Source organism: Crinia signifera, chromosome 6 (genome assembly GCF_055691185.1).
Source record: "Crinia signifera chromosome 6, ASM5569118v1, whole genome shotgun sequence".
Taxonomy (NCBI): Eukaryota; Metazoa; Chordata; class Amphibia; order Anura; family Myobatrachidae; genus Crinia; species Crinia signifera.
The window spans coordinates 166,016,799-166,088,887 of record NC_139222.1 but is presented as its reverse complement, the minus strand read 5'-3'; the positions used below and the strand labels follow the sequence as shown (position 1 = coordinate 166,088,887).

Genomic DNA, 72,089 nt, shown 5'->3' with positions numbered 1-72,089 from the left:
GCTCACTGCCTATACTGCCGTATGTACCGTCTGGTCTGGGGCTCACTGGCTAATAAATAATTAAATACTGCCGTATATCTCTACCTTTGTGGTCTGGGGCTCACTGGCTATACTGCTGTATGTACCGTCTGGTCTGGTTCTCACTGCCTAATAAATAAATACTGCCGTAAATCTCCACCTTTGTGGTCTGGGGCTCACTGGCTAATAAATAATTAAATACTGCCTGCCTAATAAATAATTAAATACTGCTGTATATCTCTACCTTTGTGGTCTGGGGCTCACTGCCTATACTGCCGTATGTACCGTCTGGTCTGGGGCTCACTGCCTAATAAATAAATACTGCCATATATCTCTACCTTTGTGGTCTGGGGCTCACTGGCTAATAAATAATTAAATACTGCCGTATATCTCTACCTTTGTGGTCTGGGGCTCACTGGCTAATAAATAATTAAATACTGCCTGCCTAATAAATAATTAAATACTGCCGTATATCTCTACCTTTGTGGTCTGGGGCTCACTGCCTATACTGCCGTATGTACCGTCTGGTCTGGGGCTCACTGCCTAATAATAAATTCTTCCGTATATCTCTACCTTTGTGGTCTGGGGCTCACTGGCTAATAAATAATTAAATACTGCCGTATATCTCTACCTTTGTGGTCTGGGGCTCACTGGCTAATAAATAATTAAATACTGCCTGCCTAATAAATAATTAAATACTGCCGTATATCTCTACCTTTGTGGTCTGGGGCTCACTGCCTATACTGCCGTATGTACCGTCTGATCTGGGGCTCACTGCCTAATAAATAAATACTTCCGTATATCTCATTCTCTACCTTTGTGGTCTGGGGCTCACTGGCTAATAAATAATTAAATACTGCCGTATATCTCTACCTTTGTGGTCTGGGGCTCACTGGCTAATAAATAATTAAATACTGCCGTATATCTCTACCTTTGTGGTCTGGGGCTCACTGCCTATACTGCCGTATGTACCGTCTGGTCTGGGGCTCACTGGCTAATAAATAATTAAATACTGCCGTATATCTCTACCTTTGTGGTCTGGGGCTCACTGCCTATACTGCCGTATGTACCGTCTGGTCTGGGGCTCACTGGCTAATAAATAATTAAATACTGCCGTATATCTCTACCTTTGTGGTCTGGGGTTCACTGGCTATACTGCTGTATGTACCGTCTGGTCTGGGGCTCACTGCCTAATAAATAAATACTGCCGTATATCTCTACCTTTGTGGTCTGGGGCTCACTGGCTAATAAATTATTAAATACTGCCGTATATCTCTACCTTTGTGGTCTGGGGCTCACTGGCTAATAAATAATTAAATACTGCCTGCCTAATAAATAATTAAATACTGCCGTATATCTTTACCTTTGTGGTCTGGGGCTCACTGCCTATACTGCCGTATGTACCGTCTGGTCTGGGGCTCACTGCCTAATAAATAAATACTGCCGTATATCTCATTCTCTACCTTTGTGGTCTGGGGCTCACTGGCTAATAAATAATTAAATACTGCCGTATATCTCTACCTTTGTGGTCTAGGGCTCACTGGCTAATAAATAATTAAATACTGCCGTATATATCTCTACCTTTCTGGTCTGGGGCTCACTGCCTAATAAATAATTAAAACTGCCGTATATCTCTACCTTTGTGGTCTGGGGCTCACTGGCTATTCTGCCGTATGTACCGTCTGGTCTGGGGCTCACTGGCTAATAAATAATTAAATACTGCAGTATATCTCTACCTTTGTGGTCTGGGGCTCACTGGCTAATAAATAATTAAATACTGCCTGCCTAATAAATAATTAAATGCTGCCGTATATCTCTACCTTTGTGGTCTGGGGCTCACTGGCTAATAAATAATTAAATACTGCCTGCCTAATAAATAATTAAATACTGCCGTATATCTCTACCTTTGTGGTCTGGGGCTCACTGGCTATACTGCCGTATGTACCGTCTGGTCTGGGGCTCACTGGCTAATAAATAATTAAATACTGCCGTATATCTCTACCTTTGTGGTCTGGGGCTCACTGGCTATACTGCCGTATGTACCGTCTGGTCTGGGGCTCACTGGCTAATAAATAATTAAATACTGCCGTATATCTCTACCTTTGTGGTCTGGGGCTCACTGGCTATACTGCTGTATGTACCGTCTGGTCTGGGGCTCACTGGCTAATAAATAATTAAATACTGCCGTATATCTCTACCTTTGTGGTCTGGGGCTCACTGGCTAATAAATAATTAAATACTGCCTGCCTAATAAATAATTAAATACTGCCGTATATCTCTACCTTTGTGGTCTGGGGCTCACTGCCTATACTGCCGTATGTACCGTCTGGTCTGGGGCTCACTGCCTAATAAATAAATACTGCCGTATATCTCTACCTTTGTGGTCTGGGGCTCACTGGCTAATAAATAATTAAATACTGCCGTATATCTCTACCTTTGTGGTCTGGGGCTCACTGGCTAATAAATAATTAAATACTGCCTGCCTAATAAATAATTAAATACTGCCGTATATCTCTACCTTTGTGGTCTGGGGCTCACTGCCTATACTGCCGTATGTACCGTCTGGTCTGGGGCTCACTGCCTAATAAATAAATACTGCCGTATATCTCTACCTTTGTGGTCTGGGGCTCACTGGCTAATAAATAATTAAATACTGCCGTATATCTCTACCTTTGTGGTCTGGGGCTCACTGGCTAATAAATAATTAAATACTGCCTGCCTAATAAATAATTAAATACTGCCGTATATCTCTACCTTTGTGGTCTGGGGCTCACTGCCTATACTGCCGTATGTACCGTCTGGTCTGGGGCTCACTGCCTAATAAATAAATACTTCCGTATATCTCATTCACTTCCTTTGTGGTCTGGGGCTCACTGGCTAATAAATAATTAAATACTGCCGTATATCTCTACCTTTGAGGTCTGGGGCTCACTGGCTAATAAATAATTAAATACTGCCGTATATCTCTACTTTTGTGGTCTGGGGCTCACTGCCTATACTGCCGTATGTACCGTCTGGTCTGGGGCTCACTGGCTAATAAATAATTAAATACTGCCGTATATCTCTACCTTTGTGGTCTGGGGCTCACTGCCTATACTGCCGTATGTACCGTCTGGTCTGGGGCTCACTGGCTAATAAATAATTAAATACTGCCGTATATCTCTACCTTTGTGGTCTGGGGCTCACTGGCTATACTGCTGTATGTACCGTCTGGTCTGGTTGTCACTGCCTAATAAATAAATACTGCCGTAAATCTCTACCTTTGTGGTCTGGGGCTCACTGGCTAATAAATAATTAAATACTGCCTGCCTAATAAATAATTAAATACTGCCGTATATCTCTACCTTTGTGGTCTGGGGCTCACTGCCTATACTGCCGTATGTACCGTCTGGTCTGGGGCTCACTGCCTAATAAATAAATACTGCCGTATATCTCTACCTTTGTGGTCTGGGGCTCACTGGCTAATAAATAATTAAATACTGCCGTATATCTCTACCTTTGTGGTCTGGGGCTCACTGGCTAATAAATAATTAAATACTGCCTGCCTAATAAATAATTAAATACTGCCGTATATCTCTACCTTTGTGGTCTGGGGCTCACTGCCTATACTGCCGTATGTACCGTCTGGTCTGGGGCTCACTGCCTAATAATAAATACTGCCGTATATCTCTACCTTTGTGGTCTGGGGCTCACTGGCTAATAAATAATTAAATACTGCCGTATATCTCTACCTTTGTGGTCTGGGGCTCACTGGCTAATAAATAATTAAATACTGCCTGCCTAATAAATAATTAAATACTGCCGTATATCTCTACCTTTGTGGTCTGGGGCTCACTGCCTATACTGCCGTATGTACCGTCTGATCTGGGGCTCACTGCCTAATAAATAAATACTTCCGTATATCTCATTCTCTACCTTTGTGGTCTGGGGCTCACTGGCTAATAAATAATTAAATACTGCCGTATATCTCTACCTTTGTGGTCTGGGGCTCACTGGCTAATAAATAATTAAATACTGCCGTATATCTCTACCTTTGTGGTCTGGGGCTCACTGCCTATACTGCCGTATGTACCGTCTGGTCTGGGGCTCACTGGCTAATAAATAATTAAATACTGCCGTATATCTCTACCTTTGTGGTCTGGGGCTCACTGCCTATACTGCCGTATGTACCGTCTGGTCTGGGGCTCACTGGCTAATAAATAATTAAATACTGCCGTATATCTCTACCTTTGTGGTCTGGGGTTCACTGGCTATACTGCTGTATGTACCGTCTGGTCTGGGGCTCACTGCCTAATAAATAAATACTGCCGTAAATCTCTACCTTTGTGGTCTGGGGCTCACTGCCTAATACTGCCGTACCTGTCTGGTCTGGGGCTCTCTGCCTAATACTGCCGTGCCTGTCTGGTCTGTGGCTCACTGCCCAATACAGCCGTATCTACCCTCTGGTCTGGGGCTCACTGCCTAAATACTGCTGTATATCATTATCTACCTGTCTGGTCTGGGGCTCTCTGCCTAATACTGTTGTACCTATCTGGTGTGTGGCTCACTGCCTAATACTGCTGTATCTGTATAACTGCCTGCTGGTGCATACTCACTGACATATATAATTGCACTCCAGTGGCGCTGTTCTGTGACATAACTCCACAATAATAATGGAGATCCAAAATATGGAGGTTAACAAACAAAGGAAAGATGAAGATGCACTTCCTCATAGTTCTGAAGCTGCTGCCACTAGTCATGACATAGACGATGAAATGCCAACAACGTCGTCTGCCACGGCCGATGCCCAGTGTGAAAGCAGAGGGCATGTACAATTGAAACCAAACTTCCGTAAAAGGAATAAAAATATGAAATGTAAATCGTTGGAAGAGAAACTTAAACTTGGCAATATGCCATTTACGACACGGAGTGGCAAGGAACGGCTAAGGCCATGGCCTAACTTCATGACTAGTGGTGCAGCTTCAGATGACGAGGAAAGTCCTCCTCCTCCTCTTTCCCCGCCCAATAGGAAATTAAAGAGAGTTAGGCTGACACCGACTCAAAAAAGTCTGAAAAAATTTCAGAAAATAAATCTGGAAAAAACTCATCCTTCTAAAGACATATCCGTAATCCCCACGGAGAGTCCGAGGGTGGCGGTGGTTGTGATGCCGGACCTTCCCATCACTGTACGTGAAGAGGTGGCTCCTTCCACCATTTGCAGTACGCCCTCTGCATATGCTGGAAGGATCACCCACAGTCTAGTTCCAGATTTTATTAGTGAAGGTGATGTTGTAAACCAGGAGGAGGATATTGATGTAGCTGGCACTGAGGAGGAAGTTGTCGAGGAGGATGGAGACTTGGTTTGCTTAAATGACGCACCAGGGGGGAATGAGGCACCTGTGGGGGAAAAAGTTGTTGTCCATGGGATGAAAAAGCCCATCGTCATGCCTGGACAAAGGACCAATAAATCCACCTCTGCGGTCTGGAATTTTTTTTATCCGCATCCGGACAACAAAAGTATTGCCATTTGTAGCTTATGTAAAACTCCAATAAGCAGGGGTAAGGATCTTGCCCACCTAGGGACAACCTCCCTTCAATGTCACCTGAACATGGTTCAGTGTTTAGTCCAGAAAGTGCGGCTAGCAGTCCAGCGACACCTAAATCACTTGGTCCTCCTTTTGGAGCCAAATGCCTGAAAAGCACACCACCAACTCCCTCCTCGACAAATTCCTCCTCGATCCGGATAGGGGGGAGTCCTGCAGTCCATCTCACCTGCATGAATGACTCCATAGATTCCTACGGAGGATCCTGCAGCACTACGCCTACTACTACTACTACTGCCGCTGCTGCTGCTGCTGCTCCTGGAAGTCAGTCATCATCCCAGAGGGGAAGTCAGTCATCATCCCAGAGGGGAAGTCGTAAGACCGCTACGTCTTTCACTAAGCAATTGACCGTCCAACAGTCATTTTCCATGAGGATGAAATACGACAGCAGTCATCCTATGGCAAAGCGGATAACTGCGGTCTTGACAGCTATGTTGGTGTTAGACGTGCGTCCGGTGTTCGCCATCAATGGAGTGGGATTTAAATGGTTGATGCAGGTATTGTGTCCCCGGTACCAAATCCCATCTTGATTCCACTTCACTAGGCAGGCGATACCCGCGATGTACAGGGAGGTCAGAAAAAGTGTCCTCAGTGCCCTGAAAAATGCGGCTGTACCCACTGTACACTTAACTACAGACATGTGGACAAGTGGATCAGGGCAAACTAAGGACTATATGACTGTGACAGCCCACTGGGTAGATGCATCGCCTTCCGCAGCAGCAGCAGCAGCATCTCCTGCATGCCAGCTCCTTCTTAGGCAGGCTACGCTGTGTATCACCGGTTTCAAGAAGAGGCACAACGCCGACAAACTCTTAGAGAAACTGAGGGAAATCATCTCCCTGTGGTTTACCCCCATTAGACTCTCCTGGGGATTTGTGGTGTCGGATAACGCCAGTAACATTGTGCGGGCATTAAACATGGGCAATTTCCAGCACGTGCCATGTTTTGCCCACACAATAAATTTGGTGGTGCAGCATTTCATAAAAAATGACAGGAGTGTGCAGGAGATGCTTGCGGTGGCACGCAAAATTTGCGGACACTTTCGGCATTCTGCCACAGCCTGCCGAAGGCTGGAGCGGGAGCAAAAACTCCGCAACCTGCCCTGCCATCAGCTGAAACAAGAGGTGGTGACGCGCTGGAACTCCACCCTCTATATGCTGCAGAGGATGGAGGAGCAGCAAAAGGCCATTCAAGCCTACACAGCCACCTATGACATAGGCAGAGGAGCGGGGCTACACCTGACTCAAGCGCAGTGGAGGCTGATTTTCGTGTTGTGCAAGGTTCTCCAGCGGTTTGAAGTAGCCACACGTGAAGTCAGTTCCGACACTGCCTGCATTAGTCAGGTGATTCCCCTGATCAGGCTGTTACAAAAGCAGCTGGAGAAAGTGAAGGAGGAGCTAAAGCGGAGCGATTCTGCAAAGCATGTCGCTATTGTGGATGAAGCCCTCCATACGCTTTGCCAGGATACGAGGGTGGTCAGTCTGTTAAAGTCAGAGGAATACATTTTGGCCACAGTGCTCGATCCTCGGTTTAAAGCGTATGTTGTGTCTCTGTTTCCGGCAGACACAAGTCTACAAAGGTGCAAAGACCTGCTGGTCAGGAGATTGTCATCTGAAGGGGACCGTGACACGGCCCCAGCTCCTCCTTCATTTTCTCCCACACCTGTGCCTGTGAGGAAACAGCTGCGATTTCCCACACAACCTGCTGGCGGGGATGCAGGGCAGGCAGGAGGGAGTTTGGACATCTGGTCCGGACTCAAGGACCTGCCAACGATTGCTGACATGTCTACTGTCGGTGCATTGGATGCTGTCAACATTGAAAAAATGGTGGATGATTACTTTGGTGACAGCATCCAAGTAGACATGTCAGACAGTCCTTACCTGTACTGGCAGGAAAAAAAGGCAGTTTGGAAACCCCTGTACAAACTTGCTCTATTTTACCTGAGTTGTCCCCCCTCCAGTGTGTACTCCGAAAGAGTATTCAGTGCAGCGGGAAACCTGGTCAGTGAGCGGCGAAGGAGGTTGCTCCCGAAAAATGTTGAGAAAATGATGTTTATAAAAATGAATTATCACTTATTCAATGAAGACCAGGAATTGCCTCCAGAGATTATAACTGGACCTGTGATTGTGGAGTCCAGCGGGGACGAATTGATAATCTCTGAGAATGAGGAAGTACACACTGAAGGGGGCGAGGAATCAGAGGAGGAGGAGGAGGAGGAGGAGGAGGATGATGATGAGTGACTATGACATCTTGTTGCTGTAGAGCCAGTTTATACAGGGAGATATTATGAATTGGTTTATTTTTTGTGGGGGCCCAAACAAACCAATCATTTCAGCCACAGTTTTTTAGGCCCTGTCGCTGAAATGTTTGGTTTGTTAAAGTGTGCATGTCCTATTTTCGCAACATAAGGGTGGGTGGGAGGGCCCAAGGACAATTCCATCTTGCATCACCATTCATTATTCCTACTGCTGAGAGTCATTCATATGTGGGACTTGTCTTTTTAATGCATACAACTGTTTGCATTCCACTTGATTGCTGCACCTTCATGGGTTAGAATGTGATCTCCCTGACCTGGGGGAGTCAGGGCTGGGGCAGGAAGGCTCAATTACACTTCTTTTTTTGGGCGGCTAAAATTTTTTTACCTGTCTGGTCTGGTGCCCAATGCTGAGACTCATTTTTTAATGAGGGACTTGTCTTGAAATGCATATAACTCTTTGCATTCCACTGATTGCTGCACCTTCATGGGTGAGAATGTGATCTCCCTGACCTGGGGGAGTCAGGGCTGGGGCAGGAAGGCTCAATTACACTTCTTTTTTTGGGCTGCTAAACTTTTTTGTGGGCGGCTGCAATTGCACTTCTTTTTGGGCGGCTGCAATTACACTTCTTTTTGGGCAGCTGCAATTACACTTCTTTTTGGGCGGCTGCAATTACACTTCTTTTTGGGCGGCTGCAATTACACTTCTTTGGGGGCGGCTGCAATTACACTTCTTTTTGGGCGGCTGCAATTACACTTCTTTGGGGGCGGTTGCAATTACACTTCTTTGGGGGCACAGGGGCACTCCAGGGGCACAGGGGGCATCCTGTATTGGGCTGCCACACATTTTTTTAAATATGGCTATCCACAGATTGTTCAGCCTGCCATTTGAGATTGGGATCTTTTATCACAGAGACCAACTGCACATCAGGGTCAGGATCAGCCAGGTTGTTAAACGGGGTTTCGACCATGAATCAATCACATCATAAAATAAATTAATAATCAATCAATCAATCAATCAATCATAACCAGAATCAAGCCAGATAGGGGTCTTGTTAAATATTAAACTGACCAAAACAGATACACACACAACTAGTACTGCCTCATCTACCTGTCTGGTCTGGTGCCCACTGCTGAGAGTCATTTTAATGAGGGACTTGTCTTGAAATGCATACAACTCTTTGCATTTCACTGATTGCTGCACCTTCATGTGTGAGAATGTGATCTCCCTGACCTGGGGGAGTCAGGGCTGGGGCAGGAAGGCTCAATTACACTTCTTTTTTTGGGCTGCTAAACTTTTTTGTGGGCGGCTGCAATTACACTTCTTTTTGGGCGGCTGCAATTACACTTCTTTTTGGGCGGCTGCAATTACACTTCTTTTTGGGCGGCTGCAATTACACTTCTTTGGGGGCGGCTGCAATTACACTTCTTTTTGGGCGGCTGCAATTACACTTCTTTGGGGGCGGCTGCAATTACACTTCTTTGGGGGCACAGGGGCACTCCAGGGGCACAGGGGGTATCCTGTATTGGGCTGCCACACATTTTTTTAAATATGTCTATCCACAGATTGTTCAGCCTGCCATTTGAGATTGGGATCTTTTATCACAGAGACCAACTGCACATCAGGGTCAGGATCAGCCAGGTTGTTAAACGGGGTTTCGACCATGAATCAATCACATCATAAAATTAATTAATAATCAATCAATCATAACCAGAATCAAGCCAGATAGGGGTCTTGTTAAATATTAAACTGACCAAAACAGATACACACACAACTAGTACTGCCTCATCTACCTGTCTGGTCTGGTGCCCACTGCTGAGAGGCAATTAAACTTCTGTGGGGGCGGCTGCAATTACACTTCTTTTTGGGTGGCTAAACTTTTCTTTACCTGTCTGGTCTGGTGCCCACTGCTGGGAGTCATTCGTATGAGGGACTTGTCTTTTAAATGCATACACCTTTTTGCATTCCACTTGATTGCTGCACCAATCGCCCACTGCTAGTTGCAGCTCTCACCCTGCATTAATTTGGGAGTCTGCCACTGCAGTCTTTTTTATGGAGCCTTGAAACTTTTAGGGATGCTGTACTAGCTGACACCTTTAGGTGGACTCTGGTCTGTCTTGTATCCAGCACAGTGGTCTCGAGTGCAAGAGATTGTTCTCTGTCCTCTTTTGGATTTGTGTCACCATCACCATCTTCATGGGTGAGAATGTGATCTCCCTGACCTGGGGGAGTCAGGGCTGGTGCAGGAAGGCTGCAATTACACTTCTTTTTGGGCGGCTAAACTTTTTTGTGGGCGGCTGCAATGAAACTTCTTTTTGTGCGGCTGCAATTAAACTTCTTTGAGGGCGGCTAAACTTTTTTGAGGGCAGCTGCAATTAAACTTCTTTGGGGATGGCTGCAATTACACTTCTTTTTGGGCGGCTGCAATTAAACTTCTTTGGGGGCGGCTGCAATTAAACTTCTTTGGGGGCGGCTAAACTTTTTTGAGGGAGGCTGCAATGAAAATTCTTTTTGTGCGGCTGCAATTAAACTTCTTTGGGGGTGGCTAAACTTTTTTGAGGGCGGCTGCAATTAAACTTCTTTGGGGATGGCTGCAATTACACTTCTTTTTGGGCGGCTGCAATTAAACTTCTTTGTGGGCGGCTGCAATTACACTTCTTTTTGGGCGGCTGCAATTAAACTTCTTTGGGGGTGGCTGCAATTACACTTCTTTGGGGGTGGCTGCAATGAAACTTCTTTTTGGGCGGCTAAACTTTTTTGTGGGCGGCTGCAATTAAACTTCTTTGGGGGTGGCTGCAATTACACTTCTTTGGGGGTGGCTGCAATGAAACTTCTTTTTGGGCTAAACTTTTTTGTGGGCGGTTGCAATTAAACTTCTTTGTGGGCGGCTGCAATTACACTTCTTTTTGGGCGGCTGCAATTACACTTCTTTGCGAGCGGCTGCAATTACACTTCTTTGGGGGCGGCTGCAATTACACTTCTTTTTGGGCGGCTAAATTTTTTTTTACCTGTCTGGTCTGGTGCCCACTGCTGAGAGTCATTTGTATGAGGGACTTGTCTTTGAAATGCATATAACTCTTTGCATTTCACTGATTGCTGCACCAATTGACCACTGCTCCTCGGCTGCACTGTGTAAACAGTGCACAATCAAGCCAGATAGGGGTCTTGGTGCTTGTTTTGAGGTTGTAGCAGGGGAGTGCAGCTACCAGTCGTAACACCTTGAGAGAAGATCAGTACTTCTCTACCGGCAAAGGACATCCTCCTCGACAGAGCGCGCAGCTTCACGAGGGACGCATGTGAAGCAGTGAGCAAAGGGAACACCCGCCTAGCGAGCCAGATCACCTGAATCCACCCTAGCGATCAATAGATTTACAGAAGTCGCAGCCAGATAGAACTCTTCCAGCTGCCACCTTGTCATTGATTAGCCCCCTCCCCTCCACCCATTAGGCAATGATTGACGAGACGAATGGTAATAATAAATAATAAATTAATAATATTACTAATCACCAAATTAAAAATCAGATGAAATTAATTATAAATAATCATAATCACAATCAAGACAGATAGGGGTCTTATGAAATATTAAACTGACCAAAACAGATACACACTCTGCACCATCGAGCAGGTGATCACTGACATGCCAGGTGCAACGGTCTTTAGCATCCTGAATGCCAAGTGTGGGTTTTGGCAGATCCCTCTGGACAGAGCCTCTTCCATGCTTACTGCCTTCATGACCCCTATTGGGTGCTACGTCTTCCTACGCATGCCCTATGGCATCACCACGGGCAGCAAAGTTTTCCAGTGCTGCATGGAGCAACAGTTCGCTGGCTCTCCCTTTGACATCATCGCTGTCAGCATCCTCCTTATCTGCACAGCCGGGTCCATCAGTTACTGCCACTGCTGCAACCAATGCTAGTGATGGTTACGCATGCCCTATGGCATCACCACAGGCAGCGAAGTTTTCCAGCGCTGCATGGAGCAACAGTTCGCTGGCTCTCCCTTTGACATCATCGCTGTCAGCATCCTTATCTGCACAGCCGGGTCCATCAGTTACTGCCACTGCTGCAACCAATGCTAGTGATGGTTTACATTACATTACATCTTCCATCTGCCACCTTAAAATTGATTAGCCCACTCCCCTACACCCATTAGGCAATGATTTAAGAGACGACTGGTAATAATAAATGAATAATAATCACAAAATTAAACAATCAGATTACATTATCACACAATCAAGCCAGATAGGGGTCTTGTTGGATGTTAAAGTGATCAAAACAGTTACACACTTGCAGACAAACTCTGTGCTGCACAAAATGCCCACCGCTCCTTGGCTGCACATGGTAAACAGTGCATGATCAAGCCAGATAGGTATCTTTTATGGGCCTATTTTTTTAAACTGCCATCATGTCTGCCGCTGCAGTGCCACTCTTACATGAGCCACGTGTTTGTGCCGCACACTTGTGTGGCTTAGCATAGTTATCGAGCTACCTCAGTGCAAACTTTGGCAATAAAAACAATATTGTGAGGTGTCAGGTGTTCAGAATACACTGGAAATGAGTGTAAATGAATGTTATTGAGGTCAATATAGCGTAGGAGCAAAAAAACCCACCAAATTCTGCGATTGTAGCTGTTTTTATGCTTTTTAACAAAAAAATCAGAACCCAAAACCCAAAAAAATCCAAACACAAAACACTTAGGAGGTGTTTTGCCAAAACCCATTAGAACCCAAGGTACTCTTTACCTAGAACGGCGCCGCCGATCAAAATCGTGGTCATCGCGGGTAAAAATCGCGGTGATCGCGGTAATCGCGGGCATCGCGGGTAAAATTGGATGGTCGCGATGCCCGCGATGACCGCGATCACCGCGATTTTCCCATAGGAAACAATGTTAAAAAGCCTGATTGACCGCGATTTGACACTTAAATGCCTCAATGGACCCGATTTTGGCATATAAATCAATGTAAAATGGGCCACACAGCCCAAATAGGGCCAATGAACCGTTAAATGTCCCCCCAAATTTTTAACGCCACCCCACGATCCACGCCAACCAGAAGCGTGGCGAGCGCAGCGAGCCCGCGAGGGGCGGCGGTACGCGTCCTCCGACCTTTTCATGCCCTACTATCCACGTCGGCGTGGTGTGAGAATATAATAGTGTGGCGAGCGCAGCGAGCCACCGAGCCCGAAGCGTGGCGAGCGCAGCGAGCCCCGCGAGGGGACGCGAATACCTTCACAGGTAGACGCGTCCCCTCGCGGGCTTCACAGGTGTCCGGGTCGCCCCGGACACCTGTGAAGCCCGCGAGGGGACGCGTCTACCTGTGAAGGTATCCGCGTCCCCTCGCCACGCTTCGGGCTCGGTGGCTCGCTGCGCTCGCCACACTATTATATTCTCACACCACGCCGACGTGGATAGTAGGGCATGAAAAGGTCGGAGGACGCGTACCGCCGCCCCTCGCGGGCTCGCTGCGCTCGCCACGCTTCGGGTTGGCGTGGATCGTGGGGTGGCGTTAAAAATTTGGGGGGACATTTAAGGGTTAATGGGCTCTGTGGCCCATTTAACATTGATTCCTATGGCCAAATCGGGTTGATTGAGCCATTTAACACTAAAATCGGGTCCATCGCGACTTTTAACATTGTTCCCTATGGGAAATCGTGAGCATCGCGTCGCGGGCATCGCGGGTGCATTTATGTGCGGCCGCGACGCGACCGACACGATTTCCCTGTTTAACATTGGTTTCAATGGGAAATCGCGGGCATCGCGTCGGTCGCGTCGCGGCCATACATTAATGTACCCGCGATGCCCGCGACGGGCGCCGCACTAAGTAAAGAGTACCGAACCCAAAACCTCAAGGTAATCAGAACCCAAAACCCGAAAAGTGTCCGGTGCACATCTCTAATTTAAATAGAATATTATACACTGTGGAATAATATAAACTGAATGTTAGAAAAATTATTTAACAAATCTGTGATGACACATTTTGTATTTATGGACTGTGCTTACATGTAGCTTGACTTCTGTGTACTGACATCAAAGATACTCAAACAGCTATTTAATAAAATCTCCTATGTCTGACCATTGTACACCAGGCAAGCCCTTTGGAAACCACAGATGATATGGAATATGTTTAGCATAACATTGAAAACTGCTGCAATTACAAAATAATGAGTATATACAATAGCTGCTGTTTTCCGCAAAGTTTGTGCATGTTAGCATATTGGCAAAAAGCCATGTAAAGTGTTACCACATAATATTTCACATGTGTTTTCTACATATGGCTTTATAAACATATATGCTATATTCACTAGCCCTATACAGTTGTACATTGTATCACTACAGCAAGACAAACATGTCAGTGTGCGCACCGCACTGCTAACCTCTACTGTAAAAAGGCAAATACTTACTTGTCATTGTGGCTTAAATAGTCAAATGATCAGAAGAATCCTACATAGAATAATTATGCTACTGCTTTTATCCCAAACCTCAAACTTCCCTCCTGCCAAAATACCTTAACCATGCAAATTATTAGGGTACGTCCTACATTTATCATTTTACACATTTTTTTTTGAATGTTTCACAAGGTTGGGTGTGTACAATATGAAGCCTGACAGAATGCATGGCAATTATGATTACTCAGATTCAGCAACTATTTCATTGTTTCATCGTGTTTTTCAGTATGGGATATTGTGTGAAGAGTGAGCACTACAATATGTAATAAGGTGAAGGACACAGTACTGTATGTGCAAGATGAAATATATGCTAAAAAAAATTATAGTTACTAAGGTATATAGTGATGCTTTAATGAAGTTTTATCACAGACTAATATATATATATAAATATATATGGAATCGGTACATCTGTCAGAATGAACTTAGGTCTACAGTCATTAGGTCGACCCCACTAGGTTGACTGGCAGGAAGGTCGACCTGATTTAAGGTCGACATGGGCCAAGGTCGACATGACTTAAGGTATAAAAGTCGACATGAGGAAGGTCGTCTGGTCATAAGGTCGACATGGGTTTTTCACTGTTTTTTGATCCGAATGTCGACACAGTTGACATGGACACAGTTGGCAATGAGAATTGGACCCTTGCATCGCTCGCTTCGCTCGCGATGCTTCCGGCACGGTGGCACGCTTCGCTCACCACAGCTTTAATAACCTCCTCCACGCCCTAGTGCAGGGCTGGGCAACACCGGCCCTCCAGATGTTGATGAACTACACATCCCAGCATGCCTTGCATCAGTTTCAGCATGGCCACGTAGCAAAACTAATGCAAAGCATCCTGGGATGTGTAGTTCATTAACATCTGGAGGGCCGGTGTTGCCCAGCCCTGCCCTAGTGGATGGTAGGGCATGAAATACCGCCTGTCGGCACATGTCGGCTCAAAGAACAGTGAAAAGCCCCATGTTGACCTTATGACCAGTAGACCTTCCTCATGTCAACCTTTATGCAAATTCAACCTTAAGTCATGTCGACCTTGGCCCATGTCGACCTTAAGTCAGGTCGACCTTCCTGCCAGTCGACCTAGTGGGGTCGACCTAAAGACTGTAGACCTAAGTTCAATGTAATAGATGACCTCTTCCTATATATATATATATATATATATATATATATATATATATATATATATATAGTTTAGATCCATTGGATATTATAATATAATTACCTACTTCTGTGTACCAAAAAATCTGCATCGGACGCGTGCACAGGGGGAGTAAAACTGTAAAGCCGTAAGATGAGAGATAGGGGCTAGCAAAGCTTTTACTGAAGGATAGAGGATGAAAAGGAAAGAAAAGGAAGAAGGGCATCCAAAGGAGTGAACTTGGATTTGGATAATGGAAGCAGTGCAAAATGGTAGGTTTAATGAAAGGAGGTTGTTGCCAAAGACTAGGATGTACGAGTTGGAACTTGGAGTGGAAGTCCTCTCGAGAAGGTCAAAAATAGAAGAGAGGGGAAAAAGTTGGCTGCAACAGAATGGTTCACAATATGGTTTATAGAAAGCATTGCCTCAATTTATCCTGTTTTATAATGGCAAGTCTTATTTTATGTAATGGGACAAAGTCTATTTTTTTTCCATATAGTCCTGTAAACCCTTCAATACAGGAATGACCATGTAATTACACAATCTCCACACTTTAAGGGCCTATTAGAAATTAGAATATCATGAACAGCAACACAATATCTAATTTTGGATCCCCATCGAAGCCTATGAGCTTTTCTATAAAAAACTGGGTGACGGATACCTCCAGGCATGCGCATAGGGACTCCCAGGTCACAGACCCAGAAGTCCAGGCAACGGAGCGGATTTGTTAGTACCTATGGCGGTAAGGTGGCGGGAAGTACAGCAAGTGTATGAGTTACCAAACCTTGCAAAAATACTCAAATATTCCTGCTCCTCCATCTGTGGTTAGCAGTTGTGATCATTATACTGGAAGAGTGCATCAAAGAGGGGAGATGTATTTGGAGAGAGTGATAAAAAGAACCAATCAATTCACTTTTAAATGTCATTTTGAAAAATGAAATAAGCTGATTGGTTGGTATTTTGTCTCTCTCCACTTTATAACTCACCAAGGCCTAGCTAGTACATAAGGGGCTGTACCAAACATGACAGCTACTTTAAGTTATGTGCTATAAATACAATTAATTAGGGATAATGTTCATTTTTGTTCTGTTCTCTCTACTGCTATGATTTTCTTTCTGCTATTTTGATACTCAGCCTCAAGGGGATACTCAGAAATCATGTAATTACATATTAACACATAATTAAATTCCGGTATTGTTTCCCAGGGTACAAAACATTGTTATGTGTGGGCTTTCCTAAAATGACAAATGTTTGCACTGATGAGTAACTGTTATGGATCTGTATGTAGGACCCACCTGTGATTATCTGAGTTTTTAGGAGTAGTCATCAGGAGAAACCTGTGCTCACGCTTACACACTACTTACTAATGGGTTTAACCCTTTCAGGTAAAATACTGAATGGAAAGTACCATGGACTGAATAACACATTAACAATATAATTAAATCAAAAAGTCGAACTATAAAAGCGTAATGCTTAGTTATATCTATCTAGAAAAGCAGAAACAGGCGCTCAATAGTACATTAATTGTTTTAAAAGTTTATTCCAACAAAATGACATGCAAGCAAAGGTATGAATTGACATATATTGACGTTCCAGCGGTGGCGCTTCTCAATTACCGCAGTAAGAGAGCATGAATGTGGTGCAATGCACCTTCGGTTGGATCACCACCATTGCTGAGCAGTTGAGGACGGGGTCCCGACAGTCATTAACCCGACAGTCATTAACCTGACTGTTAAAACACCGACGGCCGGCGGCTATTTTCCCTCGTGGGGGTCCACGACCCCCATAGAGGGAGAATAGAATAGGTGGCTCGCGTGGCGAGCGCAGCGAGCCCGCAAGGGGCTTTGTTGCGCTGGCCACGCTGTCTGAGTCCGGGCAGTCGGGATAATTACTGTCGGGATCCCGACTGTCAGAGAAACATACCACACCCGAGGATGGAATGTAACTGGCTCCAACAGAAAGTGCATAAAGTATAAATTTTATAGAGAAGATAATAAAAAAATAACAGGTACTTTTGCAAATCTACACAAGCATTTTGCTTTTGCCTCAATAATGAAATCAATAATATGTATTTGTAATATTTTAAACAGATTTGACAAATAACTTTTAGAATACACTTATAGCATGTACACACCTTTCGATGCGAAGGCCGTCGATACCGATTTGATATCGATTGCTTCCGGAACCTGGTGGGTTGAACAGGAGGGAGAGAGGAATGCTGCCTAGAGCAGCATTACACTGCCTTCCTGCTTTCAATCCCAGTGCTGAGGGACCATGCATCCGGATCGAATCTGCATCGAAGGCAGTTAACATGCTTCAATGCTGGGTCATTTTCGATTCGATTTTTCTGAATTGAAGAGTGTGTACGGAGCATTATATTTGATACATAAAGATATTTCAACACATACATTTTTGTTTTTCAAACAAGAGTTTTTTTTCCCTACAGCAATACAGCGTTGCTTAAGATGAAGCTACTTTTACAGACTGAAACGCCTTGACATTCTGGAATTGTTCAGAAGAGAAATCTGCCAAGAGACTTCTTTCGCCACATCGGTAGGGTAAACATTCAAACTCAACCGTAACTCTCTGATTTGGCTTTAGCGGTGGCACTCTGTAAAGGAGAAAGAATATGTTACTGTTTTTACAGCCTGTATAGTTTATCGTAAACATTTTTACAAGTTACATTTAATTAGCTTTTACATAGATACAACTGCAATTTAGGGGAAGACCTAATTTATGAAAATGATACAAAGAGCTGCTGTAACATGTATAAACCTATGTATACAGCATCAGTCTTGAAATCTCATTAACTTTCCCCATAAAGCTTAACAATAACTAACATTTGGAAATGTTTCATGGTATAAAGACAGCAAACTACACCATACAGTAGGATCACACACCACATTACATGTAAACAGGGCCGGACTGCCCACCTGATTCCTCTGCCACATACTGATGGACTGGAGGGCCAATATGGGCACAGAGGGGGAACCACAATTCTGTAAGGGTGGGGGTTTGCACAAATCTGTGGATCCCATAAGCAGAAAGCTTGGTTGTCCATCAGGGCTGATTAGAGCCACATTCAGAGGGCCCATGTGCAGCCTCCATCCAGGTCCTCTCCCCTCCTCTGATATGTACTGGGTCTTAAGAAACCCTGAAAATAAATGTATATTGGTGTGTTTGATTGTAAGCATGTGCAGGGCTTCTGTGTGGGCACCTGTCGGTGTGGTGCTCACTCAGGGAGGGTGGGCAGTTGTTTGCTGCGGGCACATGCAATGGAATGTGTTTTCATAACACATCCCCTTGCATGGTTGTGAGAGTGTACGGTTGTGGGGGGGGGGGGGGTTTGTGGAATGACTGGGATACTGTCAATAATTTCTTCTGTACTTGTTTTGTATTTGGGCAATATACCCAAGTTACAGCATGTTAAAAGTACTACAGACATCATACACTTACTTAATATTCAGTTGTGTTTTCAAAAGGCCACTCCCCTCTACAGTCACAATGCTTTCATCAACATTCTCTTGGATGGGATTGGAGAATATCAGATCCACAGTAGCAAGTGCATTCAGTCTAGCTTCATCTCTAATCTGGTAATGAAGAAAGCATTTAAAACATTACTGTTATGCTAAGATAGAACACTGATGGCTGATTAAGCACAGAAGTTACATAAACCTCTAAAGAGTTCAGATGCTGGCCCTTTAAGTAGTTAGTTGTTAGTTTTCCTTTATATCTGGTGTTGTGACATAGTCAATAAGGTGAAAGAGGGGAGGGGTTTAGATATAGGAAGTAGTGTAACAGTCCTCTTTGTTCGTTTTCCCTCCCTCCCATCCTTGTGTTTTATGTGTATGTTGGGCGGCGTTAAAGAATGAACGGTTGCTTGTTCATATATTAGTTTCAAGTAGTTAGTGGGTGCGCTCTCCTGACATTGCCATATGTCATTAAACCCATCATCCTGGACGTAAGATGGGTTACACCACCTGAATGGTTGGGTTGCTAGATGGATAGCTGTTGGCTGTTTGGTGTGTGTGTGTGTGTGTGTTTATGTTAGCCTTAACCATTCTTTAGTGCCACCACCATTCATAATCATAACTAATATAGTCAATTAATACTTTTTACAGTACATTTTGAAACGCCAGCACTGTTGTCCGTTTCTTTCTTCATTAGTGATTAAGTATATAAAATTATTAAGTTAATTTAATGTGTTAAGCATAAAAGATACCTGATTATGAGTTTAATGTATGCAGAGTCGCTCTGAGCTCAGCATTTTGCAGATAGCATGTGAAGGGTAACAGAGAGATCAACATAAAGTAACTGAATTGCTAGGGAATGTGGGACCATATAGAAAAAATACAATGTTATTCATAGTTCCCCATTCATAGATTCCTGATTCAGGGACATGTTAAAGGCCATATGGACCTGGACCTGAAAATGATCAAGGGCCTATACTGAAATGTGGAGGAACTGTGACCAGTGTGGTGTGTGTGTAGCCCGTGCCATGGAGGTGTGATCAATGATGTGTAGATACCACCAGTGCCATGTGGGTGTTAACGTCCCCTACACAATCAGCCCCACTGTCTCCATGAGGGGCATTTTTAACACTAATGCTGTGTTCTCATTGCCGCCCTTGCAAAATTTTGGCGGGGCACAGAGCTTCTCCGCTCAACAGACCCCCTTCCCACTGCACCTCAGACCCGGGAATTTCCAGTGTCTGCTCCTTTCACACTGCTTTCCAACAAGTGTGTGGAATTTGATTGGGTGTTGGAAAATTTGTACAAATTGCTGTGATTGGCTGTTTAAAAAAACAGAATTTATTGGCTAGTTGTCACATATCACATGATTACATCCCCCAATGAGCTTGCTTTTGGCATCATGTGTGAAAAACCCGGGTCTAGCCTGTTCACACTGTCATACACCCGTGAATTACCCAGGAAAAACCCTGCAAAAAACCCATGTGTAATTCCCAGGGCATATCACCTGGGAATTTCACAAAGACCCTTTCACACTGAGACAGGACACGGGAAATTACTGCTTGCCCTGGCAAAAACCCTGGGTTTTTGCGGCAGTGAGAACGGGGTATTAGTGATATTCTTGTTGTGCATTGTTACTAGTATTAAACTTTTCCTACAATAGTATTAAACAGTGTTCAAACCAATCAGCTCCTAACTTGTTTCCCTCAAACACATGGCAGTTGGGAGGTGATTGGTTGTTGCACCATTAAGATTAGTAATTAGAAATACCTAAAATATAACTCATTAATTCTGCCTCTAAATAATAATTCCATAATTTTGTGAAAATTCTAGCAAAACTGTTTTCATATTTATGATTTATGGCATCTGGGCATCATCATGCGGGCATGATGATAGCCTTAGGCCTATTTTTATGTGAAGACTTGGAGCCGCAGCTCTCTCCTCCCAGTTGTTTATCTGGCCCTGACCTTAAGTAAGGTTCACATTATTTCAAAACAGAAAAACAGAATACTCATGTGACAGATATTTCCCAGGGTTGCCTACTTTTGAAAATTAATTTCAGGGAGAAAATGAAAAGCCAGGGGGCGGGCCTTGCGTTACCAGGGGCGGGCCTTGCGTCACCAGGGGCGGGCCTACAGTACTTTGACAAGCAGCCAGATATGGGTTTTATCTAGGTATTAATATGAGAAATTAATATCAGAAAAATATCTCTATGGATTGCCTGCACTGTAGTCCTCAAAGGGTTATATGGTTTTGGATGTGCCCGGAGGAGGAGGAGGACAGACTCAAGGAGGGAGATGATAATATTATTGCTGCAACTCTGCTGCTGCTGCTGCTTGGGCACTGTTTACGTTAAGGCAAGTGATAAAGGGGCTATAATGCTGCACAGGGAACTCACACAGAAGCCTAGAGTATCCAATTACCTTAGTGCTGTGTGTGGAAAGCAGCAGCCTCCGTGACCCGTGTGCCGGAGCCGGCTGTCACAAGTGTCACTGTGTGCTGCTGCTGCAGGAAAAGACTTCACTAGTTAATACTAGCTGCCTGGAGGACGGGAGGGGAAGCCGCTGTCACCTGTTGCTGTTAGGCAGTGGACGGCTTCACGTGCACACTGTACTGTGTTGCCGTACACGGGGATCGGGGAGGTCTCCAGGCTGATGAAGGTACTATTGCCGCGATGCGTACGGCGCGGCTTCATCGCGCATGCGCAGTTGCGCACTATACATATAGGGGACGGAAAGCAGCAGCTGCGGGAGAAAGGGGCCCTCTTCCGGGAGTCCGTGAGATGTCCCAGGATTCCGGGAGTCTCACGGACATTCCGGGAGAGTCGGCAACGCTGATATTTCCTAGTGCATTAAAACACTTTAAAGGTGCCCATACACAGTACAATTTAACGGGTGCGATGCTATGCAATCCGCGCTCCCATGCACATCACATCACATCACACAGCACAAATAGTATGTACTATAGATACTTTTAGTACTAGATTGCATCTCATTGCATTGCGAACATCTGACAGTTTTCATACCCTTAGCAGCAGTGGTGGGTTCTTCAGTGTGACCACGGTGTCTACCAGCAATCTCCCTCCTTTTGTGTCCTCACACACCGCCACAATCTGGATCATATTGTCTGGAGTTAAGGCTTTCTTATATTGTTCGTATGTAATTTGCAGTGGAATACTTTTTTCTGAAAAAGAAAAATGACAAATCGAAACAATATATTTTTATTATATGCACCCTAGAATTGGAAATAAAAGGCACAGAGCTCGCTTTAATATTTTATATTGGAAAATGTGTTCATTTGCATCTGCGGGATGTTTCTACACTTGTATGAGTGTGTAATACAAACTCTTATTAATCTAACTAAAATGAAACTTAAAAACTTGGGTGCAGGCCTTCTATATAAATTGTATATTTGACACCACTCTAATGCTGCATCTGTTTTATACAAGCCTCATATTGCTACTCCGAGCTATTGCTCACACTGCACCTTGCATGATGACACGGCGAGGTTCACTGCAGTGCAAATGCAACGAGTCCGTCACATTTTTGGCAAGCCTCGCCAATTTAATGGCCACACTCGCCGCTTCCACCTTGCCTCAGGGAACAGGCGAGGAGGCAGACGGTGGCGGTAAGTGAACCTCGCCTCAGGGAAGTGGTTGATTACACTTTACCCCTGTTGGTTTATGGGAAATGGTGATCAGCTCCATACTCTTTTAAAAGTTGTGGGGTGATTACTCGACAGTAATTAGGTCGACCACTATTGGTCGACAGTCAAAAGGTTGACATATGAAAAAGGGCAACATGCATTAGGTCGACGTGGTCAAAAAGGTTGACACAAGCAATAGGTCGACATGGAAAATGTTAACATGAGTTTTTTCACTTGTTTTTTTTAAAAAAAGGCAGTTTTTCATACCTAACTATCAAAGTGGGCATAGAGTGAGATTATAAGAGAGTATAACCGTACCAGAAGCACGGCGAGCAAAGTGGTACACCTATATGGTGTCAATGTCAACTTGTGTCGGCATAGACAACAAAAACTTACGTCAACTTTTTTTCATATCGACCTTTCCCATGTCTGCCCATTGCTTGTGTCAACCTGTTTCACGTGTTGACATTTTAACTGTTGACCAATAATGGTTGACCAATTGACTATAAACCTAATTACTGTCGACTCTATGACCCATACCTGTTGTGGGAGACTTCCAATTTTTGGGGTAGTTTCCCACACCCTGGAAGGGTAGGTGGCTCTCCTGCGTCCCTGCCACTTCCTAAAGAAGTGAGCAGGATGAAAATAAATGTGCTGCAAAGTTGTGAAGAAGTGGGCTTGAGACAGGAATCAAGTTATTTGACCCTACCCATGAACCCGCAAATTTTGGATGTGTCCTCATCTTGGGGGCCTAGTGACATGACAGTCTGCCTCTGCCCCTAAAGTTACCTGCTTTGCAGGCTTCTGGAGAGGGAGACAAAACAAGCAGGCAAGTATGATGTATGCATATGTGCGTTGTTACTGTATTGGGTGGTGTACAATGCGGGGAGCGAGCGGCGTTGCTGGGTGTTTGTATGGTGAGGATACCTTTTGTTAGTGAGGAAAAGCCATTCTCACGTCCAGCCCCCTTGCTGTCAGCCACTCACCTCTGCATTGAATATACCTCATGATGTCATTTATAGTCCTATTAATACCCCTTTCACATCGCAGCTAATTACCGAGTACAAGCTGGTTTCTTGCTGGCTCGACCCGGTAATTAATGTAATGTGAAAGGGGTTACCGGTTACAGCTAACCGGTAGCAACACAACACTCCGAACCGGGTACAAAGCAGAGTTCTTACCGGTTCGTTGCTGTGCAGTGTGAAAGGGTTAAACGGGTCGAACACTATGGAGGACGCAGTGCTTGAAGCAGCGCCAGCTCTAAGCACTACCTCCTCCCCTACCCCGGATGATGTGCTGCTGCTCTGCCACGCCCCCTCATGACATCAGCAACCCAGTAATATTGCCGGTTTGCTGCTGCAGTCTGAACAGACTGCACATGCAGGGTCGCACCGGGACTGAACAGAGCCGCCATTATGCGATGCTTTTGTTGTAACTTTCCTGTTGCAGCTGGGAGCCTAATATACAGTATGATAAAATACTTTTATACTATATTTGTAGAAACAAGGGGGTTATTCTGATTCACTCGGAAAGGCACAATCACTCTCTAATTGACAAAACTATGTGCACTGCAGGTGGGGCTGATGTAATATGTACAGAGAGAGTTAGATTTGGGTGTTTTATTGTTTCTGTGCAGGGTAAATACTGTCTGCTTTATTTTTACACTGAAATATAGATCTAACTCTCTCTGCACATGTTACATCAGTGAATCATTATAACCCTCTAATGCCGCCCATACACGCTGCGATTCCCGGCGGTGCGATGTGTGCTTTGAGGTGCGCGCTCCTGCGACACCTCATCGCACAGTACAAAAAGTATGTGCTGCACATACTTTTTGTACTTGCTTTTCATCACTTTTTGTACTTGCTTTTCATCACATCGCATTGCATGCACAAGGCATGCACAAGGTATGCAATGCGATGTGATGGATGCTATTTAAGCCCGGAACACACGCCGGGATCGCAGCGTGTATGGGCAGCTTAAGTCTGATCTGCAATGTCAGTTCTTCTTACTGTAAATGTCTACCATGTACTGTATCTTAATAATAATACACAGTATGTAAGCAATAATCTGCTTTTACAGTACAACAGGTATATATATTAAATCATAACAGCAGTTCTATTAAACACTTTATCAGATTAACGCTTATCAATGGCAGCAATACATATTATTCTTAAGTTATCTTGTAAAAAGCATGTGTAGAAATAAAGCAATCTGAAGATAAATATACTGATTATTTTAAAGAACATAGATGTATTAAGCAGTGGGCGGAGCTAAAGTAGCAACTAATTATCTCCCAACTGCAATCTTTCAAACACAACTGGTAACATGGTAATTAGGGGCCGAGGGGCAGCTTGGTGAAGTGATAAAGTGGCCGTGATAATGCACCAGCTCATCAGCTCCCAACTGCCATGGCCTGAAATATGACCGTTAGGAGCTGACTGCCTGCTGCTATATCACCGGTCACTTTATCACTTTTCCAGGCTTACTACCCCTGAATGACTGGTACTAAGAAGTCTATTTACTAAGCCTTGGATGGAAATAAAGTACCAGACAATCAGCTAGTAAATGCCATGTCACAGTCTGTGTTTGAAAATGATAGTTAGGGGCTTGCTGTCTGGTACTTTATACTTAAGTAGACCCCTTAATCTCTCTCCACTTACTAACTCTCCAATTCTTAGTACAGTACATCTCCCCATAATATTACACAGCAGTGAAACAGGTATCGATGTGTGTATATGCATACCTTCATTGGGTCCCAGTGTCACAGACTGGCTTTCAGTGAGGACATCCTTGACGGGTGTATTGTTATAGATGATGATGGTGGCAGTAATATTGACCTTCACAGTCTTAGTGTCAGCAACAGTGTTTTTGAGAATAAGGGGGATTGTAAAATCTTCCCCAACCTGTGGTTCTCCAGTCTTCTTAAAAGTGCCAGAAAATTCAGGTTTGACTACTGGTTGAGTTTCACGCAGTGACACTGATGCCATCCTGCTGGACATAGCCATTCTTAGTGGTGTCAGTTTACCTTTAGCTTTGTTAAATATCTCTCTTTCCTTGCTAGAGCCTGCAGAGGAGAATACAATAATGATGGTTTAATTGAGAAGAATGTTAAGATGGTCATCTAAACTAAGAGTGCGGCCACACCATCAAACCCATTATATAGACTCTTAAGCAGGTACTGTATAGAGGCTTTGTATTGGCTTCCACATCCTCCAATTGAAGAATGGCACTAAGTTTGTGGTTACTTTGCTTGTAGTTAGTTGAACATGCATCGGAATGGTTAGAAACAAAATCAGAAACACAGTGATGTATTGCAGTGTATACAGTGGCGTAGCTTGGTTTGGGGCGCCTCCCCCCCCTCCCCGCCGGCCTCCCCACCCCGGCCGCCGGTGCCCCCCCAATCGCCGCAGGCTTACCTGTCTGCGCATCCCGGCTCCCCTCCTGGCTTAAATTAATAATTCTATGCAGACGGACCACGATAAAATGGCCGCCCCCATACCGCAGACAGTTTCAGAAAACTGTCTGCTTTATGGGGCGCCCATTTTAGCGTGGTCCGTCTCCATAGAATTGATTGAAGCCAGGAGGGGAGCCGGGACGCGCAGACAGGTAAGCCTGCGGGGGATGGGGGGCGGGGGCATTACTATAGCATCGCAGCCCCCCGGCACTCCCACATGCACAGCGCCCCCCCCCGCGCGACTGGGGGGGCTGCGGTGCTATAGTTACGCCACTGAGTGTATAGGTGATAGAAAATCTGAATGCTGAATAAGCAGTGAGGAGGCATAAACCACTAAGGGTTCTGGCATGCTGGCACTTTAGTAGCAGGTCAAGTGTCATGTAAATGAGTTAAGGGTTAAGCCAATCAGGGTGTTTGGGTAGGAGTAGACAGGCTAGAAGAGATCACATTCTAAGGTGATCTTTCTCTTTCTTGTGAATCCCCACCCACCCTCCCATCCCTATTTCTTTTCCTTGCGGTGGCGGTAAAGAATGGTTATCTTGAGTAGTTGTGTGAGTATGTAGATAGTGGGTGCGCTCTCCCTGACATCGATTTTAATGAGTCATGCTTCTGCATGGGGGATGGCCACACCATCTGCAAGGGTGGTTGTGCAGGGAGAGTGATCACCAGTGGTGTGTGTATGGCATGGTGATGTTTACCCCCACTTTCCTTTCTTGACCGTTCTTTGGTGGCGCCACCATTTTTGATAGTATAGCAAGTTGTCAAAATAAATTTGACATTCAAGTTTTGAAATGCCAGCACTTGTGTCTGTGTCTTTACTTAAGGTTAAGTTTATAAAGTGTTAAGCATGGAGATACCCGATGATGAGTTTATGACTTGGTATCAGTGTATTACCTAAATATTTTTTATATCAGAGTTTCTACAACATCAGGCTTGTATTGTATAAGAGTACTGACTGCTTCAGAAATACTATAAGAAGTACTATAAGAAGATATTGGGGGTAATTCTGGTTGGCTCGCTAAGCAGCAAAAGTTTGCTGCTTAGCGAGCCTTGTAACGTCGCCTGCTGGGTGTGCGAACACGTTCCCCACCATGGTCCGCACATCCCTGCCGCTTTGCGAATGGATATTTTGCATAAACATTCATTTGCAGGGTAGCGTACGGGGGTTAAATTATTTGATGGTGTTGCTGTGTTCAGGTCTGACGTTCTGTGACGGCAGCTGCCCGCCCCCATCAGACAATCAGGCCCATTATAGTACCAAGTCTAGAAACAGCCTTAATTATGACACACTATTATATTGCACGTAAAGCAGCTGCAGCTGCACCTATTGGCAGTTAGCTGTGTGAGACTTTATGCAAAGGATACTACAAAGTCATTCCCTTGTGTACATCCATGTATCTGAATGTGTAAGGACTGAGATGCCCATTTGCAGTGATTGGTAGGTGCTGAAATACTGACTGGTGCATTTAGCTCATCATTGACATTTGCTCCAGCCCTATGACCTGTGCTGTTTCTTCCTCCGAGCATATCCTCCTAAGTAAGTTGTGCCCGTGTATGCAAGCACTATCACTGACCCACCTGCAATACTACCATAACTCGCCCATAAGACCGACCATCTACATATGTGTGCACTAACACCGCCCTGTCATTGCCCGGGCACACCCACTGCATTCTTAAAACACTTCTCCGTGCATGCTCCTGAAATTGCAGACACAATTGAGACACATGCAACTTAGCAAAAAACACCATCAACAATATGTCAACCTCTGAAACAGGCCCATAATGTGTTACATGAAAGATATTCCATGTTCACATGGCATTTCTGAAATTCCTTCTGCAACTACTGTACATGCCTTTTTCTTATCTGATTTTGGAACCATATTTTGGGTGGGATACATGACGCATGGTATTTAGAATCGAATGCATCCCACTGCACACTGCATAATGCTGTACGTATGCTTGAAGAAAATCCCAAATGACAATATTCCCAATGAGAGCTGTCCTTTGGGATAGAAGGACTTTTGGGTTTAGGTCCCGGGAGTCCTTCTGTCCATGCGTTGAGTGATGCGTGTGGGAGATGATCAAATATACATTTGTTTCTTTAGGTAATACATTGGATGGGATCTGATTGGATGTCTCTCGGGAGGAAACAGGAAAAGAAGCCAATAGGCTTCTATTGGTCAGCACCATCTAAAGATAGTGTTGACCACCTCATCCAAGATCTGTAATGTATTACAATCTGGAGCTTGGTGCATATGTGGTAAGTGGCCAAACCTCAGAATACAGCATTTAAATAGGTTTGACCACAAAATATGCTCTGAGGCATCCCGGACATTATATTATTACGGAGAGCTACTTTAGGTGTATGAGACTGCTCTTGAGATATTCATGTATAAAGTAGAGCAAAGACTTGCAGACAGCACATAAAGAACTGAGAATTATAAATTAGTATATGACATGATGACATACAGTATGCATGTACCAATAAATGTACCAATAAATTAATTAGGAATTTATCCATAGAATTAACAATAAACCTCTCTGACGGTATCCTAATTATGGTATCAAACTATGACAAATAAAGGCTACCACCTTGGTAAAACAATGTGTTATTTACCTTCAGGGTACTTGTAGTCATTTGTTACATCCATACGAGTGAAAGCGCCGACTGCTTTGGTGCTGGTGAGGCGTCCCACAGATTTGGTCTCTGAGTAAATGAGTCTTTTACTTCCATTACTATACACAACCCAATGCTCTACGTCAGCATTCACCTCAGCAAACACAAAGGGAGTATCAAAGTCAAGGTCCACGTCTCCCTCTTTCACAGCCTTCAGTGAGGATGGTCCTAAGCGGTACATACCTGATTAAAAAGAAAATCATTTTAAAATCCTGTCTTAGTAAAAATAACACTGTCACTGACAGATGAATTAGTTTCTTTATGGTAATTCATTTACAGAAACTGTTTCAAAAACATCCCCACGCATGCGCCCGCAACAGGAGAAATCATTCGATGATCGCCGAACCATCTAATGATTTCTCCTGCCTTCAGAAATAAAAGTCTGCCCGATCTCTGATATTTGTGCTTCTGTAACTAAATAAATGTATATGTTCGTTGCAATCTCCTGGAGGTCCGCCTATTCCTTGGATTATTTGATCTGTAGCTCGTACCTTGACTTTGCTCCTGTGGCGTTGCATCCAATACCTGCCACCCATTATAAAGGGATCCAAGGTCCTTTCTAGCAAACCATGCTTCATCCCAGGCATGGAAATTCCTGTGAAGAAGTGAATATAACAAATCAGTGCTTACTATAATTTATTTTATTCATATGGTTATCAGCTGGTACCATAAGACACTGCAAAGTATAATACAATTCTACCAACTACAGTATATTGGGTCAAATCACTTATAGGGGGCGATTCTCTAAGACAGAAATGCGGTAAAAACACCGTTATCAGGGTTTTTACCGCATTTCTGTATGCACGGATCCCTCCCAGCATGCCCTGTGGCCGGCACGTCACTCTGCGCATGCTCAGATGGACTCCCGGGTCACGGACCCGGAAGTCCAGTGCCGGCACCGCATCTCAAGGGACAGCTCTTATCGCAAGAACTGTCCCTTGCGTTAATAACCGCATGTGTTAGAACATATGCCGTTATTAATAATGCGGTGGCCGGCGAAGGGGGGGCGAACAGGGCTGCGGATGTTACAACATCCCGCCCATTAACACAAATAAGAAAAGGGCCAGAGTAAAGGTTATATTTTTTATCCAAACTACAAGAAAACAATGTGCTGCAAAAATGATGCACTTATGTGAGTTGTACTCTTTTATTTATTTAAAACTTTATTTGGAAAAAACAGCAAGTACTATAAAGTACATGTACATAGTTGCATGTTGGAAAACCTAAAGGATTGGTGTACATTGCAGATAGACATAAAGGGGGAAATTTACTAAGATGTGAATTTTATTTCACATGGGATATTGCTATGGGCAACCAATCAGAATCTACTTCTTATTTATTTAGCACCTTCTAGAAGATAATATATAGGGGGAAATTTACTAAAGGAAATTTGTAAAAAATAGGTGTATCTGTATCCAGAAATACACTTATTTTTGACATTTACTATCCCGAAAATACGGCAATTCGTACTCGTATTGATGTGCTATCAATACGAATACAAATTGCCGTATTTTCGGGATAGTAAATGTCAAAAATAAGTGTATTTCTGGATACAAATACACCTATTTTTTACAAATTTCCTTTAGTAAATTTCCCCCATAGTATCTGATTGGTTGCCCATAGCAACATCCCATCTGAAATAGAACTTCCATCTTAGTAAATTTACCCCAATTTGTCACATAATAACATATTCTTGGTATAAAATAAAATATACTGGTAGGTCAATTGGCTTCCAACAAATTAACCCTAGAATGTCTGTGTGTGCATGTACATGTGGTAGGGAATATATATATATATATATATATATGAGTCCACTGGTGCTGCCTGCACTGAATCTGCCAGTATTATTTACTCAGTCCACTGTTGCCACTGGCAGTGCTACTACTGCCTAAGTGTACCTACCTAGTACATACTAGGCTGCTATATATAATTTAATTAAAAAATAATACTTGTGCTGCGTGGGACTGTAAAAAATAATTCCATGCTTCTGAGTGCCAAACAGTACCTAATAATAAAATGTATTATTATATGTATAGTACTGCCTTATCTACCTGTCTGGTGCCTAGTACTACCGTATCTACCTGTCTGGTGCCTAGTACTGCCGTATCTACCGCTGCAGTGCCACTCTACATGTGCCACGTGTTTGTGCCGCACACTTGTGTGGCTTAGCATAGTTATCCAGCTACCTCGGTGCAACCTTTTGCCCTAAAAACAATATTGTAAGGTGTGAGGTGTTCAGAATATACTGGAAATGAGTGGAAATGAATGTTATTGAGGTTAATATAGCGTAGGAGAAAAAAAAAAAATTCTGCGATTTTAGCAGTTTTTATGCTTTTTTAACAAAAAAATCAGAACCCAAAACCCCAAAAATCCAAACAAAAAACACTTAGGAGGTGTTTTGCCAAAACCCATTTGAACCCAAAACCTCAAGGTAATCAGAACCCAAAACCCGAAAAGTGGCCGGTGCACATCCCTATGTTTAACTATACTCTGTAAAGCGCTGCGGAATATGTGTGCGCTATATAAGAAACTGTTAATAAATAAATATTCCACCAAATTACATGGGGAAAAAAGCACATCGGGGAAAATGTACTAAGATGTGTATTCTACTTCACATGTGATGTTGCTATGGGCAACCAATCAGATCCCGTCTACTAACTTCTAGAGGGTGCGAAATAAATAAGAAGTAGTTTCTGATTGGTTGCCCACAGCAACATTACGTGTGAAGTAGAACATCTTAGTCAGTACACATGTGTATTCAGTACACATCTTAGTAAATTTCGTCCATCGTGTCAAGTAAAAACAGCATACAACAATAAAATGGGGAGTAAAAAATGGGGGTTCACATGCCACATTCCCTAACCACAAAACACTACATATGTGAAAATCAATCAAGAAATTGTACTTATCTTAAGACATACTGTACATGGGGAAATGTACGAAGCCTTGTAGGGGATAAAAAGGGGAGGGATATAAAGTACCAGCTAATCAGCATTCCCTAAATGCCAAGTTATATGCTATTTTTGAGTATTGGTAGGTATTTAGTGCAGGTACATAAATGCCCCCACAGTTCAGGTACATAAATGTCCCCACAGTACCTTTGCCAGCGACGAGGGAAGGGGTTTGCAGTGGACACGGGCTGGTGGACTGCAGCTGAGCTGCTCAGTCAGTGCGTGCTATGCACACTGTGCAGCGCCGGCGCCTGGCATCTGATGCATGCACAGATCACACACAGGCTGGCCAGCCCCACATCCACGTATTACTCTCGCCGTCCCGGCATACTGTTTCCCAGGTGGTGGATCCGGCGATGCAGGTGCTGCAGCCGCAAATTAGCAAGTTAATACGGCGGGCCAACAGCGGTACTCGGATCCGTGGGTGCTTATCAATTTCCGTGGGTGCTCGGGCCCTTAAGCTCCCACAGAATCAGCGCCACTGTGAACTAAGCAACACTCAAAGCTTACCATTAATGGGGTCCTCCAGAAACATCTCAACACTCATAGCCTATACTGGTTACCATTAATGGGGTCCTCGAGAAACATCTCCAACATGGGCAAGGCTATTACATACTGACTAGTCTATTCGTGGGTGGGGGAGGTTGATTGGTGGTGGTGTGGGTAGGGGAGTGGCAGTTGCAAGGATATTGTGGGTGGTGGAGTTGCAGCTGCGGGGGTGCCCTGTGTGGGTGGTGTGGGTTGGAGTGGTGGACCGGTTGAGTGATACGCAGCTGTGGGGGTGCGAGACCGATGATGATGTGACGGTGTATAACGCTGGGCGGAGTCATAGAGGCGCTGATTAGAGGCACTATTATCCTCAATCTGTCACTCTATGACTCCACCCTGCATTATACACACAGAGTGACAGATGTGGGCTAATATATCCTCCTGTGTTACACTGCTGTCTCTGATGAGTGCCTAAATGCAATGTGGTAAGCCAGCTGCAGTCTCCTCCTGTGTTACACTGCTGTCTCTGATGTGTGCCTATTAATGCAATGTGTAAGCCAGCTGCTGTCTCCTCCTGTGTTACACTGCTGTCTCTGATGTGTGCCTATAAATGCAATGTGGTAAGCCAGCTGCAGTCTCCTCCTGTGTTACACTGCTGTCTCTGATGTGTGCCTATAAATGCAATGTGGTAAGCCAGCTGCTGTCTCCTCCTGTGTTACACTGCTGTCTCTGATGTGTGCCTATCAATGCAATGTGGTAAGCCAGCTGCTGTCTCCTCCTGTGTTACACTGCTGCCTCTGATGTGTGACAATACATGTAACCAAATTACTGCCCTATGCCACTTGCCACATTGCTTTAATTTAATAGGCACTCATCAGAGGCAGTAGTGTAACACAGGAGACAGCAGCCGGCTTTTCACTTGCAGCCTTAGGACAGATCCAGCTTCTTCTGGGTCTCTACCAGCTTGGTGTGCAACCTTCTTTTGTTTCAGTCCAGGTACTTCCTGCACTGCCTATTTGCCTGTCAGCCCACAAGCACCCCGGCGGAGGACAGCAACAGGGCTAGGTACAGGCTACGATCAGATACCTCTACCATGATGAGCAGTGCCAGGGACGCCTGCTACCCCATGAGTTCTCTGGCACACACACACAGGGCAGCGTGTGATCCCTCTCCGCCAAGGTCATGGTTGCAGCTATTACCTTGTCCCTGCTGTGAAATAACATACAGGATATTTGCAAAGAAGCTGCATTCCCTGCACCCTCTCTGGCACAGTTTCTCAGATTCGGTCCTCAGGACCCCACACAGTGCATGATTTACAGAAATTCACAGCATTGCAAATTAAATAATTAGATCCACCTGTGAATCTTTAAAAATGTGTCTGTGAGTAATGAGTGCACATGTGCACCAGCCAGGTGACCTGGAAAATGTGAAATGTGTGAGGACCGAGTTTGAGACCCACTGATCTACGGTTAAACTTGAAATGACTGAGGTAGTAATTAAGTCACCTGGTCCCAAGAATGAATTTTCTCTCAAATTTAGTCTGCACTATCGGTGCCTATCAAAACAGGTTTGCAATTTAGCAACTTTTAACAGAGCAGTTCTGGAATAATTTAAACAATTTATTGGGGTTACATTCTGGTTACTTTGCAGCACGGTTCAAAATTAAAATGGGGAGACAGAACTGTGCTGCAGTCCCTCCTCTGTAGCTGCCACTGGTTATTATGCATTTAGGCCACTTACCACACACTGTCATTTGTCATGCTTTCATTCTTCTTTCCATTCTCATCGTAATAATTATTCACAACCAGATTCCCATCAGTGTCATGAGCTGATTCAAAGTTTATGATCACTCGAGCAGGTATCCCCAAACATCTGAGTACTGGATTATGAGATGATAAATTAATTTACCACATTTATTGAAAAGTCGGATAGTTATACTATACTGGTCTACAAGCTACATTTAAGTAGGAAAAATGAAAGCTTAAGCCCCATGCACACTAAACAACCAACACCATGGCCAATATAGTATACGATCTTGGGTGTGAGTGGGGAATTGAGTGTACACATTAAAAAATATTGGTAAATTATATTGTTCAGTGATGTCACCGGGACCAGCTGAACATGGGGGTCATTGACTATAGCAGACATTCCCAACCACGGTCCTCAAGGCACACCAACAGTGCAGGTTTTAGTGACATCCAGGCTTCAGCACAGGTGGTTTAATCAGAATCCCTCAGATTCTAATTAAGTCACCTGTGCTCAAGCCTGGATATCTACAAAACCTGCACTGTTGGTGTGCCTTGAGGACCGTCGTTGGGAATGCCTGGACTATAGTATATTGCCAAATTGACCTGCTGCATGTTCAGCCAAGAAGGGAGGTAGTTATTGATGCACCGGAGCGGGCAATGTTAATGACATTGAGCAAAACTTTTTTTGATATAATCTGTTTTTATCAAAAACGTAAGAAATATATAATCCTACCGTATGAAACAAATACATGTGTGTATTCTACCACTAATTTCTAGTGACCATCCGTGCCTTAGCACACCAAACCCCAGGGGTACAGGTGCACATGGCTATAAGTACAGGCAGTGGTACTTAGAGAGGGGGTAACAATTACCTGGGCCCAGATCTGATGGAGGGGCTCTGGCAGCAGCTCTTCTTAATACAGGGTGTGCTGCTGTGTGCTGAGCTGCAGCGTGGCCAGGGAGGTGCTAAAGTGCTGTCTTTTCTCTGTATTTTATTCTAAGGGTACAGGGCCATGCCTCCCACAGTTAGGCCACTCCTCCTGAAAAGTACCCAGGCCCGGCCATGCTCTCAGCTGCTCTGAGTACAGGTACATAGTAACATTATAAATATGAGATAAGAAAGTTTGAATGGGGCGGCACCAACGTTGTAATGGTTAGCATTACTGCCTCACAGTAATGAGGTCATGGGTTCAATTCCCACCATAGGCACTCTGCAGAGTTTGTATATTCTCCCCGTGCTTGCGTGGGTTTACTCCGGGTACTCCAGTTTCCTCTCACAATCCAAAAATATACTGGTAAATTAGCACTAGAATGTCTGTATGTATTTGTGTGTAGGTGGTAGGCAATATAGATTGTAAGCTTCACCGGGGAATGGACTGATGTGAATGTTCAAGTATGCACTGTAAAGCGTTGCGGAATATGGTGGTTATTCTTATTCACTCAGAAAGGCACAATCACTCTCTAATGGACAAAACCATATGCACTGCAGGTGGGGCTGATGTAACATGTGCAGAGAGAGTTAGATTTGGGTGGGGGTGTACTTCAAACTGATATCTATATTGCAGCGTAACAATAAAGCAGCCAGTATTTACCCTGCACAGAAACAATAAAACACCCGAATCTAACTCTCTCTGCACATGTTACATCAGCCCCACCTGCAGTGCACATGGTTTTGTCCATTAGAGAGTGATTGTGCCTTTCCGAGTGAATCAGAATAACACCCTATGTGTGCGCTATATAAATAACTGATAATACATATATAAATAAATAATAAACTTTTGCCAATAAAAAAAAGGATGTAAATCTATCACCACTTGTTCTGGTCTTTCTAGCTTATACACATTTCACATAAAGACTTCTAGTATCTTAAAAAGAATCAGGCGGCTTTTCTTTCTGGGAGAGCTGTATAACTAGCAATAGAATCAACTACATTTTACAAACCTGTACAAAGTACTCCAGCATATACCCAGCATTGTCCATATTTAACTGGTCCACTCTGCTTCCACTGGCGTAGGATTGGGACACTTCCATTCCATCGTGTGGGGCTCACTCCTCCGGAGTACTCTCCACTCCAGTTCCCCACAATGATCCCTTTGTCATCAATACTGTTTACCTAAATAATAATATTTTTATTTATAAAATGTTTGTTTCAAAGCAATATTTAATGATTTCACATTATATGAAATTCCTGCTGTTCTCACCATAGCGCTCAGCACTCTCCCCACATGAACGGGATCATTTCTGCGGGAAACTTCTGTAACTGGATCCGTCTGGTAATCCACACTTCTGTCCAACATGCTGATGACGATGCTCAAAATCTCACTTTCAAACTGGGTGATAAGAAAAATGTGATATTATGTAAAAACCCTATAGAGAATGAATGTTAAACAATGTAATATACAATATATATTTCAGCTTGAGTATCCCTTATCCAAAATGCTTGGGACAAGACGAATTTTGGATAACGGATTATTCTGTATTTTGGAATATTTTTATATTTCAATGAGGTATCTTGCATTTATGTTGTTTAAACATGATCAAACACCTGAAATATACACAAATATATTTATTTGTGCATAAAACAAGGTTTCTAAAACATGAAACAAAGTTTGTGTACAATCTCTGGCACTGAATTTGAATAAAAAAATCAATCATTTTCTTGCACATACAGTATATAGTGCCAGTTACATATAATATCCTCAGTAGTGCCAGTTACAGATGTCCCAGTAGTGCAGTATTTACATTCTGGAAACTATGGATAAGGGATACTCAACCTGTATTGTCAAATGTGAAGCAGCAATGAAACAGATTATTTTTTAATTAGCAAGTTATGTACTTGCAAGATATAGTTTTAATGAAATTGCTACTAATGTGGAATTTATGGGCTTTAACGTAATGTATTTTTTCCACTTTTTATGAAGAATTAAGGCATTATTTCTTAACGTTGGTCGTCAGGCACGTTACAGCTACATTAGTATATAGGCCAAAGAGAATGTTATATCTTGATAAACAGGCATATATATATATATATATATATATATATATATATATATATATTATATAGCAATCCCTGGTGTCCGGCACTCCTTGTTGCTGAAAGAAAACTTTGATGGTCTGGGTGCCTTCCCAGATGTAGGATGACTCCTGCCCAATAATATAAACAAAGAACGGGGCGGCCCTCCGGTAAATTCAAAAAACAAAAACTAGGTTTTAATAGTGCAGGTGATGGCAACGTTTCTTGTTGTTTTTCTGTCTTGAGAAAGGCGCTTCCCGGAAACGTTGCCATCACCTGCACTATTAAAACCTAGTTTTTGGTTTTTGAACTTACCGGAGGGCCGCCCCGTTCTTTGTTTATATATATATATCCAACGATGGTGCGGCACTCATAGCTTCAAATAATGAACACTTCACACTGTGGTAGTGATTAACGTTTCAAATTTATAACAAATTCCTGATGAAAAATTTGTTATAAATTTGAAACGTTGATCACTACCACAGTGTGAAGTGTTCATTATTTGAAGGTATGAGTGCCGCACCATCATTGGACATACAATTTCTTATATTGTGAAGGCACCGGCGCAGCTCAATTTTGTCTTAAGGAGTGCTGATCCTGCCAGCTCTATATATACATATATATATATGCAAGCAGAGATGATCAGGCACTCCAGTCAAAAATAGTAGGTGCCCCGGTGCCTCCTCCACGAGGCCTGGAAGCCACAATATACACAAAGCTCCGACAAGCGGGGGGGGGGGGGGGGGGGGGGGGGAGTGGCACTCGGCGGTCTCCAACGTAGGAATAAACAGCAAGCTGGCAACTGATCAGTTACCAGCTTGCTGTTTATTCCTACGTTGGAGACCGCCGAGTGCCGCTCCCCCCCCCCCCCCCGCTTGTCGGAGCTTTGTGTATATATATATATATATATATATATATATGTATATATACATTTTGTGTTTATCTCCTAGATAATTAAAATAGGTATATTCTTATAGGCTCTATAGTTTAATTAAACATTAATTTTGGAGCAATTTTGTGTATGTGTGACTGTGTAATAGGACTTGCCTGATGCCACCCTACATGCACCTCCCTCGCCACCCTTCAATCTGTTTATAACTCTGCTGTCTGTCTTGTTTTCTTCTATCACCACACCCTTTTCCTGACCTCCTTTGCCAATCACTCCCAGGCTCCCTGTCCTATATTCAATCTCTCCTCGCTCCTCTTTAAGGCCCTCAACTACTCCTCCCCTCTCTTCATCTCCAGCCCTATTCCCAAACACACTCCCTTCCACCCTTATCCCATCTTCCCATAGCCAACACCCGGTTTACTCACATGCTGCCCCAATCCTCTGGAATGCCCTTCCACTCTCCCACCCACTCGGCCAACCTCCTCTAAATACATCCAAGTATGGCATTGTGGCTTTTAGTATTCCCTCACAGTCCCATGGTCATTTATTTAATAATTAACCAAGGACCTATCTGTATAGAGGTTGTTTTTTCCCCTTCCTCATTGCTGTGTTACATTGCCTACCTGCCTTTAAGTCACCTGAAATAATGACTCCTAGATCCCTTCCTCCTCCATATTTTCCAATACAAGGCCATTAATACTATATTTAGCCTGGAGGCCAAAGTGCATGATTCCATTTTAATTTTGCATTATACTGTAACTGCCATGCTCTTGACCATTCCTCTTGCCTACCTAGATCACCCACCATTTGTTTTACCCCTCATGATGTGTCTACCCTGTTGCATACTTTTGTGTCATCTGCAAAAAGGCATACTTTCCCTTCAATACCATTTGCAATGACACCAATAAAGATATTTAAAAGCAGTGATCCAAGTACAGATCCCTGGGGTACTCCTCAGGTATCCTTTACCTCCTGTGAATACACTCCATTTACTACAACTTTCTGTTTTCTATCCTGCAACAAAGATTGGATTCCTACAATTTAATTAGTATCCAATCCAATGCTTTCAAGTTTATTTAGAAGTCTGTGATTTAAGACAGTGTCAAAAGCCTTACTAAAGTCTAGATAAGTTAGCTGGTAATAAAACCAAGTCTTCACTCAAACCTACCAACCTCTAGTGCTCCAACCTCTGCAACCCTCAGCCGTGCTCCCCTGTCCCTCTCTAACTGGTCTCTACATAACATAAATGAAGTATATAATCTGCAGATTACAATTATGTGCACACATAGGTGTCGATTTATATTTTTGCTGGTGGGTGCTCAAGCCAAATATTGGGGAGTGGCTTCATGGGGAAGGGGCGTGGTCACAAAATAATATAAATTTATATTACGCAGCACAGTTGTCTCCAATATTCAACTTACGGAAGCAGAGTTCCCGTTTTTACAAATTACAGCAGCAGAGTACCCAATACATAAATGCCCCCACAGTGCAGGTACATAAATGCCCGCCACAGTGCCAAATACATAAATGCCCCCACAGTGCCAAGTACATAAATGCCCCCACAGTGCCAGGTACATAAATGCCCCCACAGTGCCAGGTACATAAATGCCCCCACAGTGCCAGGTACATAAATGCCCCCACAGTGCCAGGTACATAAATGCCCCCACAGTGCCAGGTACATAAATGCCCCCACAGTGCCAGGTACATAAATGCCCCCACAGTGCCAGGTACATAAATGCCCCCACAGTGCCAGGTACATAAATGCCCCCACAGTGCCAGGTACATAAATGCCCCCACAGTGCCAGGTACATAAATGCCCCCACAGTGCAGGTACATACATGCCACCACAGTACTTGTGCCGGCGACAAGGGAGGGGGAGTGTATTCGGACACGGGTGGGCCACTGCTGAGCTACTGAGTCAGTGCACGCTATGTGCGCTGTGCGGCGCCGGACATCAAACGCCAACGCTGCACAGCATGCACAGAGCATGCACAGGCTGGCCCGCCAATATCCGCATATTACTCCGCAGACGGAATACACTCTTCCTGCCGTCCCGGCATACTGTTTCTCAGGTGGCGGGTCTGGTGATGTGGGTGCTGCAATTGCAAGTTATGCAAGTTAATTTAGCGGCCCAGCAGCGGGACTTGGGCCCGTGGGTGCTCATCAATTTCCGTGGGTGCTTGGGCCCTTGAGCACCCACAGAATTGGCACCTATGTGTGCACATGTAAAACTGGTATCTTCTACTGTTTGTAGTTTGTAGTTGCATCACTGTACTTTGTGACCCTACTGTATCATCCATCCACTATGTATGGTGCTACTGAATACTGAACCATTGTGCCATCATATAAATTAGAGCGACCGGGGGGATGGCTGCACTCGGATAATAAAACACCTCACACAGGTAGTTGAACCAACGTTTCTGGGTCTCGGTGGCCCCTTTATCAAAGCTGTTCTTCCTGCACTTTGATAAAGGGGCCACCGAGGCCCAGAAACGTTGGTTCACGTTGGTTCAACTACCTGTGTGAGATGTTTTATTATCCGAGTGCCGCCACCCCCCGGACGCTATTTACAGCAGCCATTGTGCTGCACACTGGCAGGCACCGTGATTGTTATCTTTGCATATATTTATTACATCTACATATACAGTATATCTTTCAGATTAATACATTTCTTTGTAGTTTATGTGATTGTTTTATATGATCCTATTACCTGTCCATAGTCCCATCTTCTACTTCCATATTCATTAACATTTCCATACCAGTATAGTCCAGTGTCATTAAGAATATACTCCTGTCTCTCTGAGTCACTGCTCATGTACACATCATCACCTGAGGAAGAAACAGTATATTTCCAAGGCATAAAATATCTATACACACAGGATGCTTTTTTATTTGTTATTAATTTGTTATCAATACCTGATATCCAGGGGTTAAATATCAAAATGAAATTTCCTAGACTGGCTGAAGTGGTGCGCCCTCCATTGGTGACCTGTAGAGTCATCTTGTATTGCCCAATGCACGCATTCACTGGCACATTGATGGTAACTGCCAGGGAGTTGTAATTCCTGGATCCGCGTACTGCATTCCAAGATGTTCCATTCCCATAGCTGGAAACTGGCATTACTGCCTTTGTGTTTTTGGATTCAGATGCAGAAGGACCTGAAAATAACAATTATGATGCATTATATCTATGATTCCATACATCTGTTCTTGATATCTCTGGGGTACCAACTCATTGCATAGTTGCTATATGTAAAGAAACAATTGGTACCGTTTCTTCCATACCTACACACCGGTTCACTAGATCATGGTTACTAGTTTGACTACTTGACTACTCAACAGTGGCGTAGCTAGAAATCTTTCTCCCCCCTGCCACAAAAAAAGGGAAGGGGCGAGGCGATGGACTACGGGCGCGCTTGGCTGAGCTGTGAGAGGGACCCGCTCATTACATATGCACAGGCATGGACCTGCTCATTCAATATGCACTGCACTGGGTCCCTGCTCATTAGATATGTACAGGGAGGGACCAGCTCAGAGCTCACTGCTGCCTGGGTTGCCTGTCAGTTCATCCAGCGGTGCCCACAACAAACCAAGCTGGCACCGCTCCCCCAAGCCGCCACAGGGTCTGCCACATATGTAGCTACGCCACTGCTACTCAAATGTATTTTACAATCGTTAATGTATCTATGCATATAGTAGTAGAGGGCATTTGCAAATGGGTGTAGTATAGAAGATCTACAGTATTTAGGTCAACATCGACAAGGTTGACATAGACAAAAGGTTGACCAAGCAAGAAGTCGACACATGAAAAGGTTGACATAAGTTTTTTTTACTTTTTCATGTCAACCTTTTCATGTGTTGGTCAACAATTTCTGTATCGACCTTTTGTCTCGGTCGACCTCTTGCCTATTGATCTTTTGGGGTCAAACTAGACACTGTTGATCTAATATACCAAACTCCATTTCAGCATATTGATATATTACATTATAATGTATTGTGTATGTGTTTATTGGAGTTACCATAACAGTCAAATAAGAATAAAACTTACCTGTTTCTACAGTTATTGAAAGGTTATCTCCAGACTGGACAGCTCTGTTGAATGTGATAATAATCTCAAAGGACTGACCTCTCCTCACAACCATAGTGCTAGTGTCATAGTCACTGGTTCTGTTTGCAGAAGCATTTTTGCTTTGCTGCAAGTTCACACTATTCAGCTGTAGGCCTGAAATAAAATATATACAACCGTTAATATTATCATCTAATATGGGGTTTTATCTAATGTCCAACAGTTTCATTGCCAACCATAACAGTTTTGCAGTACAGATTTTATGAAAGTAATTTTTGGGGCAATCGCCTGAAAAAAGATAACTTATGGGTATACCTGCTAAAGTTAAGCACCCCCGGAAAGTATGAAGGGGAAGGGATAACCCTCATTTTCATTTGAAAATGTAATGTGAACATGCTAAGTTTCAGATTGGGACATTGGGCCTTATTCTAGTTGACTCGGATGGATGCGTATTTTCGGACAGGAATCGAGTGTTCTTAGCCCCGCCTACTGTGCGGATCGCTCACACCGTCCGAACATGGTAAGACGCCGAGCGAACGGACCGCGAGTGGATGTTTCATGTGAACACCTCCTCCATCTGTGGGGAAACTCCCCCATCATCCGATAGTCCCCGACCTTCGAATGATGGACCGAGCGGTCAGGCAGCACCGAGTTCTCCAGACAAGTTTCCGTATGAAAGCAGGGGTATGGGCGGGCAGCTGACATCCGGCTTTGTCAGCTGTCCGCCCTCCACACGTGCGTCATGGCCGCATTACCATAAGTATGCCCAGCGTTTTCATGGGAACGCCCATGAAACGCGGGGCGTACGCATATGGTAATGAGCCCAAACAGCCCTTCACGCCCCTCTCCACCCCCTGCTTGGACGATTCTGACTGATCATTTTCTGCACAGAACTCACTCCGTGTTCAGACGTGCGACGCGTTCGCATATGCGCAGATACGCCTCTGCACATGCGCAAATACCAAACTTTGGCCGTCCGTCCGAACACGGAGCCGTCCGAGTCAATCAGAATAAGGCCCTTTGGGTGATATTATCACCCTTTTGCTACACGGGAATTCTATTTCCACCCATAGCTTATCGTAGGACATCTGTGTTATGTTTGGCATGTGTACCGCTCCAATGAAACTCCCCAATTGCAGATTATCAGGCATATTCAATTATCCGTGGGATTAAGCTTGTCAAGAATCGGTACTTATATGTTAGTTGGGTGCCCACTATAGTTAGTATGCTCATACCCCCACTATCCATGTCGGCATGGAGTTGATTTTATATAGTGTAGCGAGCCACCGAGCCCGTAGCCTGGCAAGCGTAGCGAGCCCCGCAAGTGGACGCGGAAAACTAAGCAAATAGCTTAGTGGGCGCCCAACTAACATATAAGTACCCAAGAATCTTGCAACAAAATATGAATTACCATGGGTATGTGTGCTTCTAATACCTGTAGTATTTAATTGAACTGGTTTATTAAGGCTCCCTTCAATGCTGAGTTGTCATTAAGGATGCTGGGAGGGGATGAGGTTTCTGGGAGATGTATTTCTCCCTGCTGCTGAAACCAGACACACACATCTCCAACATACAGTAGGTTGAACTAGATGGACGCAAGTCTTTATTCAGCCTCACCTACTATTTAACACACAGGGGGTAACACACCTGACACCGGTGTCTGACCATAAAAAAAGGGAGCACTCCCCCTCCAGAAAAAAAAGATAGATCCTCTGGTCAATTAAATATAAAAAATGTTGCACCTGCAGAAAAACCCTGTGGTGCTTAATCTTTTGAAAACTCACGAGGAGCATCACATAAAATAAGAAAATATGTTTTTTTTTATAAATCTATTTTAAGACAGAGTATAATCAAATAAAAGGGGTCTTGGTGTGGCAGAAAAATATATATTCTAAGAAAAGAACGTGAGGAGAGAGGGCCCTGCTCATGAGAGCTTACATTCTAAAGGGGAGGGGCAGACAGACAGGAGTGACACAGAAGGGGCAGAAGTGAGCATAAACAGATGTAGAGTCTGATAGGGAGGGGTAGACCAAAATCTTGGAGCCAGGAATGGGAGGAAGTAACCAGTTGGCAGGAGAGGCGGCATGAATTTGTTTAGCGAAGAGAGCGGGAGTGAGTTTAAATAAATATAAGGGGCCAGATGTATCAAGTTATAAAAGTGATACAATGGTGAGTGAAAAAAACCCAGCCAATCAGCTCCTAACTGCCATGTTACAGACTGGGTTTGAAAAAATGACAGGTAGGAGTTGATTTTCTAGTTGTTTATCACTCTTCACTGTATCACTTTTTGAAGCTTGATACATCTGGTCCAAGGCCAGATATGTATAGTACAGTATGTTCACAGAGAAAGCTCTCACACTGCTCTATCTATTACTAATAGTTTGATTAAATCTCATTTGCAGACAGATGATAATACTTAATTTAGTTTTATAAAATAAGAAAAAGGTTTTCAAAATATAATTTTTCCTCACGCTATAAAAACAATCAACGCAACATTGCTGACATGTAGTATCCCATGCGATACAATAGATCAGGGGTCCTTAAACTATTTTGCTCTGGGACCCCATCAGACAATAAAAATAATTACGGGACCCCAGAAAGTTACTGCAGAAGATCACATAACATGTGTAGTCATCAGAGAGCACCTGCATGGCAGCATTGGGGAGGCATAACATGATGGGAAGAGTCTAAAATAAACAATTCAACAGATATTTGAATAGTTGCAACCCCATACTGAGAAGGTCAGGACCCACAGTTTGAGAACCGCTGCAATAGATGGATTGAGTTTCTCTTTTCAAATGTCATAGTTTCAGTTTAAAGCTACTCAGACATTACAGATATAGAGGGTTCTTCTGGTTGATTTGCTCGGATGCGAATTCACATCCTTGCGAGACAACCAGATCCTGCCTTGCGAATGGTGGTACGCCGGCCCTCCATTTGCATGACGCGTATGTTTGCATGGCATGTGAATGGATGTTTTACATAAACATCCATTCGCAACCTTAGATGTGCATGCACATTCTGAGAGAAGAGGGCGAACAGTTGACATCCGTTGCTGTCAGCTGCTGGCCCCCGGAGCCCACGTCATTGTCCCATTATCATAGGAACGCCCAGCGTTCTCATGGGAACACCCATGAAATGCTGGGCGTTCCCATATGCTAATGGGCCACCCTGCTGCCCCACGCCCCCCCTACACCCTCCGCCTGCAAGGATGCAGCCACACGCACCCAGCAACTGCTCATGCACAAACAACAAACATCGGCCCCGTGCGAACAAACGCGGCCCTGCGAATGGACTTGAATAAGGTCCATAATATATATAGAATGCTGTGAGAGAATCTTAAGTCCCAGAAACTGGAATGAATGTGGTCTATAGGCAATGGGGCATTTCATTTGATAAATGATCACACATACACTAGTCGAGACAAGTCAGGACACTTGTGGTGTAATTGTACAATGATTTGGCCTAATTTATCCCAAAAGTTTCAAAGGGGGGTTATGTATGGGGGGGTAATATATGTAGTATCAATTATGAAGGTCTTACCTGTGCACTATTGCTGGGCTCTAGAGCACACAAGATGTTTGTTCTACTCTGAACTAATAAATAACATATATATATATATATATATAAAGGTTTTTTTTTTTTAAGTATCGGGTTTTGCAGCTGTATTTTAAAAGACGAGGAAAAACAACTTTTGATATGTTTATTATTGTGCATTATTAATCTGCTATAAAAGGTCTCTAATTAAAAACTCGTTAACATCATATTTTCATTAAAACAATTGATTCAGACTATTCTATGTGCAGGCTTAGTGTATGGTTTCATGGTAAATTTCTATGGCTGTCCTATAATACGTTGACAGTGTTATAGTTGACAGCCATATGTACTGATGGTGGCCATACAACATAAAATATACAAGATTTGGCAAAAAAAAAAATGCTCTGACCATTTGTGTACCAACCTTTGTCATGTCGTCCTTTTGATCCTCAACCTTATGACACTGTCTACCTGTCGACCTTACCCAATATCAACCTTTCACTGTCAACCAATAAATTGTCAATCTACCATCTTGATATCAACTTTAATCCTACTAATATCCATTTTTTTAGACCCCTGAGATTGTAGCATGCAAAAAGTACAGTATAAACCACAAATTATTTTAGGTCAGATTTCAAAGGTTTGTATAAATGACTATACTATACCAAGTAATAACTCTCACAGAAAAAGATTTAAAACAAAGTATTCATGTATCATAATCTTTCAATATTCCTCATATTATGTTTAACATGTTTCAGTATTTATTAATATTTGTCAAAGGAATAAATTGACTGGTAGAGGTCTATGCAGTTTAATGTACCTGGGTGATCTAATGCATTTAACTCCTATTTAATTATGTCCAAATTTTTCGGCTAGCCAAAAGAACTTGACGCACCAATTCAATTGCAGCCACTTTCAGATTTCTTTCCGCCAATGTAGTTTTGACTTTGATATAAGGATCCCCTTAAACAGATGCATTTTGGCTAAAACACGGGGATCGGGAGTAATTTGTTGAGCCACGTGTTGTCCGACTTTGCCTATTTTTCCAGCAGTCGAAAAATCAGCACTTTAATTGAATAGGTTGAATGTAAATTCCCCCCAAAATCATTGAAAAGTGCACATTTTCCAACTGTCATAAAAATCGTCACTAATTCAATATGAATACTTCCAATAATGTCACAAAAATGACTTTTTCTGAGGTTTTATAAATGGTGTAACGACAGTAACGTTATACACTTAATATGAATGAAAACAGTTCACTTGTAAGCAAATATAAATTGGGGAGCAGAATGTGATATTTCAGAAAGAATAACTTGATTGAGAAATGTTTTTAATAATCATCTATACCTCTGATACATGCACTCTGTGTATTATTAGAAGGATTTGTGGGAACAGATTGCTACAAGTGTTATACAGCACTTGGCAGCTATACAGAAGCGAGGTGTGCTTTTATAGACTTTTGCGACATTTCATGCTTTGCTGTTTAAAAATATAGGCCCTTATTCTGAACTGAGCGGTACGGCCCGCGTGCGGCCGTACCGCCGATGTTTTCACTCTGCACATGCGCAGAGGTCAATCTGCGCATGTGCAGGCGAAATCGCCGCACATAAAGTTTCTACGCCGCAAAGGGGGCGTATAGGGGCGTGAGGGGCTTCATACCCTCATTTCCCTATGCATACGCCCCGCGTTTCATGGGCGTTCCCATGCAAACGCGGGGCGTATGCATGGTAATGAGGCTATGACGCCAGTGATGGGGGCGGTAAGCTGACATCGCCGGATGTCAGTTCTCCGCCCCCATACAAGCTTTCACACGGACGATTGTCCGTGTGGTCTCAGCTTGCGGGAGCTGGTGGGGCGTGCGGCCCTGCCTTCGATGGTCGCAGACCATCGAATGCAGGGGGCAGCTCCCACCATGGTGGAGGCGTACGCCCCACCATTTTCATGCGGATCGCCAGCCGTCCGTGTACGGACGGCCGTGGCGATCCGTATTGTGGGCGGGGATTGGTTTGTGCGGCCGGAGCACCGTATGCGGCTCCGGCCGCACAGATCTGAATAAGGGCCATAAAGAGGGAATTGGGAATTGGAGCTACTGTAACACACACACACACACACACACACACACACACACACACACACCAATTTGCTGCTAATTATCTAATTACATGACTAACATTAACAACAAAAATATGTTTCCTTAATAAACACAGTATAAGTGTAATTCTGATTGACTCTAACATGGCAAACCTGATGCAGTAATGATTATGGACCTTATTCTGGTTTATATGCAGCACTGCAAAGTTTCCAGCTCTGCGTGTGATTTAAAGCTGTTTGACATTCCGCCCGCCCCACCCTCAGTCGGCGTGTTCCCCGCACGGCTGCGAATGGATGTTTTGCATAAACATTCATTCACAGCCTTGTGTGCGGGGACCAAATCAATCAATGGTTGCCGACCATTGAATGATTTGGAGCGTACACGCAAAACAAAGTCACTCTCAGGTGCCTTTGTTTTGCGTGCACCCTGTATGAGAACAGGGCAGGCAGCTGACATCTGGTGATGTCATCTTCCCGCCCCCGGCACCCGCATCATCTCGGCATTACCATGAGAATGCCCAGCATTTTCATGGGAAAGCCCATGAAACGCTGGGCATTACCATGGACACATCCGCCGCCCCCCACCCCCCCTGTATGAATTATGCCCTAAGTAACACCCCGGAAATATGGTTTGGTCGCTTTAATTTTGATCACATTGTAACTTGTACATCAAACATTGCAATTCTTTCTAATACGGTATTAAAAGCATAAAAGCATCTGGTGGATTTTTTTTACATTATTTCAAGATATTTAAAAGGACATCGCGATATAAGTGTTATCACAATACAGTCTACGCAGTACATTTAAAAAAAATAATGTCTATTTAAATGGTCAAGGGATAATAAAGGGATAAACAGTCTAATTTCTCTTTTCATTACCCCTCTATGTGTTTCTAAGGAAACACATAGAGGGATATTGAATGTGGCTGGCGAGGGGGATTGTACAGCGAGTATGGCTTTTTCTCGCCGAAAATAAGCCATCATCACTGCCAAACCCCCTTGCCATAGTCAATGTTTGGGCAGAATCCTCGCCATGAGCGGCCAGAGGGAGAAGGATCCCCTTAAACAGCGAGGTTCACCACAAATGCAGCAAGTCCACCGAATTTTGTGGCAAGCCCCGCCATTTAAATGTACTCACTCACCATTTCCACCTCTCCAGGGAACAGGCGAGGAGGCAAACAGCCAGTGGCAAGGATTCATAGAATACCCTGACGGTGAGCTATCGGTACTTCTATGTGCCGATAGCTCGCTCTCAGGGCATTGAATACCAGTCATAGAGTTAAGGCCCCCATCCACTAGGGCTAGATATCGGATGCGCTACCTCGCATGCAATACCCCCCCCCAACTCACCCGGCAGCGGCGGTGCGGCAGGATTGCATATGATATATTGCATGTGCATTTTGCATACAATGTATCTTGGCCTTTATTATGGTTGACACATAAGGCTGTGAGAGTCCCCCAGGCGCTGCCCGCTCGGCTGTCTGCCCCCCCTCGCACGCCGCAATCCCCTGCATGGTTGAGAATGGATGATTTCTATAGCGCTCGCAGATATGAGACACCTCTATGATGACGCGAGCTGGGTCCCCCGTACAAACATGCGGGGTACAGATTAGATTAAGGTCCCTTATGTGATCCTAGCAATGGCTACAGGTTGCATTGAATATTCATTGCAGCCCATAGTATCTGCGACTGCGAAGCGAGGTGCATTGGAACACGCCTCACATCGCAATTGCAGGAAAATAACATGTAATGTGTCACTTTTCATGCGATCCGTCATGACAATGCATCGGAATCGCATAAAAAGTGGCCATATTGCACTAGTAGTAGTAGTAGTATGTTTGGTACTTATGTATTATCTGGGCTCCCATGTTAAATGCACCCCATTTTTTCATACCCCTACTATCCAACTACGCATGGAGTTGATTTTATATAGTGTGGCGAGCGCAGCGAGCCACCGTGCCCGAAGCGCGGCGAGCGCAGCGAGCCCCGCAAGGGGACGCGGTCTCATAAGAAAAACGGGAGCCCAGATATTACATAAGTACCGTACGTTTATTTATAAGGCGCCACAAAGTGTCCGCAGCGCCGTACATAGCAAACAAAAAAGAAATTACAAGGTAACGTACAGGGTGTGTTGATAAAATACAGCATAAATAGGGGTATAGCTGGCCACCGTGCCCGAAGCGCGGCGAGCGCAGCGAGCCCCGCAAGGGGACGCGGTCTCATAAGAAAAACGGGAGCCCAGATATTACATAAGTACCGTACGTTTATTTATAAGGCGCCACAAAGTGTCCGCAGCGCCGTACATAGCAAACAAAAAAGAAATTACAAGGTAACGTACAGGGTGTGTTGATAAAATACAGCATAAATAGGGGTATAGCTGGTAGAACTAAAATCAGCTTCAGTTCAGAAGTAGGTGTCGAAATTGTCAAGGAGACTGAAGATGAAGTAGAGGAAGGGAAGAACAGGGCAGGAGCACAGGTGAGGTAAATAGGTAGGGTGAGGAGGGAGGGCCCTACTCATAAGAGTTAACATACTTAAAGGAGGTGGGTGGACGAACGAAAAACAATAGGATAAGTAGGAACGGATGGGAACGGAGGCAGGATAGGAGGATCAAAAGTGGATGGGGGCCTTTAGTTTTCCTAAAAGAGTACCATTTATCTTAAGCCTGAGAAATGAATGCAGTAAACATTATCTAAATGATCAGACTCCAAAATCTTTCCATGTAATTTAAAAAATAATAATATATATATATATTTCTGTACTATAATAAGACAAGACTGATGTATTACCAACAGATATTTAAGTTTTTATTTTACTAAAATACCCGTTTCTATAATTTATTTATTTATCTACAGTCTCTTATATAGCGCAGCAAATTCCGTTGTGCTTTACAATAGGAAACAACATATTTGTAAACAATAATCTAAAAGAATATATATATATTTTTAGATGCATCAATATTTCATCATAAACATGTATAATACATACTGTATTTATATAAGAGGTGGACCAAAATTTCAATAAAAGAAAAATGTATAGATTTTTAGCAATAACAAAAATTTGACAAATTTGAAAAAAAGAAACCTAATTGACCGTTAATGTTTCCATTGTTCCAATTTTTCAAAGTTTGTAAAATTCACTTGCATTAATGGAAGACAGTAAATAAAGAAATAGGTGCTAACCTAGACAGGATCACAGTACTTTACCACATACTTACTTGCCATCTTGATGCCTCTCCTCTATGTGCTCAGTTGATAAGATGTTAGCAAAATATCAAAGCTTAATGTTTTCCACTACTTATATCCCAACCTCTGAGTTTCCCTCTGACAGCACATTAAATATGCAAAATAGATGGGTGAGGTTTTAGTCTCATCATAACTACTAATAAGCACACATATATTAGGGTTGCTCAAGTATGGGTGTGTGAAGCTAAGGTTCCATGAGCCACAGTTTTGCAGAGCATGTCAGGTGACAGGCCATGACTTGCTATTCCAAAACATGCAATAATTCCCACATTCTCTCCAATGTTCAATGAAATGATCAAGAAAGAAATATTTTTTTTAATCCTCACAGTCAAGTGAACACGATGGATCAGGCCATAGTTGCCTACCCTCCTGCATTCTGCAGGAGACTCCCTGAAATAGCAGCAATCTCCCTCTCTCCCTCATTAGTCTAGCAATCTCCTTCATTTCACCTAAATCACATTACACTGTTACATTTTTTGGGAAAAAAGGAATGAGCGATAGATACATTTACATTGAATCATCAGCACCATTTCTCAGCACTTATATAAGTATAGTATCTCTTACTAACTGCTTTGGGGCTCATCTACATTTGGATATACAGATGGGTCAGGTCCCATCCTTGCTGGCGGGTCGCCAGAACGTCTGCGCTGGCGACCCGCCAGCAGCCACGCCAGCGAATGCACTGAGACGCGCGTGCGTCTCACGCGCACGCGCGTCTCAGTCTCCGTCGCCAGCGCGACGGAAACCCTGTCCGTCTCCGCCTCAGGGAGACGGACAGGGTTAGGGGGGGTTAGGGGGGGATACGGGCAGGCGGCGGGGACCCCGGGTTACCGCCGGCAAGCCGGCGGGGACCCGGGGGAACGGATGTAAGCGCCGTCCCCTTCTCACCATCGCCATGGCGCTGGCGGGGGATGGCGGCTGGCGACGCCAGCGCCATCCCCTGCCAAGATGGGACAAGACCCATCTGTAAGTAATTTTAAAAGATTCCTCTCAGATGTAGCAGTACACACCCACGCTTCTAGGTGCCACGTGCACAATCTCTTTTCACATTCTCACCATATATGTAACTAGACACGCCCTTTGGGTGGAGCATGACACACCCCCTTAATGGGGCGCTGTGCAAAATTATTTTACCAACTATAATCTCCCTGAAACCAGTTTTCAAAAGTAGGCAAGTATGGATCAGGCTTGGATCCCTTGTCCTATTATAACAGAAAGAGTTACATCATTACATGTGTTCTTTATGGTGCTAATGTTTACTATGAATGAATCTGTAAGAAACAAAAAATACTGCTGTAATGATAAGTAATATGCAATCAGTACACTTGTCATTGCACACCATCCCGCAGTGGTGGGTGGGGCTTAATGATGAAAATCAGAAAATCAGAACACTGCCCCTTACTGGTCAATGTGGCAATTTGCATCATCGTTCATATGTAGGCAAATATGTAATACAAAAACACAGGCACTGCGCTAGAATAGCAAAAAGTAATTTAGTATTCAATTCTAAGATACAAATTGTAATTATGAACAAAAATCAAACTACATACAATCCAACAATGTAACAATAAAACAAGGCAGATCATCCGAAAGGACTATTATTATTGAAGCAGATGGGAGATCTCCTAAAGGTTGGGATATCACTTATTGTTGAAACTAAAGTGAGCACGGCACTTCCTCAGAGCGGGAATCACACCGCTTAACCAAATTGAGGCTTGGAACACAGACACGGAAGTACGGCTATTATAATTCTACTGCCTATTTAAGGCGCTCTGCCACCATTTGTGATATACTTATACCTGAGGAAGCCGCTGATGCTCTCGGAGGTGGAGAAACGCATAGGCTCACTGTTCTTGTTGGTACCAGTTCTCTTAGTTGTGTAGGAGATCTTTCTTCTTGTGGGTGGACCCTTATATGGCCAGTCTGGAGTGATAACCAGGATAAGCCGGGAGCCAGGAGCCCAGGAACATCTTCAAATAACAGGTGGCCACCTGTATTTATTATGCAAGAGTGCTAAATGCTGCCTTGTTTTATTGTTACATTGTTGTATTGTATTGTATGTAGGAAGGTTGAAATGCATTAGGTTGACCAATGAAGGTCGACATGAATCAATGTCAACATGTCTGAAGGCTGACCTGGGGTTAGGTCGACAGGGTCATTAGGTCAACACAAGCATTAGGTCAACATGGGCAAGGTCAAAAGGTAGACATGGAGTTTTTTACCTTTTTTATCCCGAATGTCAACACAGTCGATAAGGACATTAAAAAGTGCACTGCTATGCTCGGCACACTATTTTAGTCTCCTATCTCGCCCTAGTGGATGGTAGGGCATGAAATACCACCTGTCAGCACATTTTAAATAAAAAAAAGTGAAAAACTCCATGTCAACCTTTTGACTGTCGACCTAGCACATGTCGATCTAAAGCATGTGTCAACCTAACCCCATGTCAACCTTCAGACATGTTGACCTTCATGCATGTTGACCCAATGAATGTCGACCATCCTCTTGTCGACCTAGTGACCATATACTAAATGAGCTAACTTGCTGTTATGTAGGGGGGAGATTCTCTAAACAATAAATTTTAGGATGCTGTAAGCATCCCCTGCCGGGTTAACGCGGCGGGGGGCATCGCCAGAAAAATCTGGTGATGCCCCATAAAAGCCAATGGGCTTCTACCGCAATCCTCCGCCGCCCCGCGCCGACCTCACGCCGACCTCCCGCCACCCCGCACGGACCCCCGCCGCCCCTCATTGCCCCCTCCACCCTCACCTGTGTCCGGGCATCACAGAGCTGTGCTGCCCGGACCTGTGACCTCCTCCCTGCACTGATCCTCTTCCGGGTGCAGGGAGGAGGAGAGCCCGGCGCAGCAGCAGCAGCGCCAGGTGTGTGAGGGAGAGGGGAGCCGCCGGGACCTGCTGGGACCCGGCGACTCTCACCGCAAAGGACAGCTCTTAACGCAAGAGCTGTCCTTTGCTATAATTATCGCATATGTTAGAACATATGCGATAATTATAAATGCGATGGGCAGCGAAGGGGGGCGGAGATTCTTAGGCAATCTCCCCCAAAGTCTTCCTAACTGACTGTTTCACAGATAAAGTTTTTTTATCATAGTCAAATATTCCCAGCCAATGATAGCTATGGCACATGCCTCAGCCTGGTAGAGGCAATAAGAGGGTTATATACAGTGCTTATAGGATCAGCTAAGATAAGGGAGGGAATGCAGAAAAAATAACATATTTATGATTAACTGATGTAATAAGGAATTATGTAAGGTAGGATTTTCTATTCTGAGATATCCCTCTAAAAGAAGTTTGTGTGTAAAAATTGGGACTAGTTTATAGAACATTACTACTTAGTTCCACTTATTTCATCTTAGAATTCTATGTACTAGTCCTTGGAAATAGATAAAGCAGACTGAGGTACCAGCCTAACAAACATACTGTATTGGATGCTGCACACACATTAGAACAATGTATAAAGGAGTGACCAATCCCTCCATCCATTGACTAGAACTAGGTCTCAAGGTCTCATGGTTATACCTCGGTTGGCCGTGCAGATGAGCCAACGGGGTGACATCGCTAGTAACCATGGACACCCACATATTGAACAAGCACACTGCACAAACCTCTCAGCCTCTGCACTCGTGTGCAAAGTGTCATGGGACTTAGTTAACTCCCAGTAACGCACTGCACACTTGTGCAGTCAGTGTGCCTTGGCACCCCATGCTCAGCACCATTAATCATTGTCACATTGGCAGATAGGTGAAGCTGCAGCACTACCCTACTCCCGTGCACAAAACCTTTAGCTAAATATATATTTAAAAAAAAATGTACAAATACATGCTAACCATAGGGGAGCCCTAGCTAGAGGTACTGACCCCCTTTGCACCCCCTCCCTTTAATCAAGCCCTGCCTGCACATGCTGCTGGTGGGACAAATCTAAGAAATACCTTAAGACATCAATAAAAGAGGGTCCCGGATTGTTGCAGAGTACTGTGGAAGGATACTGTGGATGTTGAGGGGGAGCCGCAATGTGACTGTGAGCAGTGCAGTCAGGCACATTCAGCAATGGGAGAAAAGAGCTTTATAATGGTAGAAGCATACTAGGTTACCTGTCTCTGGCAGACCTCAGTGGGTTCCAATTTTTCAGGTTACCCTCCGTGATAGGCGCTAAATAAATGTACTTTTAATAAGCTATTTATTTATAATTAAATTTAAATTAAATTGAATTTAGTAGCAGAAAAAGTGGTGTGACTGTGAACTCACGTATTTCGGTGGCAGGCCTACAATACGTAGGTCTCCACCTTAGAATACCAAGAATTATACCATAGAACTGCACTTATAATTAAGGTGCATGAATGTCTGAAAAAATGCTAGACACAATTAGATTTTAATTAATAAAGTTTTAATAAAATATATGTATAATATTTTTCATAGCTATAAATCAATAATCGGTGACCACCTATCATAAAATTCCAAATGGATTTCCAGCAATATGAATATCTCAAAAATGTAAATAACTCAATGTGGGGGAGATTCTCTAAGCTAAAAATGCGGGGTTTTTTACCGCATTTCGGGATGCTGCAAGAATCCCCCGCCGGGTTACAGCGGCGGGGGGCATCGCTAGAAAAATCTGGCAATGCCCCATAGAAGCCAATGGGCTTCTACCGCATCCCACCGCCGCCCGCAACGCCGCCCCGCAACGATCCCCCGCCGCCCCGCATCACCACCTCACCTGTGTCCGGCTAGCACAGAGCTGTGCTGCCCGGACCTGTGACCTCCTCCCTGCACTGATCCTCTTCCGGGTGCAGGGAGGGGGGAGAGCCCGGCACAGCAGCAGCAGCGCCAGGTGTGGGAGGGAGCTGCCGGGACCTGCTGGGACCCGGTGACTCTCACCGCAAAGGACAGCTCTTAATGCAAGAGCTGTACTTTGCTATAATTATCGCATATGTTAGAACATATGCGATAATTATAATTGCGAAGAGAGGCGAAGGGGGGTGGAGATTCTTAGAGAATCTCTCCCTTAATCCTGTAAATTACAAGCAATTATATTAGACAAAAGAAATTTGAGTACTTGTTTAGATTCACGGTGGCCGATATATCGGATGCGATATCGGCCGATCCGATGCAATTTTTTTACCTGTTGATAACCCCACTATCCACTATGCATGGGGTTGATTTTATATAGTGTGGTGAGCACAGCGAGGGGTTGATTTTATATCTAGAAAATAATTCAGAAGGTGCGCTTCATGGAGCTTTAAACAATAAACCATTTAATAAAGAAGACAATCTCCAGGGTAAAAAAGTCAGAGACTCGTACCAAGTAAAACAACTCTGTGGACTGGGTACCACATGACAAAGCTGCTCACGTTCACCACAGGCGGATAGCCGGACACGTCCAATGGAAAGCCGCAACGCTTGCTTGCTCTGCCGATAACCTGGACGTCACAGACTGTCGGGGGCCGGAGAGGGATCAGCTGGAGGTGCACATCGTGAGCCTCAGGATGAGAAATGATGCACAGATAACTGTTGCTAAAGATATTTTTGTTCCATGGAATCTGGCATTATTAGGGGGGGGGGCAGCCTGTGGGGTCCTGTTATTATTATTATACAGGGGGGAGCAGCCTGTTGTGTTCTGTTTTTATACAGGGAGAGCAGCCTGTGGGGTCCAGATTGTGTCATATTCTGTAATGGGCATGACAGGGTATTGTCTAATCGCTGTGCCCAATTATCCCCCCAAAAATGACATAACTCTCTTGTTGGATAAAATTGGCCACAGCAGCCATCTTTATTGAAACAATACAATTTTAACAATAACCAAAAACATTCCCACGGAAGGTGGTCCCCGAGGCCCTCAATAAATCTATCCACACCTCTAAGCACTTCCAGGAGCTCTTACCCCCAGCCGATAGCGATTGGCTCGAGGGCACCAATTGTAAACACCCAGTGCTCATTAATTAACCTCACCCAGGGGAGTCCAGCCCCCTCATGGGGCCCTCCCCGCCGCATAATTAAGCCTCAATGCCACTAACCTCGAGGACCCCCCTCCGCACAGGCCACTGTGACAAAAAGACATCCTATCAAATATTCTACCTAAACTATAAAAAACAGGGAAGGGTGGGTGGGAGCTGTTGAGAAAATCTCCCAGTGACCCCTATTTCCCGCCTGAACCCTGCTTATAAACCCCTCCAACACCCCGTTAAGCCCCTCCCCCTATGACCCTCTCCTTAGACACCCCTCCTATGACTATCCTGCTAGTCAGCTCCCTACAAACCCTGTCAGGGGAGCCTACCCCCAGGCTTTGCCTCCAGTCCGGCTCCTACATGACAGGGTATTGTCTAATCGCTGTGCCCAATTATCCCCCCAAAAATGACATAACTCTCTTGTTGGATAAAATTGGCCACAGCAGCCATCTTTATTGAAACAATACAATTTTAACAATAACCAAAAACATTCCCACGGAAGGTGGTCCCCGAGGCCCTCAATAAATCTATCCACACCTCTAAGCACTTCCAGGAGCTCTTACCCCCAGCCGATAGCGATTGGCTCGAGGGCACCAATTGTAAACACCCAGTGCTCATTAATTAACCTCACCCAGGGGAGTCCAGCCCCCTCATGGGGCCCTCCCCGCCGCATAATTAAGCCTCAATGCCACTAACCTCGAGGACCCCCCTCCGCCACCAAGCACGAGGTTAAACCCTTAACCCCGTGCGCCCCCCCCACATCCGGAACGCTGTTTCTATTCCTTCTTGTAGTCCCAAAGACCAAACATCTATCCCCACAGCATTCAGGTGCACACCGTCCCCTCTCCAAAATGCCCCGGCACCAGACTCAAGTTCCCTGTGCCTCACCACAACAGCCCCGTTCCTGGCCATAAAACGCCCAATCGCCCTGTTAACTTTAATCCGTGCCTTATTGAGCTTGTCAGCCGACCTTGCATCCCTCCAATAATGGCGTGGCACGATATCCGACCAAACCGTAATCAATTCCGGAAACATTGCCCATAAACGTAGGAGATCAAACTTGATATCCCGTATCAACTCCCTAAATGGTCTGCCCCCAAGGTCATTCCCGCCCACATGCAAAACTAATATGTCGGGAACCCTATCGAGCCGAACAAAACGGTGAAATTCCTGCAGCACTCCACTCCATACCATACCGCGCTTCCCCAGCCAGCGGACCAACGCCTCCTCTCTATTCAAACCTAGCTGGCGGCCATTCGGTCTAACATCAGCCCGTAAAGCTCCCCAAAAGACATATGAATGTCCTAAAATCCAAATCAGGCACGGAGGCTGCCCTAAAACAGAAAAGAACACAGTCAACCTCAACAATCCCCCAAACGAACATAAGAACGAAAACGAGACGATTCCCACCGCCCAATACGCTTAATTAACTCATCCCCAAATCCCATTCTAGCAGCCTCAGTTGCGGCCCCAATGCGGAAAGAGTGACCCGCGTATTCCTCCCCCTTGAGGCCCAACGTCCGTAGGACTGCTCTAAACACACTTGTGAACTGGAACCGTGATAAAAAGGAACCATTTGCATGCATCAACAAGGGATCCCTTTCCCTGCCCACTCTGACTTCCTTAAATATCCTTAGCCGTGTCACCGGGCACATATCCGACCCTGGTACAGAGAAGAGAACTACCTTCTTCCCCTTCCCTAACTGATCCGTCTTTGACCTCCTCACCACTAGCTCCACCCTATCCGAGTATAAATCCACATCCTCCTCTAACAACCCCCCCTGGCCTGGACACGCTCGGACTCACAAGCTCACCTATCCGCAGTGCCCCGAAGAAGGCAAGCGAAAAGGCTACCCCGAACAACCTTTCCTCGAAATTGGAACTACAGACCTCCCCTAACTTCATGCCCATATTCTGTAACAACTGGAAGGACACCGGCCTTCTCTGATCCTGCACCACGTGTCCTTTCCTCCAACCTTTCAAGGCTTGCGCAATCAGGAAATTTTTAGTAACATCAGGCCTGCCGCCTGCACGAAACCCAAAAGCCAAACCCGCCATGCAGCGCGTGATTTTTGCCACTGACCAACCAATCTCCTTACAATGTCTTATATACAGTAGGACAGCCAACTCGTCATCATCCTCCTTCAAACCTACTACCTCACGCCATTCCAACCAGCTCCGCCATTCCTGATTGTATGCTGACCATGTATTCGGGGCCAAAGATTCCCTGATGAGCTGATCGACTACCCGTCCAGCAGAGCCCAGAGCCGACTCAGGAACCCGGTCCCCTCCCTGTCCGCCTCTGGTGCCAACTCCCGGAAACGTTCCCACTGTGAACGAGATAAAGAATCCGCAATGCCGTTAGAGACACCGGGGACGTGCCTAGCCACCACCCACAAATTCAAAGCCAGACATTCTAATACTAACTGCTGCAAAATAGTGACCACTGGCGGTGAAGATGCCGACAATTGGTTAATAGCCATGACAACGCCCAAATTATCGCAGTGAAAACAAATCTTCTTATTGCGGAACAACTCCCCCCAAACAACTACTGCAACCAAAATAGGAAACAACTCCAACAATGCCAAGTTTTTTACCATGCCCCTCTGCACCCAAGACTCCGGCCACCGGCCGACACACCAATGTCCCTGGCAATATGCTCCAAAACCGCCACTCCCGGCCGCGTCTGTGAAGAGGTCTAGCTCAGTAGCCACGCATGTGTCTGACATCCACAAAGCTCTGCCGTTAAAAGCTTCCAAAAACGTTGCCCACACCCACAAATCCCCTTTCAACTCACTACCTAATCTGACAAAATGATGAGGAAGAACCACCCCCGCTGTCGCTGCTGCCAGCCTCCTGCTGAAAATGCGGCCCATAGGCATAATGCGACACGCAAAATTCAATTTACCCAGCAAGGACTGCAATTCCCGCAATCTAATCTTCTTCAACAGCAATGCCCTCCCTACCTCGGCCTTCAAACCCAGCAATTTCTCCTCGGGCAGGCGGCACTCCATATTCTCGGTATCAATGACAATACCCAAAAAACTGATCACAGTCGCAGGGCCCTCCGTCTTACCTGGCGCAAGCGGGACCCCGAAGTCTACCGCCACCCTTTCAACAGTCCCCAACAACAAATCACATACACCGGTCCCCCCAGGACCAATACATAAGAAGTCATCTAGGTAATGAATAACTGAACTGCACCCAGAAACATCCTTAACCACCCACTCCAAAAAAGAACTGAAGGCCTCAAAATAAGCACACGACAAGGAGCAACCCATCGGTAAACATCGATCAACAAAAAACTCCCCGTCCCAACAACATCCCAACAAACGCAAACTGGTTGGGTGAACCGGCAGCAAACGGAATGCCGATTCGATATCAGTCTTTGCCAACCTGGCCCCTTTCCCAAACCGCTTCACCCACTGAACTGCCGCGTCAAACGATGTATAAACCACCGAGCAGATGTCGGGGTCAATGCCATCATTGACCGACGCCCCTTTTGGAAAAGATAAATTGAGTATAAGACGAAACTTGTTCGCCTCCTTTTTAGGTACCACCCCCAATGGAGAGACTATCAAATCTGGCCATGGTGCCGCCCCAAAAGGTCCAGCCATACGACCCAGCTGCACTTCCTTAAGCAGTTTTTCCTGCACCACCTCTGGATGCTCCCTTGCCGACTTCAAATTCCTCCTAAAACTCCCTGAAACCTGCACGTCAGAAGGTATCTTAAAACCTTCCCTAAACCCCTCCTCCAACAACACGGCTGTCTGCTGGTCAGGATACCTACGCAGATAGCCCAGCATCCTTTCCAGCCGAACCGGTGTCTCCCCCTTTTGAAGTACCGTCCCGTGACTTCCCTTTGAAGCATTTATTTGCCCCATGGGTCCCTCCACACGAGGAACATTCATGCTTAAATTTGCATTTTGCCCCAAACCGGCATGACCCGTCATTAAAGGCAAAGCAGAGTCCCTTCTGCATGGCCGTCCCAATAGTGGCCTCCCTCGGCCCCCCCCCATCCCCACGAAAGGGCTGCCCACTTTTTACGGGAGCCGTCACCTTTAACCATAAAGCAATATCCTTATGGTCCCAACGTATGTTAGGGCGCACCGCTTTCCTCTGTCTAAACTGCTCGTCGTACCGGAGCCAAGCCAAGCCCCCATATACCCGGTACGCCTCTCCTATCGCATCCATGTAACAAAACAAGCCTGAACAATTGTCAGGTGCCTTCTCCCCAATCACGCTAGCTAAAATAGCAAATGCTTGCAACCAGTTCGTGAATGACCGCGGTATCAGCCGATACCGCCGCCGTTCCTCCTCCTCCTTCTTCTCCTCCTTACGGGGCCTATCCAGATTAAAACGCTCTAAAGGGAGCAATGAAAATATATCTACGTATTCCCCTTTCCAAATCTTCTCCCGCACCTCCTGCTTCAGATGGGCCCCCAATGGCCCCTCAAAACATACATACACCTCCCCTTTTGCAGTGTCACTGAGCCTCCCACTCTCCTCCTGCGACCCCACACTGCCCCCTTCTGCCCCCGCACTACTGCTACTTTGCTCACCGCCAGATACCGGCACCCCGCTGCTCACCGGCACCCCACTGCTAACCGGCACACTATTACTGACTGGCACACTATTGCTAACTGGTGTGCCCGAATTCTGCGGCGCCCACGCCGCCGCCGGGGACGGCCCCGCCCCCTGCCGCAAACCCACCAACCAATCTGCAAAACCACTCAATAATTCATTAAAGCCCCTGCTCATCTCCCCCTGGAGGGCTAACCATCCCCCCCCCTGACTCTGCGCTAAAGCATTAACAGACATAGAGACAGACTCACCAGGCTGCCTGGGGGCTGTGAACCCAGCAGCCGCAGGTCCAGTGTCCTGACGAGCCCCAGCCAACGATGAAGGACCAGGTACTTCTCCATCATCTGCTGACGCTGACATCTCTCTTCTCCTGTCATCCCGACCCTCAGGAACAGCACCAGCCGGCGTAACCTCGTTGGAGGCGGAGCCAGCTGTGCGCCGCTCGCTCCGTGTACCAGGCCTGCGGTCCCCAGCCTGTACTTCAGCCCCCCTGGCACGACTCTCCCCACGCTGGGCGGCAGCATGCGCCGCATGCCCTGCCGCTCCAGGTCCAGTACCACGCACCGCCGGATCTTCTTGCACGGGGGGGGGATCCCCCCCGCGCGGAGGGTTCCGCCTGCTGGTTGGATTCCTCCCAGACCTGGTCCTGCGGGCGGAAGGAGCCCGGCCCGCAGCCTGGCCTGGAGGGTCCCTAACGGGGCTCCGCGAACGGCGCTGAACCCTGGGGGACACAGATGGGCTGAAGCGCTCCGGAGGCCTAGACCTCCGAGGCCGTGCACCCGCTGGAGCAGCCTCCTGCGTTGCTGCTCCCAGTCCCCCCAGCAGACCTGACATCTGCTGCTGCAGCCACACAGCCCCTCTGGTGCCCGCTGCCTCCCTGAGGGCAGCAAGCGCAGCGGATACTTCAGCATCAGCGTTGCCTGGGGAAGCCATGGGAGATGCCAGCGCTGCTTAGCTGTTGAGAAAATCTCCCAGTGACCCCTATTTCCCGCCTGAACCCTGCTTATAAACCCCTCCAACACCCCGTTAAGCCCCTCCCCCTATGACCCTCTCCTTAGACACCCCTCCTATGACTATCCTGCTAGTCATCTCCCTACAAACCCTGTCAGGGGAGCCTACCCCCAGGCTTTGCCTCCAGTCCGGCTCCTACATTATGGTGTGTTCCATAATGTGTAATGAGCATTACGCTGATGCCACGCCTCCTTCCCGTGAGACCACACCTCTTTTTGCCCAAGGGTCCCGCCTACTGCGGAGGGGCCTGTGTGCTCAAAATGCCAGGGCCGATTTCTGGGCCCATTCCAGACCTGTCAGTTCCCCTAAGCTGTGTTTACAATTATAAAGAACTGAGTTATAGCAATTATACATCCAGCCTGCAGCATTCGACACATTGAAAATTCCCTTTTTTCAGTCAGGGGATAAAACAAACATTTTTGTCAGCTATTAAGTTATAATTTAGCTCTTTTACCACCAGCGTAGCTCAGTGATGACTTTCTGTGTTACTAACGCTTCTTCATAAGTTATCGACCCATTTAGGAGCTGTATTGGATACTAAAGTAGAAATGAGGACAATTATGAGAGGAATTTCTGGTACTTATGTAGTATCTGGGCGCCCTGATTTTTTGATTGTATGCCTTAAGTTAAGGCATACAATCAAATGCGATTCGATGCAATGACCCGATTTTTCCATAGGATTCAATGTTAAAATGGACTGAGTCCATTTTAACATGGAATTCAATGGGAAAAAGGGGTCCTTTTCATACCCCTACTATCCAAGTGGGCATGGAGTTGGTTATAAACCTGTGGCGAGCGTAGCGAGCCACCGAACCCAAAGCGTGGCGAGCGTAGCCAGAATACCGTCCCCTCGCGGGGCTCGCTTCGCTCGCCACGCTTCGGGCTCGGTGGCTCGCTACGCTCGCCACAGGTTTATATCCAACTCCACAGTGGCAAACGCAGGATTTTCAGAAGGGGGTTTCCAGAGGGGCGGAGCAAAGCACGGAGATGGACACTTAGGTGACCCAGTATATGCCGGGTCAGTTAAAGTATTATAGATAGACCAAATGTATATAAATAATAATAAAAAAAATACACACACACACACACACACACACACACACACATATATATATATATACATACATACATACATACATACAGGGGTGTCAACAGCAGTGTAGACCCCTGGGCATAACAATGTATTGGGGCACCTACCGATCTTCCAGCGAAGCTTTGATGTCCCGCGGGTGGTAGGGGGTATTATATCAACCGCTCAGCATGTAGGGCCTGGATCAGTAATTTCCACTAATTATCCCTTTACTGCACAGATGGTGGGAGATGGGGTGGGAGAAGGGGGCATTGGGCGGAATGAAGGTGCCCTGATACATAACTTCCAGGTGTGTGGAGCTGGAGCAGTAACCAGCTGCTGGAAGGCTGATATCTCTGGTTCTGGGAAAATTAGAGACAATATACTAGTGTCCATCAAAGGGGGAGAGTCCCAGCTGGAATATACCCTCAGAAAAACTCTGTCAGACAGAACCTGAAATATCTGACTGGGAACAGCAATTAACAGGCTTGGATGGGGACCACTGCTTTGAAGTCAGATATCTCCGGTTCCCAAGGGCCGATTTTTAAAATTCTTGTACCCATGGAAAGAGGGGACCCTCAGCTTTCAGGCTATGGCCCTTAGACTCCTAGGGGGGTTTCTGTGTACTCAGAAACCCCCCTGCGTGCGCTACGCCCACTTGGATAGTAGGGGTATGAAAAGGACCCCTTTTTCCCATTGAATTCCATGTTAAAATGGACTCAGACCATTTTAACATTGAATCCTATGGAAAAATCGGGTCCATCGCATCGCATCCGATTTGGTCGCATGCGATGCGATGTGCCCGATCCGACCCGATTTCTAAATCGGGCACCCAGATACTACATAAGTACCGAATTTCTTTATTACCCACTTTGTTCCAGGAACTTACACATTATTTCCATAGACTAACAGATGCCTGCATACTATACACCTCACATCATCAGTGAATTAATGAAGTCATAATTAGACTAGCTGGAGCTACAGTAATATACTCATTTGTAGTTCCGTTAGGAAATTGTCCCTTAGGAGAGGATTAGTACAAGTCGGCGTCTCCGAGAACGAGTCTCCTTTGTACTTGTTACAGGTAGCAACTGTAGAAATATTTTCAAAATTAATCACATAGCCCCATTATTTCTTATTGGAGATGGGACAAAGGAAATAACCAATGTGCACAATCATTGGCGAATTGGAAAAAAAAGCTACATGGAAGATTCCGTTAGGCCGATGCACCTTTGGCTGGGAGAGGGTGATAGACTGGTTTTATGGGTGTGTTAGGGGTAGAGGGTGACAGACTGTTGGTGTGGGTGTGTTAGGGGGTAGAGGGTAACAGACTGGTGGTGTGGGTGTGTTATGGGGTAGAGGGTGGCATGCTGTGGTGGGTGTATTAGGGGTAGAAGGTCTCAGTCTGGCAATGTTGGACACTAAGGAGACACTTTTTGGAATTTTTGCAGGGCCACTTTAAATTCCCAATCCACCCATGACAGCAGGGCATTGTAGGAAAATTAGCATAAATCACAAGGCTCAACTGCAGGGAGAGACCCAATGACTGTTGCAACTGTCCAACTAAGAATTAGGCCATATGAGGAGGGATTCCATCCCTATAATAGACTTTACACCGCCACAATGTGTGCTGTTTCCAGAAATTTCCCAGCCTACTCTTCCATCCGAATCCACCCCTGCACACAATGTATAAAGTGTTCCGCTGAATTTACTGATCTAAATGAATTGGGGATACTATCAGTATTTTTTTTAGATAAGTCCTGTTCACTAACATTGAGGTGAAAAGGTTTCTTATATAATTGATGTTATATTCGTACAAATGTCTGATTGTTTAACCCCTTGAATTGAGGTAATTTTATACCGAAAAGAAGACCCTGGGTGGAACAATCGATTCCAGTTTAATAAAATAATTTTATTGCTTGTTCTTTCTGTGTAAACTCTATTGTCACAATTTATATATGTAAATGATGGCTGTTCCATGAAACTTATATGCATTCGTTTGTACTAAGTTTATAGTCAAATATACTACTATTAATAAATTAACAAAATTGAGAACAAATCAACATCAACAAATTCCTCCTTGTGGATTCTTCTTCCTCTCCTCTTCATGGAAGAACAAAGGGACCTGTGGTGTGGAAAAGAACTGTTATTTTCAGATAAAGAAAAAAACCTAAGCACCCTGAACTTCCCACATACCTGTATACTTACCGTACTACATCCCTACTGTACTTACCAGGGTTCCACAAGTATACAGTATTTACCCTCCACCTGCCAACCCAGCTGTAATCCTCCCTTCTGTTGCCTAAGCCTTCCCCCTGCAGCCTAACCTTAACCCTCTCTGTTAGAGATCAACCTTAATCCTCTTTCCACACCACCTAAACCTACCCTCCTCCCTGCAGCCTAACCTAAACCCCCCTTCCGTAAATAACGGTAACCCCCCACAACTTAACCCTAAGTCCCCTCCAGTGCCTCAACCAAACACCCGCCCCTACCCCCAGCCTAACCCGCGTACTTAAGATCGAGATGCAGGCAGTTGGGATTTATTCACCGCTGTCCTTTTCAATTTCCGGCACCGGTTTTCTAGCTGCTAGTTGGGATGCCGACATTCCAACCACACTGATGCTACCTGCAAAAAACACAGGCGAAGACTAATATTGGCCCATTATACATTTGTGCATTTCGCAGTATTCATAGTTAGTTAAGTCACTGCCCCACTAGAGTGAAATTCTGATCACTGTGTGAATGGAAGTGTACGGTTACACATCCTTTATCAGCTGTGCGGATATGTCCAGAACCCATCCTAACAGGCTCACCAATCAAATGATTTTTGCACTTGCCACAACTCATCACAGGTGTAGCAAAGCCCTGGGCTATGGCGGTGTGATGGAAAAGGGCATGCCTGGGCAGGAAGTGACATCACATACCCTCCCCTAAATGCTCAGACACATCTAGTGTTTTCCTGGACACTCCCAACTTTTGCTTGTGTTTTTCTTTTCTTAGCACTCCCACTAAGCTCCCCACTTACATGCGTATAGAAAAAATTGCAGGACTTGATCCCAGGATGGCCTCGTGCATGCCTACTTCTTGCTATACACATGTGCAGTGTATCGATAATCGGCTGCTGTGCATATTTGCAGCCGCGCAATAGTGCCTGATTCTGAGTTGCACACAGCGTTGATTACAAATGCAACTGTGCTCATTGAATCTGCTCATGTGCCCAATAATGTCAGTTCTTTACAGGGGCATAACTAGAACTCTCTGGGCCTCATACCAAAATAGGATGACACACAGAGAAGAAGGGGGGGGGGGGGTCACACATAAAGAAAAGGATTCATACAAAAGGAATGTGTAGGATTCATACACATAGGTTGTGTTGTACAGGGGGGGGGGGTCACACGCAGGAGATGTGTGGTAAAGAGGGGGTCACACACAGATGAAGGACGTAGAGTGTGGGGAAAGTGTCACACACAGAGGATGTGTGGCACACACCAGGGATGAGGGTGGAAGAGTGGACAAGGTGTCACAAAAGGGAATAAGGGATACAGATGGAATACACCAGGGAGGATTGGAGGTTAAACGCAGAGACAAGGGTAGGCGGGTCATACGTTTTCATACACACACACACAAGGGATCACATACGGGATACAGGTAGGAGGGTACAGGGCTCCATGGGCACTTACCAATCAGGGGGGGGGGTTGAGCTCCAGGAAGTGAGGCCCGTGGATCCAGCCACAGCAGACTGGAGGCAGGGGAATCCAGGCTGGACATAGCAGAACTGCAGCATTGTCATCCCTGTGCGGGACAGCGGGAGGCAGGCCCAGCGTTGTCTCTTTCCCCTCATGGTGCGGATTCTGGAGGAAGGAGGTGCCGGGACTTCAAAGCGGGTGAGAGGGCAGGGCAAAATCTCTACCAACTGGGGGGTGGGGTGGGGGGAGAGCAGTGCAGGGCGCACATGTCCAGCATCAGGGGGGGAAGAGGGCGATGCAGGGTACACATCTCCGGTGTCTGGGTGGGGGAGATGGCGCCTGGGGGAGAGGGAGTTCAGCTGCCCTTTTCTATTACGCTCAGTCTTATACAGAGGCAAGCAGTGTAATTGGGTGCAGGGGGGCAGCGGGCCGTACCGACAGCTTGGGCCCCATAGCAACTGCACCCTCTGTAGTTACACCACTGGTTCTTTAGACATCCTGCCTATGCATGCACTTCCTAGAATTTCCCAATTACTTACACGCCTTTCACCTGTTTTGCATATTTATTTCTGAGTGTAATTGTGAGATGTAAAGCACTATCCACCCTGCCCTAAACATGGTTATTAATATTACTGGTTCAGCCAGTAAATCACCTGAACTTCACTGATGATCTAAGGATATTGCATGCTCAATGATTGAACAACAGATAGAAAAAAAGGACAGCATCGGCAAACACAGGATTTCTAGAGGGGGGTCACCAAATGTTCGTGTGTAGAGCGATTGTTGTCTGCCCATGAAGGAGGCATCATGAGCATGTTACAACCTATAGTCTGCCCCAAACAAAGTGCAGTATTTCGGAGATATGTGCAGGCATATAACTTACCGGATTCTCTCTTTGGTGATAATTGGGCACTCAGACCCACAGGCACAAACAGCATACTTTATAGGAAACTCTGCATGTACAGCTGCTCGGGGAAGGTCGTTTAAGGAAAACTGGAAATCCATCCCTCCTGCATTTTTGCAGCTGCCTTTTCTTTTTTTTTTTTGGTAAATTGGTGCAAACCTGAACTATAACTTTTATACCAGTAAATACTGTACAAATATCTGATGACCCAGACTACATTATAGTGATAGCAACAGGGGCGTATTAAGCCTTCGGGAGGCCTGGGTCACTTTAGACAGGGGGGCCCCCTCCCACTTGGCATTACTGGCCACAAACTGCACGGGAGAATATTACACTGTCAAAACACAGAGTAAAGGCAGTAAAAACTTGGGCAATGCGTAACTGCAGGGTGGGGGATTAATATATATATATATATATATACACACCACATGAAGAACCTGTGTTTGTCCCTCTGTACATTACTCTGTAGGAGATCTCAGGCTCAGTGCTGCCTCTGCTTAAAAACCCTTCCATGATGAGGCCATTGCTGCTTCTGTCTTCCATGGGCCTGAGAAGCATGTGATGAGCTCCATCAATCAGAGCTCAGCACAAGCCTCTTAGCCTCTGACCTCTTGTGCAAAGTCTCATGGGTGAACTCCCAGTAATGCACTGCACATGTGTGCAGTCAGTGTGCCTTGGCACCCAATGCTCAGCGCCATTAACCCCTTCAGTGGTGTTTTGTTTGGGGGGGAGTGCTCCCCACTGGGTGAGTTTTTTATGGGGAGCGCTCCCTTAAAAAAAACACATCACTACCTCCCTGGGTCCGGGCAGCGCTGCTGCACTGTCAATCAGCGGCTGCCCGGCCCTGCGCCCCCCGCGCCGCGTCCCTGTCCCCGGCAGGGGAGAGGGGAGGAGGAGGCGGTGCTGCAGAGGGGAGGGAGTCTGAGATCAGTGAGTGAACTCAGCAGCGCTGCCCGGCTGCAAACGGGCAATCCTGAGAATTTTCTGAGCTTGCCAGACTGGGCACTGAGGCACAGCCCGGAAAATTGAAGGGGTTAATCATTGCCACATTGGCAGATAGGTGAAGCTGCAGCACTACCCCGCTCCCATGCACAAAATCTTTAGCTAAAAAAAACACAAAAATAAAACACGCTGACCACAGGGGGCCCTAGATAGAGGGGGGGGGGGGGGGGAGGGAGAGACATTAATCCAGTCCTGAATAGGAATGTGCACTAATAAGTGTGTTAAATAAGGGGACGTCATGATGATGATGACGCCTCCCACCCACCCATGCGTCTGCAGAGAGGAAGGAAGGCAGGCCGAGTCGGGGGGCCGCAGCAGGACAGGCCGCGGCGCAGAGAGTGGAATTGAAATTACTGGAGCCGCAGCAGCAGTAAAGGAGCCTGAGGGATAAAATACAGTAAGTTACATAAAAAAACAATATATCTGGTGGTGGTGTCATTGCATTACTTTTATATTATACAGGGGGAGCAGCCTGTGGTGTCATTATTATTGTACAGGGGGAGCAGCCTGTGGTGTCATGGCATTATGCGATGACACCACAGGCTGCTTCCCCTGTATAATAATAATAATGCCATGACACCACAGGCTGCTCCCCCTGTATAATATAAAAGTAATGCCATGACACCACAGGCTGCTCCCTCTGTATAATAATAATGCAATGACACCACAGGCTGCTCCCCCTGTATAATAATTTGTGTCATGGCATTACTATTGTTATATTATACAGCGGGAGCAGCCTGTGCTGTCATTGCATTATTATTATACAGCGGGAGCAGCCTGTGGTGTCATTGCATTATTATTATACAGCGGGAGCAGCCTGTGGTGTCATTGCATTATTATTATTATACAGCGGGAGCAGCCTGTGGTGTCATTGCATTATTATTATTATACAGCGGGAGCAGCCTGTGGTGTCATTGCATTATTATTATACAGCGGGAGCAGCCTGTGGTGTCATTGCATTATTATTATACAGCGGCCCTTTGAGGGTGACCAAACTGCTGATGCGGCCCCCGATGAATTTGAGTTTGACACCCCTGCTCTATAGAGTCAGAAAGAACCTGAAATATCTGACTGGGAAGAGAAATTAACAGGCTTGGATGGGGGCCACTACTTTGAAGTCAGATATCTCCGGTTTCCCAGGACCGATTTTTAAAATTATTGGACCCATGGAAAGAGGGGACCCTCAGCTTTCAGTCTCAGCTTTTAGTCTTCAGAACCCTTAGATTCCTGGGGGGTTTCTTGGTACTCAGAACCCCCCCTGCGTGCACCACTGACAACAAGCTTTCCAGTGTTTTCCATAATGATTGAGCATAACTCCAGAGGAGGTCCTGACTGCAAAAAATATCATATAGTTTGAAAAATGTGGCTCCTAAGTAGTGTCTGGTGATTACCTGGGATCTTAAGACATTGCCCCTTATTCTGGTTCACTCGCAAAGGCAAATTCCTTCTCAAATGGACAAAACCATGTGCACTGCAGGTGGGGCAGATGTAACATGTGCAGAGAGATTTAGATTTGGGTGAGTTATTTTGTTTCTGTGCAGGGTAAATACTGTCTGCTTTATTTTTACACTGCAATATAGATCTCACGTTGAAGTAAAACCCCACCCAAATCTAATTCTCTCTGCACATGTTACATCTGCCCCCGCTGCAGTGCAGATGGTTTTGTCCACTTAGGAAGGAATTTGCCTCTGAAAGTGAACCAGATTAGGGGCCATTGTTCCCATACACGGTGCGATTCTCAGATGGGTATTGAACTTTTTAGTTCAAAACGCATCGCGTGTACTTCACATCGCACCAAGCTAAAAAAAAAGTATGTGCAGCCAGTACTTTTTGTACTAGATCGAATCTTCTATCAAATCACACCCTGATGTGATGTGATCTATTACAAATCACACCTAGCAAATATTGGACCATTTATGGGCACCTTGACACCCAGCACTACAGAAAACATTAACTCCCCCCCCCCCCCCCCTCCTGACTTCAATAAACCCAAGGGCACACTTATGTGGAAGAGCAATAACAAAGCTATGCAAAGCCGTCCTGAAAGACACTCATCTGCCGGTATAATCATTGCTGGGGTATACACACTGGGCGGCTTTGAGTTGAAAGCCGATCAAACTTGGTGTTTTGAGCGACTTTCAGCTCAAAGTCACCCAGTGTGTATGGGCCTTTAGAGTGACAAGGGAATTTGTCAAAATAGGTGTGAAACTTGCCAAGCACGCCTTTCTAGTAAACCTTTGAGTGCCAACGATGCTGTGAGAGATCCTTAAAATATCTGTTGAAAAATGCCAGTGCCGCTCACAGCGAGTGTTTTTTATTTTGGTGCTACTGTATATTTAACTAAACTTCAATTAATTGACTTGGCTTTATTTTTATTTATTTATACTAAAAGAACAGTTGCTGTAAGCAATGCTGGATTTTTTTGCGGATATTTTGAGAATTGCTAACAGCATCGTTGACACTCAAAGGGTTAAGCAGATTTTTCGGTACTTGTGTATTATCACGGCGCCCCCGATTTCTATCGCAGGGCATTGTACAACCACAAACTCACGTCGCATTGCATCGCATCGCATGCCATATTATCGCATGCGATGCGATGAGACGCGATTATACCCCAGGAATCTTACCTGTAAGGTCTATAGCCAGATTGTTCTGTCTTGCACCAGACTGAGGGTTCGGGCAGGGATTAGGTTTAGGAATAGGGGAGGAAAACTTATTGTTACACTGAAGCAACAGAGGTATGACATGGAAGTGATGGTTAGTTACATGGTATATATACGAAAAATGTGAATTACATTTGAAACGTTGGCGTCATGCCGGTTGTTGTTTCCATTTATTTCTGCGTGCCACCGCTGTTGGATTATATATATATATATATATATATATATATATATATATATATATATAACACTTTTGTTGGTAAGCTGCTCAATCAGAGGTGTGTCACTCAGGTGCCAAAAGGGAGGGGTAATTCTGTCTAGGAAAAAACATTTGCTATCCCAATTGCACACTGAGTGAAACATAACTACATAATAATCAGATAACACAGAGATTTTGGTTGCGTATATCTGCAGATATAGGGCTAAGCCCCCAGGCCGTACGTCAAGGCATCTCTGTCACTGGGGGTCCCTAACACTGGGTATGGGTCTGGGGTGTGGGCCCC

At 45.1% G+C, this 72,089-nt stretch overlaps 1 protein-coding gene across 1 annotated transcript; it reads right to left on the bottom strand.

Annotated features, from left to right (window-relative positions):
- Positions 1-16,980: 16,980 nt before the first annotated feature.
- Positions 16,981-50,687, bottom strand: LOC146009672 (protein-glutamine gamma-glutamyltransferase E-like). The gene is made up of 13 exons (XM_083150129.1): positions 50,681-50,687; positions 41,819-42,028; positions 40,687-40,929; positions 40,481-40,599; positions 36,070-36,198; positions 35,810-35,981; positions 33,861-33,999; positions 29,172-29,275; positions 28,621-28,863; positions 25,293-25,613; positions 21,927-22,084; positions 18,888-19,021; positions 16,981-18,042 (listed from the first exon to the last, which is right to left on the bottom strand). Exons 1-13 carry the CDS (start codon positions 50,685-50,687, stop codon positions 17,892-17,894), a joined length of 2,130 nt encoding a protein of 709 aa, XP_083006255.1. The 3' UTR covers positions 16,981-17,891.
- Between the last annotated feature and the right edge of the window lie 21,402 nt (positions 50,688-72,089).

Bases quoted from the DNA above. Each gene is read 5' to 3' on its own strand.
- LOC146009672 (XM_083150129.1), bottom strand. The intron at 28,864-29,171 runs GTACGAGCTACA...CTTTTTAATCAG, and splicing joins GCCACAGGAGCAAAGTCAAG to GTATGTACCGCTTAGGACCA. The intron at 25,614-28,620 runs GTAAATAACACA...TCTCCTCTGCAG, and splicing joins TGACTACAAGTACCCTGAAG to GCTCTAGCAAGGAAAGAGAG.